The 61,729-nt window shown below is 38.7% G+C and overlaps 5 protein-coding genes across 22 annotated transcripts; 2 read left to right on the forward strand and 3 right to left on the reverse strand.

Moving 5' to 3' along the window:
• The first annotated feature begins 11,758 nt into the window (after nt 1-11,758).
• LOC121976224 (transcription factor WRKY19-like) lies at nt 11,759-13,240 on the forward strand. Its single transcript, XM_042528310.1, has 3 exons — nt 11,759-12,253; nt 12,337-12,471; nt 12,558-13,240. Exons 1-3 carry the CDS (start codon nt 11,976-11,978, stop codon nt 13,087-13,089), a joined length of 945 nt encoding a protein of 314 aa, XP_042384244.1. The 5' UTR covers nt 11,759-11,975; the 3' UTR covers nt 13,090-13,240.
• A 260-nt stretch (nt 13,241-13,500) lies between these two features.
• Nucleotides 13,501-16,260, reverse strand: LOC121976215 (protein trichome birefringence-like 26). Its single transcript, XM_042528299.1, has 3 exons — nt 16,027-16,260; nt 14,849-15,132; nt 13,501-14,477 (listed from the first exon to the last, which is right to left on the reverse strand). The coding sequence occupies exons 1-3, from the start codon at nt 16,190-16,192 to the stop codon at nt 13,719-13,721; spliced, it is 1,209 nt and encodes a 402-aa protein (XP_042384233.1). The 5' UTR covers nt 16,193-16,260; the 3' UTR covers nt 13,501-13,718.
• Nucleotides 16,261-16,613: 353 nt separating this feature from the next.
• Nucleotides 16,614-20,208, reverse strand: LOC121976233 (mitogen-activated protein kinase kinase kinase 21-like). 2 transcript variants are annotated; one of them, XM_042528322.1, is made up of 3 exons: nt 19,991-20,208; nt 17,832-19,749; nt 16,614-17,034 (listed from the first exon to the last, which is right to left on the reverse strand). In XM_042528322.1, exons 2-3 carry the CDS (start codon nt 19,729-19,731, stop codon nt 16,871-16,873), a joined length of 2,064 nt encoding a protein of 687 aa, XP_042384256.1. In that variant the 5' UTR covers nt 19,732-19,749; nt 19,991-20,208; the 3' UTR covers nt 16,614-16,870. The 2 variants fall into 2 exon arrangements, with proteins under 2 accessions (XP_042384256.1, XP_042384264.1); XM_042528330.1 differs by having other exon boundaries at nt 17,832-19,745; nt 19,991-20,207.
• A 564-nt stretch (nt 20,209-20,772) lies between these two features.
• Nucleotides 20,773-34,903, forward strand: LOC121976248. 16 transcript variants are annotated; one of them, XR_006110593.1, is made up of 9 exons: nt 20,773-21,080; nt 22,804-22,876; nt 22,991-23,049; nt 23,171-23,221; nt 23,303-31,056; nt 31,149-31,244; nt 31,335-31,530; nt 31,764-32,374; nt 32,923-33,085. XR_006110593.1 is itself a non-coding variant. In XM_042528386.1 (8 exons), exons 7-8 carry the CDS (start codon nt 32,340-32,342, stop codon nt 34,777-34,779), a joined length of 1,860 nt encoding a protein of 619 aa, XP_042384320.1. In that variant the 5' UTR covers nt 20,796-21,080; nt 22,804-22,876; nt 22,991-23,049; nt 23,171-23,221; nt 23,303-23,380; nt 31,335-31,530; nt 31,764-32,339; the 3' UTR covers nt 34,780-34,903. The 16 variants fall into 16 exon arrangements, 3 of the variants coding, with proteins under 3 accessions (XP_042384320.1, XP_042384325.1, XP_042384334.1); XR_006110595.1 differs by having other exon boundaries at nt 31,149-31,239; XR_006110586.1 differs by having other exon boundaries at nt 31,169-31,244.
• A 692-nt stretch (nt 34,904-35,595) lies between these two features.
• On the reverse strand, nt 35,596-55,827 carry LOC121976298 (U3 small nucleolar RNA-associated protein 20-like). Of its 2 annotated transcripts, XM_042528412.1 has the most exons (31): nt 55,578-55,827; nt 55,380-55,502; nt 55,124-55,281; nt 53,922-53,966; nt 53,627-53,705; nt 53,468-53,541; nt 52,476-52,582; nt 51,107-51,313; nt 50,104-50,298; nt 49,770-49,977; nt 49,601-49,675; nt 49,171-49,514; nt 48,895-49,087; nt 48,570-48,819; nt 48,194-48,500; nt 47,687-47,942; nt 47,457-47,597; nt 47,067-47,328; nt 46,594-46,986; nt 45,794-46,254; nt 44,386-44,522; nt 44,018-44,199; nt 43,493-43,921; nt 43,285-43,410; nt 43,145-43,210; nt 41,148-42,940; nt 40,786-41,065; nt 38,618-38,851; nt 37,080-37,616; nt 36,539-36,671; nt 35,596-36,133 (listed from the first exon to the last, which is right to left on the reverse strand). In XM_042528412.1, the coding sequence occupies exons 1-31, from the start codon at nt 55,641-55,643 to the stop codon at nt 35,877-35,879; spliced, it is 8,118 nt and encodes a 2,705-aa protein (XP_042384346.1). In that variant the 5' UTR covers nt 55,644-55,827; the 3' UTR covers nt 35,596-35,876. The 2 variants fall into 2 exon arrangements, with proteins under 2 accessions (XP_042384346.1, XP_042384354.1); XM_042528420.1 differs by lacking the exons at nt 53,468-53,541; nt 53,627-53,705; nt 53,922-53,966; ... (1 more) ...; nt 55,380-55,502; nt 55,578-55,827 and having other exon boundaries at nt 51,214-51,313.
• Between the last annotated feature and the right edge of the window lie 5,902 nt (nt 55,828-61,729).

Consider the following 61,729-nt stretch of genomic DNA (forward strand, 5'->3'; position numbering starts at 1 on the left):
ACCGGTGTATTCTTCCGCGGCACCTCATCCCTCGGACGCACCGAGTCCGTCGGCTCTCTCCCCGTGCCGTCCTTCTCGCTAGCCGCGTCTTCCGCTCGACTTCCTGTGCTCCTAAGCTCCTGCACACTTAGACACAAGGGTTAAACTAAACAGGACCTAACTTAACTTGTTTGATCACATCAAAACACCTTGGAGTTCCAACATCCACCACATCTCGCACATCCTCCCACATCCTCATAATATGCTTGTGTCATCCTTCTCACTCTCTTGCTCACCTATCTGAGACATACCTCTTACTCTCTTGCTCACTTGTACGGATACCTTTATATACCAACTTGGGAGAATAAGGAGCAATTCTTACTAGACACTTCTCACACGCCATCCCACATCCTTGTAACCTATTCCTATCATATCTCGTACATCCTCCTACATCCTCAAAATATGTCTGTGTCATTCTGTAACGACCCGCCTTCTGGGTACTAGGCTGTAAGGCGAATCGCTACAATACTGCTAAGCTATACTGTGCGGAAAGCTGGGCTAATTAAAATTTTACTCTACTATAATTAAGACAGCTGATAAGAAAGGTCTAAAGACCTCCTTTGCTGGTGTACATGTGCTAAAGAGGGGAAACTGAACATCCTAACTGAGCTAGGGACTCATAATTTACTTCCCAGCTAGCTGCTGATCGATCCACGGATCGATCAGACCTGCTATGATTCTGTCCCCAGCTGGATCGGTCGGCAGACCGATCCAGGTATGTCTGGATCGGTCGGCAGACCGATCCAGGAACCTGGAAATTCCCCGAAAGCTACTGTATTGCGCGGGATCGGTCGGCAGACCGATCCAGGAACCTGGGAATTCTCCGGAAGCTACTGTATTGCGCTGGATCGGTCGGCTGACCGATCCAGGAGGATACAGTAGCATACTGTATCCGTCTGGATCGGTCGGCAGACCGATCCAGTGGCACGATCAGGCTCTGATCGGTCTGTAGACCGATCAGAGTCTGATTTCGCCCGGAAAATCAGACTTCAGCACTTTGGCGTGCCAGAACCCCACATAACCTCTAACTAATGCATCAGGAACTATTCTAACAACATGCAATAACATTCTAACATGATTACTGACATTCTAAAACATTCTTCCATAGTTCAATGCATGTTCCAAAACTAAAGGTACATAAAGATGAAAGTATTAAACCATAAACTGTAAAATGCTAAGGTAAACATGCTAAAAAGTCTAATGTTCATCTATTAAACCATAAACTGTAAAGTGCTAAGGTAAACATGCTAAGAAGTCTAATGTTCATCCTGCTAAGTCCCCTAAGGACCTTTGATTCCAGTTCCTGCCACACACACCACCTTCGCATTGACCTCCAGCCTCCACTGCTAGTCCATTCTCCTTTTACCTGTATCTGCAGTATAAGGAAAATAGTATCTGTAAGCTAAGAGCTTAGTAAGAAATCATCTACCTCACTAAATCATGCATACGATGCAAATATGCTTTTAAATCATGCCTTTGAAAAAACATACTGAAGATGCAAGCATGGCAAGGCATGGTATCATACAAGCATGGCATATCTAATACTGAACATATAAACTGAACTTAAAGCTAACATAGAAACTGAAATGAAACAACATGCTGAGCTAAGCTATCTAAACTGAAGCTGCAATCAAACTCAACTAGCATAACTGTTTTTGAGTTTTGAAAACTAATACATAATAAGTGAAAATAATAAACATGCTGTTGGGCCCGGCAACTGTACTTGCTGTGCGCGCATCCCTACTAGACCCGGGTTTGCAAGTCCCGAATTTGGTAGGGATAACTAGGTTATCTAAACCTAGGGACCGACTGTGGGAGCCCAGCCCAATGGATATCTAATCCAGTACGGTGCCAACTGAAAGTAAAATACTGAAGTAGCTAATACTGTTTTGCTGAAACTAGGTTATCTGGACCTAGAGGCGACTATGGGAGCCCACCCATTGGATATCTAATCCATGTCAGCTATAATAACTGAGTATACTGAATAGATACTTCTAGTGTATCTAACTGAGCTGTTGAAGATGCCTAGGGTGCATTTTTACTAAACTAGCTATTTTATCAAACACCTAGCGTGCCCTAACTCTCCTCTCTATTAGGGTGACCACCTCTAGGCACCCGACAACGTCTAACCTCCTATCCGAGGAGGGAAGACATGCCCGCCCATCTAAAGGTGTTCAACTAAGACCCTAATCTGAAAAGAGAGTTAAATCCACCCTAGATATCGATAAAACAATCTGCATACATCCTACTAAAGCATAAAAACTCAAACGGAGCTATTATACTGCAGGTGAGGGGTTTCTTACCTCAATCGTAAGGTTTTCTTACGATTCTATCCGCTAGGTTTTCCGGAAACTGATCCTCTCGACGATCCGTTCACGTCTTCGCGTTCCTCTCGCGGAGATGACCCTTTTCGTGTTGGAGTCGTCGCCGGAAAGTGATCCGAGAGCCTTGGGGCTTGGGCGCCGAGAGAGGGAGAGGAGAAGGGTGTTCCGGTGAGGGTTTGGAGAGGGAAAAGTGGCGTGAGGTGAGGAGGTGCCGAACCAAAACTTAAAAATAAACCAAACCCCAACTTAAGTTTTCCATTTATACTTAGTGATAAGTTCCGCCCAAATCCCACTTAACTAGGATTGTTCCCCTTTCCTTTCAGCACAGCCCTGCTGGGTCCACTGGTTACTAGCCTTGTCCACTAAACCATAGGTCTCGGGTTCAATCCCCGCCTAGGCCGTTTTACGCTTATATTTATTTTTGCTACTTCCGCTACTCGGAAAATTCCGGAAAAATATCTAAAAATTCCAGAAAAATCGTAGAATAATTCTAATGCAGTTTGAGAATTTTCGGGCGTTACAATCCCCCATACCTTATAAAAAGTTCGTCCTCGAACTTAGAACAATTCTGGGTACTTCATGCTGACTTCTGTCTCCCAAGTCGCCTCTGCTGATTTTGCCGGTGACTTTGACTAATGGTACTTCCTTGTTCCGTAATTTCTTTCTTTCGGTCTATTATCCGAATAGGCCATTGTCATCATTGAGATAAATCACGGACTGTACCAGTGGGGCTCAATCACACAGTGGCGTGGAATATGCTTCTTGACATGGAGACATGGAATACGTTGTGGACGGTGACATCTCCTGAGGTAGCTCTAGCTCATATGCTACCTTGCCCACTCTCTTCGTGATGAGGTATGGTCCCACATATCCGGGAGCTAGCTTGCCCTTCTTCCCAAAGCATGACTCCTTCATGGGAGCTACTCGAGGAATAACTGAGAACTCTAGGGGTCTGCGGCGTGTATCGGCATAGCTCTTCTGCCGGCTCTGGTTGTCTCTATCCTCTGGCGAATCTGTATGGGCTGCGGTGGTAGCTACTAGATCTGTCAAGCTCTAGTTCATTCACCACTCTCGTACCAGTTGGTGATCCGCACCTCAGCCCATAGAGTGCCTCATAAGGTGCCATGCCGATAGTGGCACGATAACTGTTGATTCTGCTAAGCTCGGATATTTGCACCAACCTCCTTGAAATCTAGGGCCTGAAGCTCGGAGCATATCTTGATATCTCGATTTACTCGCTCCGTCGACCATCCATGTCGAGGATGGAATCTTGTCTTGAATTTTAACCTCGTGCCCAATGCTGATTGTACACACTCCCTGTGATGTGAATCTTGTCTCTGCGAAATGATGGTTCGTGGGACTCCATGTAGTCTAGCGATCTCGAGATACAACTGAGCTAGCTTCTCCATGGAATAGGATACCTTGATAGCTAAGAAGTGGGTGATTTAGTCAACCTGTCGACTATTACCCGGATGGCGTCAAAACCATTCGTGGTTCGGGTAGTCCCACTATGAAATCCATGGAGATATCCTCCACTTCCATTCGGAATCAGTATGAGAACTCCTCCTCGTGATGTTCGCCTTGACCCTCGACGGTGAGGCGGATGCTAACATATCTGGCGATGTCTCGCTTCATCCCGGCCACCAAAAACGTTTCCTCCGGTCTTGATACATTTTGGTGGAGCTCGGATGCATCGCATAAGGAGTCCTGTGAGCCTCATCTAAAATCTGCTCCGTAGCTCCTCCCGATCTGGAACACAGAGTCTGTCGCCAAATACAACACCCCGCTGTCGGACACTCAATTCTCCACTTTACGATTCTGCTAGCCCTTGCTTGATTTTCTGAATTTCAGGATCCCGAGCTGAGTGAATATCACCAAGCAAGGTAGACTCTAAGGTCATAGTAGAGGCGCCCCGATGAGCTCGAGACCGAAATCCCGATCTCCTTCAGGGCGGCGACATGGTCGTAAGAGACAATAAGGTAGCCTTGGATTTCTGCTAAGTGCATCGCTACCTTATTGGCTTTCCCTGGATGGTAGAGGATGTCTATATCGTAGTCCTTGACCAGCTCAAGCCATCTGTGTTGTCGCATATTCTGAGTGAAGAAGTACTTGAGACTCGATGATCTATACACTCTGCACCGAGCTCCATATAAGTAATGTCTCCAATTTTGAGAGAGAACCTGCTGTAAGCTCAAGGTCATGAGTAGGGTAATTCTTCTCATAATCCTTGAGTTGTGCGGAGGCATAGGCAATCACCTTGCCGTTTTGCATCGATCTTGCTCCTAGTCCCAACTTAGAGGCATCACTATAGATGTCAAAGTTCTTTGGTGTCGTCAGTAGAGCCAAAATATGAGCAGGTCTCCTTTTAGCTCATTCTCACGGTCCTCATCCCTTTGGAATTTCTGTTCTTTCGGTAAGAGTTGTCGGTGGGAGGCTACTGGAGAAATCCTCTACAAACTTCCTGTAATATCCTGCTAATCCCGGAAAGCTCCTGATGGCGTTCTTAGGTCTCTTCCAGTTACTTACTGCTTCTATCTTGCTGGGATCTACCATAATACCATCCTTTGAGATGATGTGACCCAGGAAGGACACCTGATCTAGCCAAAATTCACATTTCGTGAACTTGGCATATAGCTGGTTCTGCTGAAGGGTCTGCAATACTAGTTTCAGGTGCTCTGAGTGTTCTTCCTGAGTTTCTGAGTAGATAAGAATGTCATCGATAAACACAATAACAAACTTATCTAAATACTCCCTGAATACTCTGTTCATGAGATCCATGAATGTAGCTGGAGCATTGGTCACGCCAAAGGGCATGACTACGAACTCGTAGTGTCCGTATCTGGTTCTGAATGTTGTCTTGGGTATATCCCCTTCTTTAACCTTCACCTGATGATAACCTGATCTGAGATCTATCTTAGAGAACACTGCTGCTCCCTTCAGTTGGTCGAACAGGTCATCTATTCTGGGAAGGGGATACCTGTTCTTGATTGTGACTTGGTTCAGTGATCTGTAGTCTATGCACAGTCGCATGCTTCCATCCTTCTTCTTCACGAACAACACAGGCGCTCCCCATGGTGAGTGACTCGGGCGTATGAAACCCTTGTCAAGGAGCTCCTGTAATTGCTCCTGAAGTTCCTTTAGTTCTGCTGGAGCCATGCGGTATGGTGCCTTAGGAATTGGATTTGTGCCGGGAATAAGCTCTATCTCAAATTCAATCTCACGGTGTCCACGTTGTTGTTCTGCCTCTTTGTTGACTATAAATGCTAGGCTTCTATGTCTAGAGGTAGATCTTGAATGCGTGCTAAGAATCCCGTGCATCCTGAATCCAGTAACTTCTGTGCCTTCATAGCTGAGAGAAACCTTTTGGCCTTTCTCCTTGGTTCCCCGACGAATTCGAACAGTGCTTCCGCTTCAGGTTGGAACGTGACTTTCTGTTTACGGCACTCGATAGAGGCACCGTATTTGACCAAAAAGTCCATTCCGAAGATAACGTCATAGTCGGTCATTTCTAGCACTATCGGATCGCAAAAGAGCTCCCATGCGCTATAATGACCGCCTCTGAGCCGGTCGTGGACGTCATGATCTCTCTGAAGGTAGCGTCGTCAAAACTGACCACTTGAGGTACCTCTAATTTTCGGAGAACACCCGGCTACATATGAATGGGTTGCCCCATATCAAATAGAACGGTAGCACTATACTGAAAAATGCTAATCTGACCTGTGACAACCGTCGAGGCATTGGCTACGTCCTCTCCGGTGAGTGCGTAGATCCTCGCGTTCGCTAAAGCCGGAGGGGCTTCTAATCTGCCTGGCGATAAGTGGACCTTCTAGAGCGGCTGCATCTGATGTAATGGTGGCTGCATCTGAATCTGCTGGCCGAGGAAGACCGGTCTTGTTCGAGCACTGCTTGGCCATGTGCCCTTCCTGTCCACATTCAAAGCATCCTCGGGCGCCCTTGCGACAAACTCTGGGTGGAATTTCCACAAGTGGCACACTTTGGATAACCGGGTCGCTTGCTAGATGGTCCTCCTTTTGAGTCACTCCCGATTTGCGCTTTCTGTTGGAGTTCCCTTTCCAGTTGAGCTGTGGCCTTTCTGAGTGTGAGAGCTTCCTTGGCCTTTGGACTCTGAGGAGACTTGCTTCTGTTGCTTCATGCTGTTCTGGTAATGCTCTGTGGTCAAGGCACTGCTCACTAGCTCCTCCGTGGTCTGTGGCCTATGAATGCCACCAGCCACGTTCACTGCGATCTCGGGCCTCAGCATCTTGAGCATCAACCGGACTCGTTCCTTCTCTGTGCTGACTAACTCTGGACATAGACGAGCCAACCTGTTGAATTTCTTCACGGCTTCCTCCACTGAAAGGTTGCCCTGACGAAACTCCGTGAACTCATCGTAGTGGCGGTTGGTAACCCGCATGTGAAAGAACTCCTCAAAGAATTCCTTCTCGAAGTCCCCCCATGACATCTGATTCACTGGGCGCTTCGTTCTGATTCTTTCCCACCACATGCGTGCGTCTCCTGTCAGGCAGAAGGAGGCACACTTCACCTTCTCGTGTTCTGGCCAGTTCAGAAGCTCCATCGTGCTCTCCAGTGTTTTGAACCATGCTTGTGCATCCCATGGTTCACTAGTGCCTGAGAAGTTCTCTGGCTTGACTCGCTGCCACTGGATCAGATAGGCTTCCTTCCTTGGCTCAGCTGCTGGGACTGCTGGTGCTGGTACTGGTGTTGGTGCTGTAGGCTGAGCTGGTGGAACCTCTAAGACTACCGGAGTCGTCAGATTCGGTTCCGGGGTGACTGTGGGGGTATTCTGCTGGTTAGCCTTTAAGGTGGCTATCTCCTGTTGCTGTTCAGCTAGCTGCTGCTGTAACTGAGCCACTAATGCTGTAAGATCTGGAGGAGGCACTGAACTGTCTGCCTCTTGCTGGGGCTCAGTGGCTAGTGCCCTTTTAGCTGGGCGTCCTCGTGCCATTTCTAATGACATAGAGAACATATGTATAACTAATACTATCACAGTTATATAATTTCTGATATTATGTTTAAACTACCATGTACTAGCAAGCAACAAGCATATAACATGAACTGTAACTATAAACAAGAACAATAAAGAGAGTAGAGGTATTCTTACTTGGAAGCTGCAGGTACAATGCTGATGTGTGTGTAGGAAGTATGGAACACTGCTCTGATACCACTCTGTAACGACCCGCCTTCTGGGTACTAGGCTGTAAGGCGAATCGCTACAATACTGCTAAGCTATACTGTGCGGAAAGCTGGGCTAATTAAAATTTTACTCTACTATAACTAAGACAGCTGATAAGAAAGGTCTAAAGACCTCCTTTGCTGGTGTACATGTGCTAAAGAGGGGAAACTGAACATCCTAACTGAGCTAGGGACTCATAATTTACTTCCCAGCTAGCTGCTGATCGATCCACGGATCGATCAGACCTGCTATGATTCTGTCCCCAGCTGGATCGGTCGGCAGACCGATCCAGGAACCTGGAAATTCCCCGAAAGCTACTGTATTGCGCGGGATCGGTCGGCAGACCGATCCAGGAACCTGGGAATTCTCCGGAAGCTACTGTATTGCGCTGGATCGGTCGGCTGACCGATCCAGGAGGATACAGTAGCATACTGTATCCGTCTGGATCGGTCGGCAGACCGATCCAGTGGCACGATCAGGCTCTGATCGGTCTGTAGACCGATCAGAGTCTGATTTCGCCCGGAAAATCAGACTTCAGCACTTTGGCGTGCCAGAACCCCACATAACCTCTAACTAATGCATCAGGAACTATTCTAACAACATGCAATAACATTCTAACATGATTACTGACATTCTAAAACATTCTTCCATAGTTCAATGCATGTTCCAAAACTAAAGGTACATAAAGATGAAAGTATTAAACCATAAACTGTAAAATGCTAAGGTAAACATGCTAAAAAGTCTAATGTTCATCTATTAAACCATAAACTGTAAAGTGCTAAGGTAAACATGCTAAGAAGTCTAATGTTCATCCTGCTAAGTCCCCTAAGGACCTTTGATTCCAGTTCCTGCCACACACACCACCTTCGCATTGACCTCCAGCCTCCACTGCTAGTCCATTCTCCTTTTACCTGTATCTGCAGTATAAGGAAAATAGTATCTGTAAGCTAAGAGCTTAGTAAGAAATCATCTACCTCACTAAATCATGCATACGATGCAAATATGCTTTTAAATCATGCCTTTGAAAAAACATACTGAAGATGCAAGCATGGCAAGGCATGGTATCATACAAGCATGGCATATCTAATACTGAACATATAAACTGAACTTAAAGCTAACATAGAAACTGAAATGAAACAACATGCTGAGCTAAGCTATCTAAACTGAAGCTGCAATCAAACTCAACTAGCATAACTGTTTTTTTTTTAGTTTTGAAAACTAATACATAATAAGTGAAAATAATAAACATGCTGTTGGGCCCGGCAACTGTACTTGCTGTGCGCGCATCCCTACTAGACCCGGGTTTGCAAGTCCCGAATTTGGTAGGGATAACTAGGTTATCTAAACCTAGGGACCGACTGTGGGAGCCCAGCCCAATGGATATCTAATCCAGTACGGTGCCAACTGAAAGTAAAATACTGAAGTAGCTAATACTGTTTTGCTGAAACTAGGTTATCTGGACCTAGAGGCGACTATGGGAGCCCACCCATTGGATATCTAATCCATGTCAGCTATAATAACTGAGTATACTGAATAGATACTTCTAGTGTATCTAACTGAGCTGTTGAAGATGCCTAGGGTGCATTTTTACTAAACTAGCTATTTTATCAAACACCTAGCGTGCCCTAACTCTCCTCTCTATTAGGGTGACCACCTCTAGGCACCCGACAACGTCTAACCTCCTATCTGAGGAGGGAAGACATGCCCGGCCCATCTAAAGGTGTTCAACTAAGACCCTAATCTGAAAAGAGAGTTAAATCCACCCTAGATATCGATAAAACAATCTGCATACATCCTACTAAAGCATAAAAACTCAAACGGAGCTATTATACTGCAGGTGAGGGGTTTCTTACCTCAATCGTAAGGTTTTCTTACGATTCTATCCGCTAGGTTTTCCGGAAAACTGATCCTCTCGACGATCCGTTCAAGTCTTCGCGTTCCTCTCGCGGAGATGACCCTTTTTCGTGTTGGAGTCGTCGCCGGAAAGTGATCCGAGAGCCTTGGGGCTTGGGCGCCGAGAGAGGGAGAGGAGAAGGGGTGTTCGGCGGTGAGGGTTTGGAGAGGGAAAAGTGGCGTGAGGTGAGGAGGTGCCGAACCAAAACTTAAAAATAAACCAAACCCCAACTTAAGTTTTCCATTTATACTTAGTGATAAGTTCCGCCCAAATCCCACTTAACTAGGATTGTTCCCCTTTCCTTTTAGCACAGCCCTGCTGGGTCCACTGGTTACTAGCCTTGTCCACTAAACCATAGGTCTCGGGTTCAATCCCCGCCTAGGCCGTTTTACGCTTATATTTATTTTTGCTACTTCCGCTACTCGGAAAATTCCGGAAAAATATCTAAAAATTCCAGAAAAATCGTAGAATAATTCTAATGCAGTTTGAGAATTTTCGGGCGTTACACATTCCTCCCACCCTCTTGCTCACCTGTTCAAGTCTCCCATAGAACTTCAAGTCGGATTGTGATTGCACAACTCCACTTTTAGGATTGTTAGTAGGATTATTTTATATGCATATCTATGTGCACTTGTACGGATACCTTTGCATAGCAACTTGGGAGAATAAAGGGCAATTCGTACTAGGCACTTCTCGCACACCAGCCCACATTCTAGGAACCTGTTCTCGCCACATCTCGCGTATCCTTCACATCTTCAAAATATGTCTATGTCATTCCTCCCACTCTCTTGGCTTACTTGTCTGAGTCATTCCTCCCACTCTCTTGCTCACTTGTACAGATATCTTTTTATACCAACTTGGGAGGACGAGGGACAATTCTTATTAGACACTTCTCGCACAGTAGCCCACATCCTTGGAATCCGTTCCCACCACATCTCGCACATCCTCAGAGTATGCATGTGTGATTCCTCCGCTCTCTTGCTCACCTGTCTGAGTCTTCCATCAAACTTAATTCAAGTCAGATTGTGATTGTACGACTCCACTTTTTAGTCCATCGGTTGGCCCCGAGCTTAGTCTGAACTCGGGTTGATCTAGCTCTGCATTGAACGTGTTATGAGCCTTTCACATGGCTCCTGTTGACCAATTCATAGGTCCAAAATTTATATCTGAATTGAAAGATCTGAATAATTAACTCTACAATCAATTATATAATCATTAGATGTTTAAATTAATCATTTGAATAAACATAAATCATTCTTATTTGATTATCATGATACTTTCAAAAAGACTAAAATCTTGATTAATAAAGGAACCAGATTATCATTTTATTTTAAAATGATACTAAAGTAGGTGAAAGACACATTCCATACTATAAATCCTTTGATAACACAGATTTCAATTTATCAATGATATTCCAAGATAATCGGCTAAATACCTACCCGGGTTTAAAAAAATTAATGAATTTTTTTAAGAAAACCTGGACTGTTGATAATAGGATTTACATGTCGTTCCGCCACATAAGGTGAATTAAAAGCAAAATGGTGGCGTGGGATTATACTGAGTAGTTTTGGGATTTACATGTGATGCGAAATCTATTGTCCCATCAAGATCAGTTTGAGGCCATCTCAAAACTCGTGATAAGCACGAAATCGAAGTGTCGAGGAGGAAATTAACAACCGTTTAGAACTTTTAGGGGTACTCTGAAACAAAAAACAGAATGTGGAGTAAAATGTAAATTCGCGGCACGAGGGAAACGCTCCCCGCCCCGGCATGATCGAGAGGATTGAAAATTGATGTGAAGGACGACGCGTTTACGTGTCCTTTCATTTTCTATTATCTCTTTTTTTTTCTACTTTAATTTTTGTTCTACAATAAAACATTAAAACTGGCTAGAAGACTTGAATCTTTCGTTGGTCAAGTCTCCATTTAAAATCTAACTTATTATATTTTTAACATGAGTTAAGGAATTCTAATAAACAAATTATAACTAATTGTGCATTGCGAGTGGGAAAATGATGTTACAAGTAGTAGTTGGCTTTTGTCTTTCGTAAAGTCCTCTGGCACTGGCACTTGATGTGTTCCGTCCTTTTCATTTCTCATTCAATGGCGTGCTTAAAGGGAACGGTGCGGCCCTCTTTTCTCTGCGTCCACATCCAATAAATTACCGAGAAATTACAGAGAAACTAAGTCCGTTATAATTATAATTATAATTGATTACAGAATATTTCTATGTATAGTAGTAGTTTTTCATTAAAAAGTTATATTTTTCCACCCTCCAAGATTTACTTATCTGTCTAAAACGCCCTTCGTGAGTTTAAAAACTGACCGATTAATGGTTACAGTCTAAAATATAAATAGATAAAATTTTGCCGAACCAAACCGGGTTAATTTTCCAGTGACTCGATTATTCCGGTCGAGTCATGTTTCTGCTTTGAAACAGTCAATCTCTTCCCATGACGCGCTATTCCTTCTCCCTCCTTTTTATAAATTCCTTCCCCTTGACATCGATTCCTCCACGCCGGTGATGGGGAGCGGAGAAGGAGTTGAGCACGGGACCCCTCTAATGGCGGAGCTGGCTCGGGCTTTGCAGCTCGTCAGGGAGCTGGAGTCCCACTTGGCTCATTCTTCCCTGGCCGACTCCTGCAAATCTTTAGCCCCCGAGATTCTGTATTCCATTCAGAAGTCGATCCTGATGGTTCAGTCGAGCAGTCTCGACGGAGGAGGAACACCGCCGTCGACCACCGGCGACAGCCCCTGTCCGCTTTCAGAGGAACACGACTGCAAGCAGATGAAGAAGAATAGGTGGGAGAGCTTTAGTCCGAACCTGGCATTTCAGTATACGCCTCGTTAATTAAAGCTCACGTCTTTGGCTTCGATCTTTGCAGGAAGACACTCCATAAATGGACAACACAAGCGAGGCTCATCCCCGGCGGCGCCGGAGGAGTCGAAGGGCCCGTTGACGACGGCTACAGCTGGCGAAAGTACGGGCAGAAAGATATCCTCGGGGCCAAACACCCAAGGTCATCTAATTTCTGTACGAAAGCAATTTGATTTCCTGCAATATTCTCCATTGTTGACTCATTTGGATTTCGCCCGATCTCTGCAGAGCCTACTACAGATGCACGCATCGACATACACAGGCTTGTCCTGCGGTGAAGCAAGTGCAGCGATCGGATGAGGATCCCCTGCTGTTTAACATCACCTACAGGGGTATTCACTCATGCCTACGAAGACCACACACAGATTCAGCATCAGCATCTGAAGAGCAACAGAGCCAGCGCAAGAAAGTAAAAACTGAAAGATTGGACTCGGAGGAAGCTCAGGAGCAGGCTTTTCTATCCATGGCATCAATGGCTGAGTGGGGAGAAATGCCGCTGGAGATCTTTTCCCTGCTCTCCGCCAACGACGACGTCTTAATTGGCAATTCTACTCTTGTATCTCCGGTTTCCTTGGATTCCACTTACTTCTTGATGTCTCCATATCCAATTAATGAGGAGACTTCTGATTCTGACCTCGGAGAGAAAATATCAAGAGCAAATTCAGCAAGCAACTCATCTCTTGTGAACATGGATGTCATGCTTGATGAACTCAACTTGGATCAGAGCTTCCAGTTCGATGCCTCCAGCTTCTTCTCATGAGTGTGTGGAAGAATTTTGTGGCAGTAAATGTTTTTATCATAGGATTTAGCAGAACCACAGCAACTGGCTGATCTTTTGTCTCCAGCTAAAAACAATGTATAGAAGTATTGTAGTTTTTGTTAGATGAGATAAAGTAATTATATTTAACTTACATTGGGTTGGCGAGCATGGATTCTTGCTGACAATAAATGAGAAGTGCATTTGTGGAAGTTACTCTCTGTTGGCACATGATAAGACAATTATAAAGTTACAAATAGTGGTTAAAAAAGAAAAACAAAGGAAAGAGAAGTACCAAAGAAGAAAACATCATGATAGAGCAATCTCTATATTATCTCCTAAAATTTGGACAAAAGATAAAGTGTGTACACCCTGATCATGATGCTTTTGTTGCTCCATGTACACAAAGCAAAATGAGCAGTACAATGATCGTCTCATTTATTAAATAACAATCATCAACATATCAATTTCACAAACAAATACACCCGATCTGAGATCGTCTTTATTCCATTTTATTGTTTTCATTCTAAAGCACTGAGACACAAACATTAATTAGACCATGGGGTCTCCCCTAATCCAACAGATTATTCTACATGAATGTCTTGTGTTAAAGGCATGAACCCAATAGTTGATTAGAGAGAAGACCTTAGTTCTTCCTCTCCCATAAGAATTGCTATCAACAACTCATTCCAGGTATCAATTGGCCCAGGCAGGCACCAATGCAGACAGTCCTCCTGTGGTTTCTTAGATATATCAGGGTGGTATTTTCTGTAGGGCCCTGGATGCCCATCAGGCCTCAGAAGTGAAAGATGGTAAATATCAAGAAGACTCAGATTCAAGCCATTTACCAATCCTTCCTGAAACTCCTCCAATTCCACGTTTCTCATTACTGCATCCACAGGATCAGCATTGTACTCACCTTCATTGAATGGTTTTGTTCTGTTGCAAATCCCACCACTGTACCATTGCCCATACTCAAAGTGGCTAGGGGTCCAAGTCCTCAGAACTACAAGCGGCTTGTGATCGGCGGCACTTAAGAAGTGGAAAATCAATCGAAGGGCTCTGCGGTAAGAGTAGTCCATACCAAGTTCCTTTAATCCCTTGCCTGGGCAGTAGTGGCAGCCAACAATGGTATTATTCTCCCAGAATGTGGTTTCTTTAAGGAACCATTGCCCACCAGACAGCATTATGTAGTCGTAATTTTGGTATTGGCTGGTCCACACTGGGTCTAGAACATCAAGATAAATCTGTATATCTTTCTTGGACTTTGCTTCTGTGGAGTTCACCAAAAAAGGAGCCCAAATGAGTCCCAGTGTGATGTTGTGTGAGGGTAAGTACCATGTTTTGGATTGATATGTTTCATCGTGATAGACTAGTACTGCTTCTTCAACCTGATGATAAGACAGAGATTCAAGAAGACAAATAATGGACAGAAAGTAGCACGAGGATAAATCATGGACAGCAAGTAGGTTTCAAAAAAAAAGTTTAAGTAAAACATAGAAGACTGATGTTGGGGTAATTGTCCTCCAATCAAAAGCTATAATGTTCAACATAAGTTAAGGTTCCCAGCTAAATTGTTTCCCAAATGCCATTTCCATAACTCAAATTTGGCATTTGAAAAGTTGTTTTATGAAATGAAAGCTTGGTTAATTAATTTCTATTAGAATGATATGGAATGATGCTCAAGATCATATGAGAAAGAAGAGAAAATATAGACAACAAGGATAAAGTAGCACCGGGTTCGAGCATGTCCAGACAGCACCTTTGAGAGAATACAAAGCAATGATTCCATCTGGTTGCGGAGAATAGAATCGCCAATAAATGCTATGGATTTTCCTCTCATGCTGTTAGAGAACTTCCTTGTGTCTGTGGGAGGAATTTTGCAACCATATGGTTTCCATCTCCAGGAAAGGTAGTCAGTATTTAATCGGCCATTTGTCAAACAATCTTGAGGAGAAGATATAAACTTGCAACTTGAATTTGAATAAGCAGGGGAAGAATCTTTTTTCCATTCTCCGGAGAAAAGATCACATCTGTTTGCATCATCTGATGTTCAAGATTGGATGAATTTCAGGTGTGATAATCATAAAAAATGGATGCAGATAAAAATTTATCATGAAAAAAATTAAACAATCAAGCAATACACGAATCTCTGAGCTGCTGGTTTGCACTCACTCATAGATTCCTTTTAGTACGTCTAATACAAGCATTAGAACATAAATTGGCTGATAATTAATCATACATAAGTGCTAAGAGAGCAGTGACCTACCATGAAATACTCAGCTCCAAGCTTAAAACAATTGTCAGCTGTGAGCCTTCGACCTACCTTTTCTTGAGAATAATTAATAATCATGAAAACTTTTAGAAACTTGCTTTCATGACAGAAAAATAATCAAGTCCAGAAAAGTACAAATGCCATGTTTCTGAGGGAAAAAAATGTCCCATAATTCACACGAATTTTGAGAGAGAAAGTCTGCTTCAAGAAACAAGTTGGTGAAGTTTGGCAATCTGAATAATTTATATGACCAAAGCCAACAATATCCAAATACTTCGGCACAGTTTCAGTAAACAACTGGAGACACATAACAACCAGGTATTGTTTTATTTTCAATTGGAAGAGAAAAGGAAATAGCCAATCAGCAATAAGCCCATGGTTTGTTTTTTTTTTCCATTTTCATCATTAATGGGAAGAACCCTAACCCACTCCGACAGTCCTCACTTTCTGTCGCCAGAAGCTATTATACCAAACGAAAAATCGATTCTAAGATGATAAACAAGCACTACCCCCACCGTAGTTCAGAGCAAGTTCTCAAACCTCACCGTAAAAATTCCACCTTTCTTAATAACGCAAACAACCATGGCGGCAATCAAAATCTACGGATAAACAAGTAAAATTACCCTAATATCTCCCTACAATAACTTCAACTATCAAAATCTCACCTTCCGTAGGAGCGGGACGGGCGTCGGTCGCGCGAGGAAAGAGAAGCTGAAATGCGAGAGCCAAGAGGAAGGCGGAGCCCAAGATCCCGAGGAGGAAACCGTAGAAGCTCTTGCGGCGCGCCGTACCTTGATCTTCTCGGGGCATCTCTTGCTTGCCTTCCGCCATGGCGCTGTGAAGAAGGCACAAGATCCACCAGTTCTGCCTGATCTGGTCGGTGCTCTATCATTTTTAAGTCCGAATTTGAAAACGACTCTGTTCGAGTTCATTAAAAAAAATCTAATGAGCGTCTGAAATTAAATAAGACTATTTATATTCATTTTTTGAAAAAAAAAAATCCTTTTTAACACGAGCCATTCATTTTATTTTTTATTTCAAAAATATTTTTTTTAACAATTATCATGCGTATTTTTTTTTTTTTTGAAAAACTGCTACAATCTAACTAAATAAAGATATATATTATAACTAAGATCTAATACAGCTAAATGAAAGGATTTATTGCAATTAAATAAAAGCATTTGCATTCTAAATTAATTTCTTTTATCAAAATAAAAAACCAATTTCTACTGCTAAGGACCAGCTTTGCATCACAAACTGTCATCAAACTTTCAACTAAAATCATTTTCTATCACAATGCTGCTCGAAATGACACTGCCGTTGGCAAATAACATAAATCACAATCAGTTGCAACTTGATACCACCACCACAACTCTCACAATAAAGCATTTCGGTTCAGACAAGTTCAATCATAACCAAGAATGCAATTGTTGCTCACATACAAAATGATGGACGACAACAATTGAAGTGAATGTTCAGTGTGTTGTGTTTCATCATCAATGTGTTTTCTTATGTTAGCTCAGAATCTGAGACATGCCCCGACCTCCTCCTCGCCGGGATCATCATCGCCTGCTGAAACCTGTTTCCATTGTTCACACTGAAGCTGCGTCCAGATAACTGTGGTGGTTTGATCACTGTTGTTGTGTTCTTCTTCTGCCCTGGAGACACAAGTCCTGCCATAAAGGTACAAGTTAGTTTGCTTGAAGATTATGATTCAAGACTAATGTGTAGTATGATCAAAGAAAAATAAGATCATTAACAATTTATTCTCATTGGAACCTGATTATAGCAATACATTCGTAGATTCGAGTAGAATGATTTCAAGTATTATATATCTGAAACTCATTAAGAGGAACTTAGCATTTGGTTAGGTAACTGCATGTATCTAAATCTTCAAAAAGAATGAAAATTGCGAAACCACAATATTAGTTTCTTTTGTTTTGTTGTTTTCATTTCTTAAGCAGTAGAGATGTTCTTTCTTCTTAATAGAAAAGCTCTTATAAGTTCTGGTAACTAGAACAAAATATGGCAATGCAGCTGGAGAGTAATAGCTATTCAGAATAACAATAGTCTATTTTAGAAAAAGTGATTTCAAGTTTAAAATTTTGATTAAGTTTGCCGAGAAAGAAGTTATGATTTGCACATCTTGTCCACTTCTACATATAATTCAGAAGAGAATTCTGACTCAGCAATGATATTATTATAGAAGTCTCTTAGAAGAGGATTTCTTATAGCCCTTTGAATTTGTTCTTGCTGATCTGACTTCAGGAATGCATTAAACAGCTCTATAAAGCCATAAAAATATGTCTTAGTAACTGTTTCTTGAGACGGTCATAACTAAATTCCTATAAAAGCTTAGTCCCTGGTAATCTGTTCATAGCAGCTGAAGCAAAAATTATAAAGAAAAAAAAAGTAAACTAAATGCATACAGATGAGCATAGTAATTAACAGTAAGATGTGAAGAACATACTGAACAATTGCTGCTTCAACTTTCCATGAATTTTCTTTGCTGATGATTTCATGCTTGCATCCTGGTTAACTTGTGGCGACAATAACGGATCATCAGTTAGAATCCCAGTATTTTGTTTCTCCTCTCCCCAAACCGATGTTTCATCCCCTTCAATATCCCAGCTCGTGCCCTTCACATTGGCACTTGTCTTCTCCCTTTCCAAAACCCTGTAAGCAAACATTTGAAATGGAACTTCTGATGCCCCAAGCACATCTTTCTGTACGCAACTGGTGAAGCTCTTGCACATGCTACTCTCGAGCTCAAAGTAGTCCACTAGTGGCTGAATGTGCTCTGAATTCATAACCAAAAACCTCTTGATGTATCGAAGTAGTCTGCAAATGGTGGAGAAGCTGGGCCTTTGCATTGGGTCAGAGTGCCAACATTTTTTAGTCAAGTTTGTCAAGTATTTAGGAGATTGAGATGGAAACAATGGCCTCACACCCACCCTTATGTTCTTGCTTGTGTTGTCTTTTTGGCGATGTTCATCCTCAAAGGGCACTTTTCCTGTTAGAAGTTGGAAACAAATCATTCCAAAGCTATAGATATCTGCCTTCTCTGAGCATCTTAAGCGACCATTGATACAACTATTACTATTATTTGTACTCCCATCCTGTGCTTGTTCTTGCTCTTGTAGAACCTCAGGGGCATACCATATGCATGGATCCGTTTCACCCTCTACACTTGTTGAACTCTTCGAATTCCTAGTCGACCACTTAGCGAAGCCAGCAACTTTCACATGCAAATAGCCATCAGGTGAGCAACTCCTCGCCTTAACAAGGATGTTGGAAGGGTTCAAGTCTCCATGGAACAATTTCTTAGAGTGTAGATACTCCATTCCTCTGGCAATCTGAAGCATGGTGTCCACTGCCACAAGCAAAGGAAAGGAGGCTTTGTTCTTGGTGGAGCACAAATTCTTGGTGTAGCTTGAGAGATCCATTCTCATCCATTCCATCACCAAGAACCACTCTTTCTTCTCTTGGTCTGCAAGCACGTACATGTAATGTGACACATTTGGATGAACCATGGATGCGAGAGCAGAGATCTCATTGGCTATCGACGCCTCATCAATTGTTCTTCCAATGAGATGTTCGACGAGGAAGCTTTCACCCATCCACTGGACTTCCATGAAGTTGCTGCTGCTTTTACAAACTTGGTAACCTGGAGATTGAACAAGAACTGAGCTGGGAAAAAGTTGGGACTTGGGGCTAATAAGGAGCTCACGGAGGCTCTTCTCATGGTCTGTCAATGGATCCAAAGGTGAGATCTTTCTGTTATTTAAGATTTGTGAGAGAATCCAATGATCTTCCCTGGAAGCCGAGTCCAATCTGGCGCAGAAATCCTTCGAGGCCAAGTACAATTCCCCGAGCTTGTGCTGGAACAGCCTGGGTTCCATCCACTCCTTCTCGTACTTCTTGGAAACCAAAACCCTATTTTTGCGAGTGGCCTCGTCGTCGAAGCCGACGGCACCCTCGGCGATGGCCTCGATGGCCTCGAGCACGACGGGGAGGCACCAGAGCAGGTTGTGGAGGTGGAACTCGACGCAGTCGGCTTCGCGGCTGAGGGCGAGGACTTTGCCCCACCATATTGGCTTGGGCTCCAAGCACCTCCGCACGTAGTGCTCGCCCTCGAGGCAGATGAGGTGAAGCTCGGCGAGCGGGTGTTCGAGCGGTCGCCAGCGAAGGGTGTGCTTCGGGTCGAAGGTCAAGTGGGTGCGGAGGGCGTCGGCGACGGCGTGGAAGGCGAGGTCGAAGGCGTCGACGAGCAGGCGGCATTGCCGGGGATTGACGTCGATGGAGCCCTGCAATACCATCAGAGCACGCAGGCTGCCGAGAACTCCCCCAATCTGCCGGAATTGCTCCATCGCCGACGAGAAAACTATCTAAAAATACAATTTTTTTCCTTAAAAAAATCTTCCTTGGAGAAAATTGAATAATAAAAATTCGATCTTTAAAACCATTCAAACATTCAACAAAAAGAATCAAAAGAAAGAAAAAACAACAACAATATCGCGTTGCATGAAGCGCCGAACAAACTACGAAGAATGTCTAGGGGATTGACGTACAGATTCTTAATCAAATTTGACTGAATAGAATATACTAAGGAATTGGGGAAGTACGTACGTGGAATTGACTAAGCGTGCATGAGGATATTGCAGGGCAAGATGACCGACCGGCGAAGGATTGAAGCTCCGCGCGCGGTGGCGCCGGCGGGAGGAGAAGGCGGTGGTGATGAGGACTAAAGAGGAGAGGAGAAGAATTACGACAACTGGACCGGTTGTTGTCGCAGTTCCCCACCACCCGACCGCCGGTCTGTTAATTTGGGGACGAATGCGCTTACGGTGACCTCCTCTTTTTTCTTCTTTTATTTTCCTCCTTTTTTTCTTATATATATTTTTTACATATACTCTAATTAAATTATTGTCCGTTTGATTTATTTTTTAATTATATTTTCGAATTTGTTTCGGTTATTAATTCAATTTTTAACATCGAAATTAGTTGGCATTTTTTGTTACCTGCCCTGTGACTGCTTCGTACTCGTCTACCCCACGCAGCCACATTCGTATCAACTAATAGCCGAAAAGGTGAAACATCGCGTCGTTTCTAAACGAGTATGTCGAAGAAGAAGTAGGGGGCAGGTGGGTCCACGCCTGACGACCACCTCGTCACCAGCCACGACGGTACGGCCCACTACACGTGTACGGACCGCGTATTGCCGGACGAACTAATGCTTACGCGCTCTCTCATCTGGCCACTCATTCGCGTACCCTCGGGCCCTCGTATAGATATTCTCCAATCGTCTATCGGGTTAATTTGTTTGTGCCAAATTATCGTGAGTGTAGTATCTACAATATACATCGCATATATGATATATCTAAAGCTGATTCGGACACGTGTACGGTGATGTGGCGTCCTTTTCTCCCTTCTCTTTTCCTCTCTGGCTTGATTGGGGAAGAGTTCATCTCCTTGCCGTCGCGCGCCATGGATACATGGAGAAGAAGAGAGTAGCGTCGGAGTTTGGACTTCGTTTGCCTTCCTATCCACCGTTGCATCCTCCTCCTTTTGAAAACGTTTGATCTCAGAGTCGCTTCGAGGGAGTTCGTCCACTTTTTCCAATGGGCTTCCTCCTATCCACCGTTGCTTTTTGGAGGGATATTAGTCGCGAATTGGCGAATTAGATAATCGGACAAGAAATCTGTTCCAGATATTTCAGGTGAGCGACGAATTGTTGGCCTAATTCTGTGCGCCCGCCCTCGCTGCCTAGTGCTGTTGTTATTATTCGTTCGCTCCCTATATACGTTAGCAGTAAGTTGAGAGTTTGCTGCCTATCAATTATGTGGTTAGAATTAGGATTTTAGTTATTCTCTACAAGAAAAATTGAATTCTGGTGGCTTATTGTGGTGATCGGGTATCAATATATGGATGTTTAGGGTTATGTTCGAAATTTCTCAGTAAATATGATTTCTTGTGTGGTTCTACGAGGGAGATTAGAGATGTGCACGATGAATCAGTATAATTGGGACTTGAAATGGGATCATATAGGGGAAGGCCTGAAGAGATTCGTCGGATAGAAAACGGATGAAAAATTTAGACAGATGGTGAAGAATAAATGCCTTGTATATTTTGTCTTTTCTTGATGAGAAACAAATGAGTTAGACTATATATAATACATCCGCGAAGGTTATTATCCTGATTTTGGAGTGGTATTCTGATTTAGTTGTCAGTACAATGCTAATCAATGTAGGCGCTCTTCATTGTAGATTGCTATTACTGCATATGGATTATAAAACAGCTATCCTTGCTACAAGAGGGTTCTTAATTTTCTCGTCAATTGTATTAAATCTGATCACCATCATCAGTAAGTTGTGTTTGGACCTAACTATCTAGGATCAACAACACGAATCTTGTCCCTCCATTGAGCTTCACAAAAGGCTGAATTAAATCACTAATAAGATGGTAGAAAGCTAGTTCAAAGTTCGAATTATCAGAATGCATTCATGGAAATTTTCATTATGGTGATGGGAGTATTACTTGATATACAGAGTCTATTATTATACATGTGATGATAATTATGTTTTGTTTTAATCAATGAAGCCTTTTGACACCATAACAGAGTTAATAGTTATACTTTTTAGAATTTTATTATTATCAAGGCATATGGTTGAGGCTGTGGCAATAGCCCCATGCCGTCTATTGGCATATTTGCTTGTCAAGAGAGTGTAGCTTCTGTAAGATACTGAAAGGATAAAGAGCAGCCGCTGGAGTACTAAAACTTGGGTTTCCTATCTAGGCCTCGACCTGAAGTCATGCTTCTTTAGTTCCATCTTGGATAGTTCGAGGGTGCTGCTGTATATCTTCTCATCTTCATTATATATTAAGCTCTTGAATCGTTGTTGCTACTTGGGATTGACCTCTTCCAAAAGAAAATTTTTCTCTTTTCTAAAATTGGCACTGAGACTCACTGTAGTCCCTTGCTTTTGATGATATGGTTATGATGGATCCCATATAGCTAACAAAAATATTTTGGCTACTGTGATATCTAATGCCGTGATGTTCCTCCAGAAAATTGTGGTACTGATTGTAGGTTTTAATCATACTGCTTACCATCTCTGTCAAAAAGCATTTTCAACCTTGTGTCGTGGCTACTTGCAAGAGCATTTCTGGTCATGTGCTGTCTAAATTTTTGAGCTTATGTTGGACCTTCAGTCAGTATGTGTTTGATTTGTTAACCATACTGACTGGCATTACATACAGTGTTTATTGTCAGATACTATAGCGAAGAAATCATTTTGTAAGATGGTCTTCTATAAATCCAAAATAATTGATTAATATGTCATTTGTCAAAACTCCAGAATTTTCCTGGAAATAAATGTCTTGTCATTTATGTTCCCAAAAGGTTCTACATTTTGGGATTTTAAGCAATTATATACATGCAGATAGTGACTGAATGGGAAATAATGAAAAAAAATGACGTCTCCAAAAACCGAGAAAATGCCTTCACCTGTGCAGGTGGGTACATTTTATATGATGATTTTACATGAACGTTTTCTCTTTATTAAACAACTGATATTTATATATCTGGTTGCTTGTGCTGAACACTGGTGCAATCTTTACTAACTGTAGGTAATTCAGTAGCAGGGAGCTTAAAGAATAATCGGCTTTCGTGCTTTCAATATGTCACAGTTTGTTTACTTGCCGTCCTTTTCATACCTAAATACCTCAAAAATTGTTCTGTTTTCTTGTTTCAAGTAGTGAGAAATATTAGTTTCTGCAGTTAACTTAATCCATTATCATTTTCTCCAGTTGCAGCAGCAACCTGCATTTCATCCACATGCTGACTGGGCAGCTATGCAGGTTAGCCATTATTAGATTTGGTTTGAATCATTCTAAAGTAGAGCATCTAAGAATAGTACCAAAGAAACTGTTCTTTTTCAGGCATATTATGGCCCTGGTTATGCGCCTCATCCATACTTGTGATGCTTCCTCCTTATTTCAGCGCTTCAATTGTGCCTGGTTATGTGCCTCATCCATACATTTAAATTATTTGATAATGTTAACTATAGAGTCTTCAATTGCAACTTTATCTAAAAGGAGATTTATTATTTATAAAAGGTGAACCATGTCTTAGTTTATGTAAGTGGCATTATTCTTGCCTTCAAACTTTTATGTATAATTAATAAACAAAAGAGGAATTGGCACGTCATATGTATCAACAGTTACTCTCTTCAAACTGATCAAACTGTATACACAACTAGTGCTAAGTTGATATATTGACACCAAATTGGAGAATAGTCTAACATCTTTAACAGTTTACAAGCTAGTACTTGGAGGAAATTATGGTAATTATGGTGAGGTGCGGAAGGGAATACTCCAGTAGAAACACAGAAACTGAATGATTTGCAAGAATAGAGATGTGCACATGCATTAAGATTTCACAATGTAAATGAAGTGTCAACTGTTGGTCAATCAACTAAGAATCGAACTGCAAAAGAATGTTATTAGACACAGCATATGCACTGTATAAGATGAGTATTATCATGACTTTAATTCATCAGTCTTGATGTTGTTATTTTTCATGGACTCAGCCCTTTATCCCTCCTTTTGGGTCACCATATGCTGGAATGTATCCTAATGGAGCTTATCCTCACTCAATGATACCTCCCCTAAGTGGTTCTTTGCGACCTACCATCTTTTCTACATTGAACTTTGCTTGGGGTGTGGGATATATGGCAGCTAGTTTATGCACAGAATAAAATGTGCCTGATAATTTATTAGAATTTCTTTCATTGTGCACCATGTTTCTATTTGCAGGGTGCCCAATCCTGCAGCAACTGTAGCAGTAGCAGTGAGGAATATTTACTTGCAATTTATTTATTGATATTGGTTATAGTGTTTCATTAGAAGCATAAATTCTTTCCCTGGAGTTCAACTTTCTTCGCATATTTGGCCCTATTTTACAGATGGCAACTCCTTTGAGTGTAAAGGCTCCTAATACATCACTAGGGTGCAAGGACAAAGGGCTAACAACTAAGCTTTAGAAATACCAGATAAAAGGATCGTCTTTCGGAATTTGAAAAGAAATCTGGATTATGCCCGGATTTTATTTCCCTCGAAAACTTAGCACACAAGGAAAACTTAGCACTAAGAAGGAATGAGCTTCTTGGTTTTTCTCAAGGATGCTCAAACCCCTTACTCTCATAGCTTTTAAATAGGCGAGAGTAGGTTGTGAAATGATGAAGGCAGGTACTCTGTTTGGCCCCATCGTCCCTCCATTATTCACCCTATGTCTGCCATTAAAGCTTTACAGCACACTCTACACTCTTTACAGCACACCTTACACTCTTTACATCACATCACATCACTTTGGGAAAGGATGGCTCCCCGAGGCTCGATCCTTTCATAAAATAATACACTTATTAAAGTAGCATGTTTTGCCCACCACTGCTTCCATGTTATGGTGGGATTGCTTTTACTTCGTGCCCTATTTGTTGTACACGTTGCATCTCTATGAATAGGTCCTTTTGATGCTTCCTTATCTTTTCAAGATTTTTGTGATAATAGCTATCCCATCCCCCTTCTGCATGTCGTCTTCTGTTAAAGTCAAATTCCTTCATATGTAGGATAAGCTCCAGTTCACGAAGGCATTCCAGCACGTTGCCAATTGCCTCATCTTCAATCTTAGCCATTCGATTTCTTTTCTCATGCTCTTTCTTTAGAAAATTTTTTGAGAACGTATCACTAATTAAATCTTCATATTCAGTTAATAAAGGGAATCGATGAACAGGCTGCTTCTTCCTCAGCATCAGTACGAGTTGGTGGTCCAAATGCCACTTCTCCTTCTTTGGTTATGACCGCCAATGTTTCTGGTTCTTCTACTAGTCTTGAGAGCGTATCTGCAAGAATATTTAATTTACCATCTATGTGTTCAAAGTTTACCTTTACTCCCGTGCCTGTAATGTAATCAGTGAATGCAAGCCAGCGAACCCTTGATGGTTTATTTCTTGAGGTTTTATTATAGAAACTGATAATAGCCTGACAATCCGTCCGCAAAGTGATTTCTAACTTGTCCATGCAGTGGATTTTTAGTGCAGTCATAGTTTCCATTGCAGCATATATTTCCGCGTCAATAACTGATTTTACTACCGGAAATTTCTCATGAGCATAAGCACATACTTTCTCCATATTTCTGGATCATACTTGTTGGGCTTCCATTTACAAACTCCACCCCAGCCTGTCATGGATCCATCAGTTTCTAGAACAATATAAGCATTTTCTGGTGGGATTTCTAAATTTGGTAAGTTATTAACTTGGGCTTTGATTTCTTTGACTAAAGCCCAATCCGAGCTTTTCATCCGTTTATCTCCATGAGGTGATGTTTTTTCATACAGAGGTCCCAGCTTTGAACTTAAATTAGGAGTATAGGTTCGTGCATAGTTGAGGATTCCATCATAGCTTTGAACGATGGGATTTGGATCCACAACTCAAAAGGAATTCATGATTCCAAGTGAATCAGAACAGCAGCATATGAACAAAGGCAAGCAGGTACAGGAAACATATATTTTTGATGTCTTATTGCCACGCGAACTTGAGGACTATTGGCCATTAACACTACACAAAGATCATCCACATACATCTTGCACAAGGCAATATTTTGATTCCTCATTCAGAAACTTAATTGAAGGGGTATCTTCTATTGAAGAATATTATGAGGAGCAGCAATACAATTTACATCTACCAGCCACTCCTGCACCTACTCCTATTATTATTGAAGATGATCAGGACGATTTATATGTTCTCTATGATACTGATGAATGGATTAATCCATTCGCGGAAGGTGGTGGAAGCTCATCTACCTCATCTACAACAACAGTAGACTTTTATTCGGCTGAAGATCCTGACTTTTATTCGACTGAAGATCCTGAGGATTGTTATTTTACCAGCGAATACATGACTACATTACAAACTGAGCTAGACTATCCATTACAAAGATCCAGTAATGAAAGCTTGCTAGCCTCTTCATCAGCAGTTTCAACATACAATCCACCAACAGATGCTATTATGGGACCTCCACAATTTGCCCCTGCTACAATAAAAATAGAACCACCAAATGTCTATAATGATCCTGATTATTACAAGGCAAAGGTGGGAAGACAGCGAAAGGCAAATAACAATGAAAATTGGACATTGCCATCGGTGCAACGGCAAACAGGTGCAATGTTAATTCTTCCAGATAATATTGGGTTATATCATGATAAAATTTCCAGATGGGAATCAATAACCACTAATGTGGTGGATTCGAAAATATGGGCTGACAACAGAACCAAGGTCCAGTATATTGAAAATTTGCTTGGAGAAATAGAAAAGAAGACTTTTATTCAATGGAGAATGATGTTCCCAGATCAGTATGATAAGCTAATAGAAGCAGCTGATGAAACATAAAATGTTCTAACCCAGATTAGAAGGATTATAACTCTTGAAGACCCAGTTTCAGGATCAATTGCGGAACAAAACCAAGCTTATTTGGATCTTGAGAGACTGGTATGCCTTGATACTAAAAATTTAGTTTCTTATATGAATGAGTATAAAACATTGGCAGCAAAAACAGGCGCATGTTCATCAATGAGGAACTCTCTAGTAATTTCTATAGAAAAATGCCGCCATTAATTGGAAGCTATCTGGAGAAGAAGTTCCAAGAAAAGCACCCAGGAAACACTATAGGAGTACTCCCGCGAATACATCATGCATACCAAGAATTAACAGAGATGTGTAAACAGGCCTCTTTACAACGAAGCCTAAAAGATTTGCAGTTCTGCTCACAAATACTAATACGTTCATACTATCATCAGTCATCCCGACGTTATGGCCTAAGAAAAGGAAGGACATACAAAGGGAAACCTCATAAGTCTCATGTGCGGATTATCAAGAAGAAATATCAGAATGACCGAGCAAAGGTACGAAAATGCAAATGTTTTAGTTGTGGAGAAGGTCACTTTGCACGAGACTGCAAAAATAGATCCGGAAATAAAGAAAGAATAGCTATCCTCAACAAATTAGATCTTCCAGATGATTATGATGTGGTGTCAGTAGATCTTGAGGAAACAGACAGTGACGCAATTTGCAGTTTTTCTGAAGGAGAAATTAACACAGAACAATATTGCAGCATGGTAACTAGTTCTCTACCTGAAACATTATTTATGCTAATAGGGGAAACCCATGGATTGCAGGTTCAGGTAGACATACTAGAGGAACAATACTACTGCGAACATGAATGGCAACTAAATCAGGAAATTGGCTCCCAATTCCTCAAATGTATATTCTGCAAGATGAATACCACGCAAAGAGCAAGAGGTCACTGTATGAATTGTAAGTTAACAACATGTACTCTATGGGCAGGATATTATTTAAAAACATCCTTAAGGCCATCACCACCACCAACGGTACAGTATGATGATAGAAATCTAATTTCTGAACTTGTCAATTATACCCAGTATTTGTTAGCAGAAAACAGGAGGTTACAGGATGAACTAACTAGAGTATTGAGAAGGAATCAAGACTCAAAAAATCAATTGACAAAAGAATTATTGGAAGATCTGCAACAATTATCAATCGAAGATCTTCATATGGGAAAAGAGCAAATATCCTATTTGGAAGAACAAATTATATCCAAAATAACTGATGGACAGAAATCACAAAGAGGTATGATAAATCGCCTGTATAATATTAAGGTTGGCTTTGAGATACAAGGGATACCCCCATTTAGCGTGAATGCTATATTGGATACGGGAGCAACATCTTGCTGCGTTGACATCAAATCAGTCCCAGGTCAGGCTATTGAACAAAACTCATATTCTATTACAATTAATGGTGTAAATTCGCATCAGGAGGCAAATATAAAGATGAAGAATGGGCAAATGACTATAGGGGAAAACAAATTCAGAATTCCCTTTACCTATTCCTTTAATATGACTTTGGGAAGAGGTATTCAAATGGTATTGGGTTGTAATTTTATACGAAGTATGCAAGGAGGAGTCCGGATTGAAGGCAATACAATCGCATTCTACAAAAATGTGACAACCATCAATACAAACCAGAGTGCTGGGGCCGCCATTGAAAAACTTAGTCTTGAAGAGCTGGAGTATATTCAAATTCAAGAAGAAGTATATTTTACAAGTATAATTTCCAAGCAAAATATTCTTGCTAAGCATGGAGCATTAATTAACAGGTTAAGAGAGCAAGGATATATAGGGGAGAATCCTTTACAACACTGGTCGAAAAATGGCATTCTATGTAAGATTGATATTATCAATCCAGATATCACAATACAAGATAAGCCGTTATCCAGTATCACACCTGCAATGAAGAAAACCTTTGAAAAGCATATAGAGGTACTTTTGAAATTAAAGGTTATTCAACCAAGTAAAAGCAGACACAGAACTATGACAATGATAGTCCAGTCAAGAACATCAGTTGATCCAGTCACAAGAAAGGAAACAAAAGGAAAGGAGTGTATGGTCTTTAATTACAAGGCACTTAATGATAATACATACAAAGATCAGTACAGTCTTCCCGGGATCAACACGATACTTAAAAAGGTTGATAATTCAAAAGTATATTCTAAATTTGACTTAAAGTCTGGTTTTCATCAAATTGCTATGGATCCTTTCTCTATTGAATTGACGGCTTTTATATGCCCATCTGGATTATTTGAGTGGCTGGTGATGCATTTTGGCCTAAAGAATGCACCTGTTGTATTTCAATGAAAAATGGATCAGTGTTTCCAAGGTACGGAAGACTTTATCTCTATATATATTGATGACATCTTAGTATTTTCCAACACAGAAAAGGAGCATATTAAACATCTGGCATTATGCTAAGCATTTGTGAAGAACATAGGTTAGTCTTATCTCCTTCAAAATGCAAAATTGGAGTTCCGAAAATAGAATTTCTTGAAGCAGAAATTGGGGAGGGAAAGTTAAAGCTACAACCCCATATCATAAAATAAAAAAAAATTGAATTCAAGGATATGCAGCTAAAGGTAAAGAAAGGGTTACGGTCATGGTTGGGAATCCTCAACTATGCACGAACCTATATTCCTAATTTAAGTTCAAAGCTGGGACCTCTGTATGAAAAAACATCACCTCATGGAGATAAACGGATGAAAAGCTCGGATTGGGCTTTAGTCAAAGAAATCAAAGCCCAAGTTAATAACTTTCCAGATTTAGAAATCCCACCAGAAAATGCTTATATTGTTCTGGAAACTGATGGATCCATGACAGGCTGGGGTGGAGTTTGTAAATGGAAGCCCAACAAGTATGATCCCAGAAATATGGAGAAAGTATGTGCTTATGCTCATGGAAAATTTCCGGTAGTAAAATCAGTTATTGACGCGGAAATATATGCTGCAATGGAAATTATGACTGCACTAAAAATCCACTACATGGACAAGTTAGAAATCACTTTACGGACGGATTGTCAGGCTATTATCAGTTTCCATAATAAAACCTCAAGAAATAAACCATCAAGGGTTCGCTGGCTTGCATTCACTGATTACATTACAGGCACGAGAGTAAAGGTAAACTTTGAGCACATAGATGGTAAATTAAATATTCTTGCAGATACGCTCTCAAGACTAGTAGAAGAACCAGAAACATTGGCGGTCATAACCGAAGAAGGGGAAGTGACATTTGGACCACCAACTCGTACTGATGCTGAGGAGGAAGCAGCCTGTTCATCACGATTCCCTTTATTAACTGAATATGAAGATTTAATTAGTGATATGTTCTCAAAAAAATTTCTAAAGGAAGAGCATGAGAAAAGAAATCGAATGGCTAAGATTGAAGACGAGGCAATTGACAACGTGCTGGAATGCCTTCGTGAGCTGGAGTTTATCTTACAAATGAAGGAATTTGACTTTAACAGAAGACGACATGCAGAAGGGGGATGGGATAGCTATTATCACAAAAATCTTGAAAAGATAAGGAAGCATCAAAAGGACCTATTCATAGAGATGCAATGTGTACAGCAGATAAGGCACGAAGTAAAAGCAATCCCACCATAACATGGAAGCAGTGGTGGGCAAAACATGCTACTTTAATAAGTGCATTACTTTATGAAAGAATTGAGCCTCGGGGAACCATCCTTTCCCAAAGTGATGTGATGTAAAGAGTGTAGAGTGTGCTGTAAAGCTTTAATGGCAGACATAGGGTGAATAATGGAGGGACGATGGGGCCAAACAGAGTAACCGCCTTCATCATTTCACAACCTACTCTCGCCTATTTAAAAGCTATGAGTGTAAGGGGTTTGAGCATCCTTGAGAAAAACCAAGAAACTCATTCCTTCTGAGTGTAAGTTTTCCTTCTGAGTGCTAAGTTTTAATGCTGCTGTGGGCAATATAACTTCAAATACTGCTGCAAGTGCTCGACGACATGGGCTGCAAGGACAAAGGGCTAACAGCTAAGCTTAATGCTGCTGTGGGCAATATAACTTCAGATACTGCTGCAAGTGCTCGACAACATGAGCTGTCACATAGGTTTTTCTGAGTGCATATTTGTGGATTAGCATTGCTGAAATTCAGTGAGCAAAAGTTTGCTTTCAGTGGAGATCCAAGTATGTCTTTATTACACATGTACAGTGATTATAATAGTGCAGATTGGTCTAGCAATGGAAGTGATGGGAGTAATTCAGCCAGAGTAATGCCCCGTTTTCCTTTTTTCAATTCCTTTGTTGCTTTCAATAATGTCTAGTACTTTTATGGGATCGCACGAATATCACATCTATTCAGAATACCCTCTCTTGTAATAGGGATCTAGCAACCAAAGAAATGTTGGTTCTGAAGATAGACCATCATCAGCTATCATTGTCCAAGCTAGCTTGTACTGTAATTCCTTGAATTGCGTTCTTCCAGTTTGCCTAAATCAAACAAATAATACCTCCTTTTAAAGTCATTAGATATGCTTTTTAACTGCAGATGATAGAAAAAGTGACATGGATTCTAATCCTGTCAATGATGGAGAAAGAAGTACATCCTTGAAAGTTTCTTCAGGAGTTTCTGGGACAGCTGGTCTAACTCAAGCATTTTCAGTGAAAAAAAATGGCACACCTGTGCCCCAAACAACTATGATACCTGGTTGTGACGCTGTACCTTCTGAACCATATAGATGCAGGTGCGTGGAATCTCCACTCCAGACTCGGATCCATTGAGAATAGAGAACTCAACTTTATTGGTATTCTTATTTCCTGCATTCATTTACTTTTAGCAGGTCAGAAATGTATGATTTGATCCAGTGTCAGTCAATGCCTGTCTTTTTGATGCAATACGACTTTGTTATGCGATAACCATTTCGGTTAATCCAACAAAATACATCGAAAACTAATAATCCTTTTATTGCATGGACAGGATAGACTGAAAAACTCGCAATTGATCTAAGCAGAACTATTGTCTCTTCCGGAAGAGGAGATTGGAACTGCACCATCAATTTGCTGCTGCAAACTTCTTGTCAATGATCGATAAACCAAGCTCGATTAGTCCACTGAAAAGCTAGAAGATGACAGCTGTGGCAGGCCCAGAGATGGGTATATTCCTGGGAATTACGCACGTGGCTATGTCCTGAGTCAATCCTCGTTGCCACTGTAGACGAAACCAAATTCACAAATTAGCTTCCTGAATTGCATGCCCTATTTGCCGCTCTTTGGTTCATCGAATGTGGACGCCATTTCGATCAGGATGTCCACATTCATTGAACCTCGGTAGGAGCTGAGCATCCATCTCATTAAGCAGACCCAACAAATCAAACCTTTGGCGACTCGTCGGGTTCTTTCTCCTCCTCCTCCTCCTCCTCACTTTGTGCTTCCGCTCTCCGTCTTCTCTCCGAGTTCCGAGAGAATCAGCCAATCACAAGAAGCCTAAACCCTGACTCACTTATCTTTGATGATCTAGGAACGGCCGTTGCGGGTCTTCGCTTTCTCTGCTTTCATGGAGGAGTTGACGAAATCTTCCCGTGCTCATAGGTATCTTGCTCATCTTTATGCATTTCGGAGTTTAGGTGTCACTGGAGATTGTACTTTCTTTCCCTGCGTTTGCGGAGTAAGTTTCGATTTCGACTTCGCCGGTTTATATTCGGTTGTGCTTGCTTCCGAACAATGGATTTATCAATAGTATATTTTTGTTGGTCTGGTTGATCTTTATGTTGCCTAATTTTTTCTGTGACTAGGCTTAGAAGTCCTAAAATCTAGTTTACTGTTTACAGTTCTGGTATGTCAGATCTTAGCATATTATTATGGTCGTCCTCAGATAGTAATGCTTAGTAAAATCTACTTCTTTATTTTGTTAGACATTGGTCCTGGTAGTTCATTGAGAATTATCTATTCCATCATCAGCTTTTGGTAGAATGCTACTTGTTTGGATTTTTTTTTAAAGTTTTATACAATGGACCGCTGTGATACATCTGGTTTTGACAGTGGAGGTTCCGAATCTTTATTCTGGTATTTCTAACTCAGAATTCTTGTGCTAAATCTATTTCCTGGGAGATTGGCTAACTAGTTCTTGTTTAATCAAGTTTGATTGGCCAAAGGGTCCTCTCATGACAAGGTTCGTGGAAAAGAACATGCTGTCCATGGATTTTGCTTCCTGCAGCTCCATGCAATCAGGAGGTCAATTCAGTACTCAAGTGAAGATACCAGTTGATTTGCTTCCAAATGTGTACGATTACACTCCCATCATGGAAGGGTCAAAAAGTGAATCAAATGATTTTATCAGATTTGTGAGTCCAAGAAATCTGTTGCTTGCCATGAGTTTGGGTCAGTCAAGCACAACAGGCAGCATTTCAAGAATTTCGTCAGCCAAGGAAACTGATGAAGAATCCTCTGCAATCCTAGAACTTAATTATCAGCTTCATCTTGGCAGCAGCAATATCTCAAGTAATAGCAAGTCATCAGTTACTAGTCCAAAAGTTTCTCATACTGGAAAACTGTTTGGCTTAGAAGTAAGTCCATCAACTGGATCTTCTGAATCTGCTCTATCTAATGCCAACCATTTAACTACAGGACAACAATTGAAAAGCTTGAATTCTTCCGTAGTAGCAAACCCTGTGCTGATCAGCAATGAAGAGAGATCAACAGGGACTTGCTGGATATTTGGGGCATGCCTTGGACCTGGCCAATCCAACTTAGAAACAGCTAGTAGCAGCTTTGCTATGCAGATGAAAATGTGTGCTGAAGCTGATTCTACTTCAGCGGTTCTAGATTTCCCATCGACCAATATGCAATCATTGAAAAACCCAGTTTTCGTCCCTTCCGGGGTTTCTAATTCTCAAAAACACAGCAAGAGCATTAAGCACTGCCAGTTCCAGGGATGTACGAAGGGCGCAAGAGGCGCTTCTGGCCTATGTATAGCTCATGGCGGGGGACGGAGGTGCCAGCGACTCGGCTGCCAAAAGGGAGCAGAGGGAAGGACAATATATTGCAAAGCTCATGGAGGTGGTCTTCGGTGCCAATTTCTTGGCTGCACAAAGGGTGCTGATGGTCGTACCGATTACTGCATTGCGCACGGCGGTGGTCGGCGCTGCAGCCATCCAACTTGCATTCGTGCCGCGAGGGGAAAATCCGGATTGTGCATCCGGCATGGCGGTGGCAAAAGGTGTCAGAGGGAGGACTGCACAAGGAGCGCAGAAGGTTCTTCGGGCCTCTGCATTTCCCATGGAGGTGGGAGGCGCTGCCACTTTAAGGATTGTACAAAAGGTGCTCAAGGCAGCACGCTGTTTTGTAAGGCTCATGGCGGCGGCAAGAGGTGCACATTTCCGGAATGCACAAAAGGGGCCGAGGGGAGCACTCTCCTCTGCAAGGGACACGGCGGAGGGAAGCGTTGCTCGTATCAGGAGGGTGGAGATGTTTGCCCAAAGAGCGTGCATGGAGGAACTCCATTCTGTGTAGCCCACGGTGGCGGGAAGCGGTGTTCGGTCGCCGGGTGCATTAGAAGTGCCAGAGGCCGGACTAGTTTCTGTGTCCGGCACGGCGGCGGAAAACGCTGCAAGTTCGATGGATGCGATAAGAGCGCACAGGGAAGAACCGATTTTTGTAAAGCGCATGGCGGAGGTAGGCGATGTTCGTGGGGGCAAGTCGGGTCGCTCTGTGAAAAGTCCGCGAGGGGGAAAACAAGTCTGTGTGCTGTTCACGATGCTCTTGTGCGGGACCATCGTGTTCATGGCGGTGGCATGGTTCGGCCAAAGCCCGATCCAACACCCACTGAGCTTGACGAGATGAAAGCAATTGTCACTGAACTAGGCCCTTCTGTGAAGCTGGAGAGCAAGGAAGCAGTGCATGGTCTACTTTCTCAGTCTGAGTATTATGCTTTCGAAGGTAGGGTTCGTGGAGCCAGTTTAATTTCAACCATCACTGCGAATGCAACCTACCTTTAGATGCCACGTATATGCTAATAAGCTATTACTTGGGTTCCATATATATATTTATCCTCCTGTTTTGATTTTTAGTTGTGCGATAAGGTTGATAGTGTTTGTTAGAAATTCCAAGTTTGGGTTTGAATCAGCTCCTAGAGGACAATACCAAACTTGACACAAACAGCTCCTGCACTCAGAGCAACAGTACCTCGAATCAGCCGCACTCTGTCTAGCCCGATCTGCTCACTTGTAATGACTAGCCAAACTTAATTTTGAAATAAAAATTTATCAACAAAGATAATATTTAATCAAGATGGAATAGAATTTTCCTTCTTAAATAATGGAATGGATGGATTAAACTAAGTTCATTGGAAGGAATCATTGCAAGTTAAATTGTCTATCAAACATTAAATAGAAACTGAACCGGTCCGATTTTATTTGTCCGATCACAACATCTAAGGTCGGAGATAATAACGAAATTTGTCTGAACATAATATCAAAGGTGAAAGATAAACAGCTCACTAGCATTTAAATTTATGAATCAAGTAATAAAAACTACCCCTAAAAAAATGAAGAGAGGTTAAAAGCTGCTTAATTGCAAGGAGATGAAAATCGAAGTAAACAAAATGACAAATAGTGCACCGCCAGATCGAATTAGATTAGTGCTGCACTTCCAGGTGGAATAGACTGACTTCAAAAACAAGACAGTTGCAATGACTTCAACACGAGCCAGATAGATGCATCAATTTTAAAGTGAGCACCGTTCAATCTTTAAACTGAGCTGGTCGCATTGATAAAATCAAAATTTTCCAAAATGATGAACAATAACTGCTGCTCTGATTTTCAATATTTCTGATTAAATTAGGAGAAATTGGGCCCAGGTTTGTTGATCAAAATTAGGCTGAGCCTGCTTTACAACAAGTGTCTGAACAAGAAACCTAAACACACTCCTAATTTGTGAAAAAAATAACTAACATAACTTGGATGCTATCAGAACTAACATAATTTGTGACAAAAATAAAATTACAGATCAAGTAAAAACTACAAAAAGGGAAAAAAAAAATTATGCCATGTAGCACTGCGCTAGTGAGATTTGAATCAAATAATACAAAAAACAACTAACTTCTTCCTTGTTGCATCCTCATTGACATTATCCTTCTCCTCTTGTGGACTGTATGTTTGGCAGCCAGTTGCAATTTTCTCTTGGCAAAACGCATTGGATTGATAACAGCAAGCTGCTTTTGCATGTTTCTCTTCTTCTCCCTCTTCTCCTTGAACTTCTGCCTTAATACATTGTAGATATGCACAAAGTTTTCGACACCAATTTTATCCCTTAAGGCATCACATACTACTCCTGCTAATTGTTTGGTTTTATCTGTGACAATAAATTACGAGAAACAATTCAAAATGCATTGTAGAAGACAATCAATAAATGTTTCCTATCAATGCTGAAGACGTGGAATATTACGAGTTTAAAGACAATATTAAGCAAAAAAACAAGATTAAGAAATATATAGCAAGCTATACTTTATAATTTTATCGTTCTCTAAATGTTACAAGTATTATCAATGACAAGATCCAAACACATGGTATGAGTTCAGTCACCTGTTCAATGTTTTTTGGTTGGCAATTGAAACCAACTAATTAAAGCAGTTAGCAAACAGCCAATTTGTACTTAAATAGTTTAGACAGGAACCTATAGACCCATACTGGTGTTTCATGTTTTCAATTTTGCAGTATTCAGACATAATGACAATCAATTAAAACAATATAGACTCACCACTGATGACCTTCCCAGAGAATCCTTCGCAAACTTTATATAGTGGAATCAGAATGTAGGTAGCATATGCCTGCAAACCTTCTGAATCGATCTGTTTAAACATCATCGTGAAGGAATCAAAAATAACCTGCATCTGCATAGACAATATTACAAACATGTAAAGATAAAAGATAATTTCCTTTCTTTAAGCTTCAATCTGAGAACCCGACTAGGTTTGTTAAAAATAAATAAATAAATAAAGATTTTATCAGATTTGGAGAGGGGGGAGAGAGTGCCAAACAAAAAGCAGAAGATTCTGTCAGGGTTGGAGACGGAGAGAGGGAGAGGAGATAAACAAAAGAGGTTTGTGCCACACGATTAAAATGTACAAATCAGGATGAGAGTATATGGAAATTTATAAAACATGGTTAGTGCATGGTCTGGGAGAAGGAAAGACAGAGAGATAGCGAAAAGCAGAACCAAGATCTAAATTTCAAAGAGCCATATGGATCGCTAGAACTAAGAGAACTCGTTCAGCATATAGTTGCCTTTCAGCATTTACCTGTGTGTCCCTCATCTGCATCGAAATTTTGCCCATGCTCTTCAACAGAGGTATAACAAGCAATGACCTGAGATCTTGCTTGTCTTCATAAATATGATTAATCTTCTCCAATGAATCACTTCGAGCAGTAGTAGATAACAAGAAAGCATCCTTTGTGCCTCTTGAACCAAGAATTTCAAAAGCCTCGAGAAAGATGCTCTGCTCATGGGAATCAAGGGTAGACCAATATTTGTGAGGTACTGGTGTATTTGCAAGCCTGGAATGCAGAGCACATGTTGAAAATACAAGATTCTCCCTTATGAGATTGCTTGTTTTTTCATCGATCAGGTGGGTCTTCAGCTGATTCAAACATAATGCAGCAATAGCAAAAAGTCTACTTGGGCATAAGAGAAAATAGGATCTAGATTTCAGCTTCTGGTCATCACGTTTACTGGTTTCTTTGACTGTAGTGAAATAAGAGTGCACAAGGCTGCTGGAAATACATCGTACCCAAGTGTGTGGATGGAGCATTAATTTGCATATTATCATCCATATCTCCTGCAAACCAAAGAAAATGGTATTAATGTAGAAACCATAGATTAAACTGAAATTTTAAGATGATTTGAGGCTGTTAAATAGTCTCTTTTTAAATTTTCCATGCAGAACCTCTAGTATTCTTGTGAAAAGCACTTTAGCTTTTACTTGGAGGGAAGAATTCAAAATGGAGGGGAAAGAGGGGGAGAAGATGCTTTCTCAGGAAGATTGATGGAGAGAAAAAAAACCAAGGGATTCCTTGACCTCTTCTTTCCACCAAGATTGACCTGCCCCAATTGGATGAATTGGAGGGAAAGAAAAAGGATAGTTATAAGGGACCGTTATACTTTTTCTTCAGATTTGGAAACCAACCTGCCAACCGCTGAACCCAACATCTCTTTAAAAAGGTGCCGGGTGTACTCATTGCTCCTTCCCTCTCAATCTACCACCACTGACCTACTAAAACACCCTTGTTCAGTTAAATTTCATATTATTAAACATTTGGTTCCTCTGTGTACTCATTGCTCCTTCCCTCTCAATCTGCCACCACTGACCTACTAAAACACCCTTGTTCAGTTAAATTTCATATTATTAAACATTTGGTTCCTCTGCAATTCGTACTTTTATCTCCCCATCCAGCTTCATAAGTCCTATACCTTTATTCGTCAATTATTTGACTTGGAACCAAATAAATTTCACAAACAAGACCAATCCAACCATTATCTATATCAAATGCTCTGATGCCCCCGGGGCAAGGTTGAGTTGGCTAGTGCGGAGCAGAGTTGCTACCATAGGGCAAGGGTTCGAATCTCGGCGAAGTTGGGGAAAAAAAGCTCTCCTCCACACTGGCCAACTACAACTTACCGATTTACCTCCTCACAGACGAACGTGGGGCCGACCGTGTGAGGCCACTAGGGTGGCGGATTCCACCTTTTGCTACCATATATCAAATGCTCTGACAAACAAAAACCTGTAAACCAAGCAGAACGTTTACATTTATTTTTTCAAAATAGAAACAACCATACCTGAACATTCTCTTCAAAATATAAATCTGGGAAGTGTTGTAGCATGTTGTCCAGTAAAATAAGTGAATAATACGCTTCCTTCCATAAAGGAACTGCAGCATCTTTCAAAATGTCATCTTTACTGCTACCAGCAGCATGAGCAGAAGATTTGAGTCTATCTCTCATAACTTGCAATATATTACCAATCTTAAACCAGAAATCCTTTTTCATAACTTGAACCAACAAGCTAAGAACCTGATAATCATATATCCAACTATTAGCAACAGGACGATGAAAATTGAAAAATAAAAATAAAAATAAATAATAACAAAATGCAGAGCATAAATTTCACATATTTAAAAGAGTTCAACAAGAAGAATAACTATAACATAAGTATGCCTTCATGCATACCTAAATCCCAGCCAACTAAACCATCAGCTGGCATTACATAAGCTGATTAGATCTCATCAAATGCTTAATGCCATTTAGATTCACGACAATGTGTCAACCTGTCGGGTCCTTAGATTTTTTGAATTACAGGTATCCAGTGATTGAGATCTCGTGTCGAGCCCGTCGAAATGGACGAAACATTTTGTTCCACCCGCCGACCGGTACCGGTACCGGCACTAGTCCTGAGGCAGCCATGGGACTGCCATGACGCCCGCGCTAGAGAGGCATCGCAACGCCCGCAGCCACCCCTGAGGGCCGTCGCGATGCCATCGACGTGCCGGAGAGGCCGCGGTCGCGGCCGCGCCAGAAAAGGCTGCGCGACCCCACGGTCGTGCTTGGGATTGCAGTCGGTTTTTTAAATTAAATCTTTTTTAAAAATTAAAACAATTCCCAAGATAGATGGAGATAATTCAAATAAGCTTAATTAAATCCTAATAAAATTATCTAATTAATTAAATATTTTATTTATTTTAATTTTAAAAATATATAATAAAAATTTTATTTATTTTTTAGTTATGTTATTATTATTTTTTAAAAATTTAATTATCTCTAATTTAAATAACTAATCAAATATATTTTTAAAATCCTAATTAAATTGTCCCATTAAAATATATAAAAATTAATTTAAAATTCTAAAACTTTCTAATAAAATATTATATATTCCTAAAACCCTCGCTGTAATCGTTGATGTAGCGATGATCTCTGCGGGTCACCGCAACCGCGATTTTTTTAGTATTTTTTATTTAGTTAATTTTTAATTTTTTAAATATCTATTTTTTTATAAATAAACTATTATTGATAATAACTACAAAATATTAAAAATTATTTCAAAATTTTTAAATAATTTTAAATTTTAATAAATATTTTATAAAATAATTTACAATTTCTTAAATAATTTTAAAATTAAACATAGATTTTAAATAATCTAAAAAATTTTAAATATATATAATTCTTAAACATTTCATATAAATTTTTTAATATTAAAAACTTATAGATACATTAAAAAATAATTTAAAATTTTCAAATAATTTTATAATTATTTATAATTTTAAATTTAATTTTGAATTTTAAGATTTATTTAATATAAACATCTTTAATAATCAAATATTAATATACATTTATATTTATATTTAAAAAATACTGAAACTACATCGGCACGGTACAATACAATACTAAAACCATATCATTCCAGTCCAGAACTAAAACCTCGACATGGGTAGAGATTTTAAACCTTGCAGTCTGTGGCAGCTTTTGGAGTATAAATTCCTTTATTCTAAAGCTAACATTAGGAGCATTTTCATTCCCAAGTGGGCCGCAATTTGTACAGAATTTACTTAGGATCTGATTCAAACTGGTATGCTTTATTCTTATTTAATTCGGGGTCATTAATTGAATTTTTTAATTAATATTGAATAAAGAATTAATTTAAGCCAGCTGCTAGATTGGACTTTTATACAGACCTACTGTGTGTGTGTTTTTCAGATTCTAGAACACTTTGCAATTAGCACTGGATTTTTCAGATTCTAGTTTTTTCACATCTGTATTGCTTTAACCTGTGCTTCCCTGACCACTGCACTGATAAGCGTTTGGATCTAGTGAAATAGATGGTTTAATTGCCACTTGGGGTTGGATTTTACTTTTTAGTGTGAACCAAATCGAATTAGTATAATTATGAAGGCTGGTTTGATATGATTATTGATTCCTTTATTAATGTATAAGAAGGTTATCAAGATGCATACCTCAGCTGAAGCACTCCACAAATGTGACTTTTCACCTGTGTACCATGATATTGTGTAGCTCACAATGGAATGCATCACATGTTGGCTTATGCGATCCAACAGAACTTTCATGGCTCCACAAATCATGCCTCGCAGTTTGATATCTTGTTCATTTGCTAGGGCCACCACCAAGTGCAGAAAAAATGACTGTGCCTGACTGTCCACAACACTTGCAGGAAACTTTTTCAATATATCATACAGAGTCTGTAGCACAACTTCTCTTCCAGACAAATGTTCATAGCTGCAAAGCAGTAAAGAATGAGAAAAGAAATACAGAATGTTTGCAACGGAAAGTCAACAGAAAGTGAAGCCTAAATCCTTGCCTTAGATTTGCTAACAAGAAATCCATATGTTGTTGCAAACGCTTATCAGACAGAGGGTAATTAAGAAGAAATTGCAACAGAACTTCATTACTCTTCTTGCGAATTGGTTCTGAATGACTTGCCACCATCAACTCAGCAACTTGCACAACAATGTCATATATTTCATGGACAACAAGCTTTTGGTGAATTATTGACTTCAAAAGAGAAAGAGCAATAGGAGATGGTTTTGTTTGGATATCCATAAAAACTGGAAAGTGAATTAATAATTGCAGCTGACGATTTGTAAGAGAAATACTAGTGCGTCTCAATAATACTGTGAGGACTTTCAGACAGGACTGCACCAGTGAACTTCCAACATTTCCAGATTTTTGGACAATTTCTAGGAGCAAACTTGTAATATTGTCAGCATGGGTTTCAATAGATGGTAATGGTTTCGTCACCAACAGAGCAAGACACCTGAAAGCAGCAGCCAGAACATCTTCATATTTGGAACATAAGCAATTGCTCAATAGGCTTACAAAGGGGTCTAACATTGATAATAGCTGCTCATCATTCTTGAGCAATTCCATCTTCATCAATTTCTTCACATGATTAAGAAGTAACCCAAGCGCAAATACAACAATCAGATGAGTGTTATGTGAATCATGTTTGGAAGAATTTGAAATTCTCATTTTCTGTGACATTTTGCCAACAGATGTCTTTTGTATCCCTTCGTTGGATATCCAATAGCCTTGAGAACCTTCTGGACTGAAACTACCTTTAATAAGCTCATAGACAAAATGAAAAAGTTCTGAAGTTTCGACTGAAGAGTTGCGTTCGATGCCAAGAGCAATATGTTGTAGCATTGTCTGAAGCCTCACCTTCACCCTAGGTGTAACGTGTTTTTGAAGGTGTGCACTGATAGGTGAAAGCAACTTAATAGCATGAGTCCTGAAGGTAATTCTCTGAGCAATTAGTTCAAGAGTCTCATACGACTTTTTCTTCTTTGTTTCTTTCATTTTAGAGGCGATCTTCTCAACCTCCTTTTCCTCGGCAACGTCTCCAAGAATGTCAGCCTCAGCTACAGTGAGCAAGTCTTCCAGACAGTAATCAAGTTCACCGGCGTCTATATTAACCAGAGTCTTTGATAATATGAAGTTGACCGTGTAACCCAACACATGCAACTCATATCCTCTTTTCAATATTGCTTGCAAAACTTTGACTACATACTGCAGGTATTTCAGTCCAAGCTCCTTCAAGCATGCTACCAGAGCTGACCTTGCTTCATCACGTATGCTTTCCAAGCGATTCTTTAAAAAACAGCATACGCGGTGTATTATGGTTGAAAGATGTGAGTCCTTGATTTCCACCGGGAGCAACTTTAGTACTTTGATAGCGGCAAGATTGAAATTCACATTGACGTTTAGTGTATCAGAAGTAAGTAGTTTTTGAATCTGTGGAAAGAATACATTTTGCAAATACTTCAGTGCCTCAACATTTGATAAATTGGCTTTGGCTTCAGGAGCAGAAATTTCACTTTGATCATTTAAAGCTTTGGGAATTTCCTTGTTTGAAAATGGGAAATTATCAAGGATGGCGCATATCAAACGCAACAACACTTTTTGTTTATCTGGTTTTTGAGCTATCTCTTTAAAACTTTTCATTAATAGGGACCGATAGGAATCCCAGCTCTGCATATGACCTGCAATAGAGGCAATTGTATCTAAACAAACATTTGCTAAATCCAATCCTTTCCCATCTTGATCGAGCAACATCTTGAAAAATAGTGGAAGGAAGATTTTGGCGATAAGGTCCTGTGATATGAAAAGAAGTCAATAAATCTATTATACAAATTATAAACTATTTTCTCATTCAGTAATAATTTGTTTTTTCATTCCATAATAACTTCTTCAAACTTATATCAGTGGTGCAGAGAAAGCAAAAAATAATATATTTAAACTCTACCTTCCATTTTAAAATGAAACAGAATTCTCATCGAAACTAATTCTAGTTATTACCTCTGTTAAGTTCCCTGAACCCAGGATATTTCTAAAACGTAATACTGCCCTTTTCCTTCGATGTATCTGCAGCAAAAGACAACATGCAAATCAAAACCTGATAAGATATCAGACACACAGTTAAGCATCAAAAAGGTTACCTGTAAGTGGACAATATTGTTAAAAAAGTCTACTTCATCATCCTCACTGTAGAGAGATTTGAGTGGATTTAAAGATGGTAATCCATTTAAATAATATACCATACCCCGTAGGACAGCAAACCATTCCTGTAAATACATTTAAAAGTGGTAAGACACCAAAGCTCACAGAAATCAGACAAATAAAAACTTTGGACTGAACATAACATACTCTTAACACTGAAATATCTTTGTTTAAGGCACCACCAACATTGGAGAGAAAAGTTGTATTAACTATCTGCTTAATACTCTTTTTTGTCCATTTACTTTGACTATCTTCCTTCTTCAGAATGTGATCTTCTGGGACTTCCTGTGTTTCATTGTTCAACAGCATCTTTGAGGAATTATCCTCACTGTTTTCCAACACTGATGCAGCAAAATGAATAAAGGATAACAGTGCATTAGATGCACTCTGTCGAAAAATTAATTCGACATGTGACATATCATATACACAGTGTGAAAGTATCAGCATAACATGCTCTACTTTTAGCTCAGAAAACAATCCTGGCTTAATTTTTTCATAAGCACTGATTCTTCTGTCATAATCAAGCTCTCCAAGTAACGAGGAAGAAACAGCATTTAAGTCGCACAAAAGCTTGGCCTGAAATTAAGACCAGGAAAACAAGCGATCAAAAAAGCCATATGTTATTTTGTAGAGAAAGAAATTAAAACTCTATTAAAGAATCAATATTATTACCACACTGGCTATTGAAGAATCAATATCCTTAAGCCCATGAAGAATATCACAAATGCACAATCGAACATCCAATCCAGAAGAAACTAGCAAAGGCAGAATTGCCTTGAGAATTTTCTCATATGATTCAGATCCTACAACGGACAGGGTACCTTTAAGAACCAGTAAACCTGACAAAGCATCATCTGCAGCCAAGACAAAACCCAACTTCTGTTAAGGTTCTATTGGAAACTAACATAAGTATAATCCTTCACCGACTCAAATGAACATCATATTATACAAGAGCAACTATTTCAAGTAAAACTTTGAATCATGCGTTTTGATTTACAACAAGACAAACATGAAACCAAAAAAAAGCATATAAAACCCACCAATATTTAAGTTTTTCTTCTTGAAACATGGCAGCAGTATGTCCACAAATTGTCCGGCTACAACAGGATCAACAATATATCTAGCCAACAATTTTAATACTCTTGACTCTGCATTACCAGGCCAATTGATCGATTTCCTAATATTGATGCCAACAAAGCACACAAGTCAGAAACAAATCAAAAATACACTAACCAACAACATCAATAACAAAATTCACACTAAAAGTGGCATGTTTTAGAAAACAAAGATTGGAAATTATAAAGAGAATGTCATCAATTAAATCTCTTCCACAGATTTAGCCTTCTCGAAGCAAGTTATCACTACTAGGTAATGCAAATGAAACAGCAATCACTTCCTTGTATCATCAAAAGTGTTCTCTTTTAATGATTTCCAGCTAAACCCAAACTTCTCAGGAAGGGAAGGAAGTATTCATAATAGGATGAATTGCACTCCATATCAAAATCACTGCTGCTCCTACTCTAAGAAACAAGTGTTTGGATAGGCACAACACCATATCTAACTGGCTCACTGTTCAAGACCATTAATATTACTTGTCAAGATACTCATTGGCCAAGTCAGCATCTAACACCTAACAAAGAGGAGACCCACATCACAAGACAGTTCATCTTGACATGATTCCACCTCTCAATGAACCATTGGAACATAAAATTTCTTCAAAAAGCACCTCTTCTTTACAATCAAAATTACCTTCAATAATGTGTCGGACCTTCCATTCAGTATAGACATCGTCTAGCATGACATCAAGATCATGACAAAGTACTAAGAAATTTCAATCAATGATTTTAATCTAGGTCTGCACTTACATATGTAACCGAGTATCAGTAGTTCAGTACCATACTTGTAGTGGCATTTTAGGATTTTAAATTTATTCTTTTGGTCGATACCAAGTGGTAGAACTCATTAAATTCACATATCTAAGTCAAGTACAAATCTGGCAATATTTCATAGCACAACTAAAACTTGTTCACTGGTCCCTATATAGCCCACATAAACCAAATAATATAATTCCACCTCTCATTAATGAGTAGCATTCCCACACTCTTTTTTGGATTAAAGGCATTGTTCTTTGCAGATGATCCTCGAATGACACTAGTTCTACTAGACCCATTTACAATTTGAAATAGCAGGAATTATATTGCATGTGTAAACCATCAATAAAACATACAAATGAGAATGTCAATCAGTAGGTAGAACTAACTGAATAAAAACATATAAACAAAGGAAGTTTGATAGTACAACTGAATACAACAAATAGATTGAAATAAATAAATGTGGTCAAGAAAAAGAGAACAAAGGAAATATAGTTATTTTGTCAAATATAAGGTCCCCAAATTATATTAATGTACCAATCAATACTAAAAACATAAATGAATTTTAGAAATTTACCTGTAAGCTTCATTGCGAGACAGCAAGTGCCCATGAAGACTTTGGATAAGTACATCTATATGAGGCACCAAAAGATTTTTTACAGACTTATTTTCTAGATGATCCTCGCTGTTATCGAGATTCAACAAATTTTCAATAAATTCGAGAACAGGATATATGATTGCATCGGACGCAGTGCTTAGAGATAGCGCTGAAAAAATTGTAGGGACAAGATTTGCCTCCCTCTCCAATAATGAAAGTAGTTTGGTGCTTTTGCTCATTGAAATAAAGCAAGAAAGAAGTAGGTTTAGTCTTTCACCACTTGAACCCTCATGTTTGAAGCTGTCTAGCAGAGGCTTCGTGGAACGGAAAAAGATGTCCCAGAAATCTGACTCAAAGTCATGATTCACATACTTATTAAGCACAAAAGAAATAATTTTTAGGCATAAGGATCTCAAGTCCTTTAATTGCTTTGAAGTCATCTGCATCAAACCACTAATATTCATCAGGCTTCATTCTCAGTATGTTTGTGAAAAGTACTACTTTAGCATATAGCCACAAGCAAGAGAAATAGATACACGCATGATGAATAAATTTAAAGTGCATAAAAAAAGCTTGTTAGCTTGAATTATGGAACAGATAAACGAACAGACAGATACTTGAGAGTTTTTCAGAAGTTGCAAATACAACAAAGATAAAGAAGAGTTGAATACAAAACATATCAGATATTTTCACAAAACGAATATAAAAGGAACAGATATTTTCTCACTTCATTAAAAGACAGTGAATGCCAAAAGAGTATCAAGCATAGAAGAGGCTACCTTTGAGTTACTCAAACTATCTCCACTTGAAAGATTTGGCATGCAGCTCTCTAATATCCAGCCAACAATCTTGAGCAATGCATTGAGATATGGCTTGATGTGTGCTTCATCAAAAATCCTTAGAATTTCATCTATGACATGTAGAAAACCATATTTCTGTTTCCATGACAGGTCAGCCACGAGAATTGATGTTGAATATTTATTAAGGATGGAGGAGCTAGATCCATGTGTGATGTTTGTAGATGCTTCAGCAGTCTGAACATCAAGCACTTCATTTGCTCTTGGCCTGGGCAATAATGGCTTTAAAAGTAACATGAAAAAAAGCAGAAGCTCATCAACTTCAAGCTGGGCCAAGAAACATAGAATTGCTTTTCTAAGAGCTAAACCTGTATGCTGCAGAGAGGAGCTAAAGGGTCAGTCAAGTATAACTATCTTATGTGTTTCAACAGTATTATCATGCGATGATTATCAACCTTTCTTGAACCAAGAGTCTTTAGTGTCCAAACTTTTGGTGTTAACAATCTGATGAGTATAGGAATAAGATGACACCTATGTTCTTCCTGAATGCATTGTGACTCTTTCGAAACAGACCACGTAGCAAGTCCCTCACGCAAGTTTTTTGATATGATCAAATTCTTGAGATGCTTCTCATATGAGATCAGAAAGTCATCCTTCCAATTCAGTAAGCAATCAAGAACTTTTAATTGTATGTCTGCATCAACATCATCTAGAAGCCTAAACAACAGCATTAAGAAATGTGAACACAGATATTTTTCAACCTTGGTGAGTCTACAAACCAATTATGCTGCAATAGTACTAATTTTACGTGTTGGTCATAAAATGAGTTATGCCTTTGAACTAACCTTTTCATCAGAACTTCCTTGAGTACTGCACTTTGATACAAAGATTTAGCATTACACATTCGTACCAGTAAGTTCAACCACTCTTTTAGAATCACCTTCCAGTCCTTTCTCTGACAAGCATGACCAGCATATGACTCAAAACTATAAAAGACATATAAGACAAATTGCACTTAAGTATTACCCATCCATAAATAACAAACTGTAGCACACATTTGTCAATAAAATGATACCTGAAATTATCATTTGCACCATAACCCAAAAATTTCAAGAACAAAGGTATAAGTTGTCGCGACCTAGATTCAGCAATGTCTGAAATCTTTTGAAGCGAATGAAGTAATAGAGTTATTATGGTCACACTAGGCGTACAATCAAAAGCAGGAGCCAGATATAACTTAAAGCGTTTAACCAAAGAAAAATCAGCAGAAGCAGGAGCAATGACAACAATGTCATCGTCAGAGTTATCATCATTGAGTTCCTGAGTCACAGCTGCAAATGAATAACAATAGAAAAAGATGTCAAGGTCCTACGATTAAATCAATAGTTACAATTAGATTTTCGAAAATATTTTTCTGGCAACTATAGAGTTTAGAATAATATATCACATATTAGGAGAAGATGTGTTAAATTAAGGGACTTCCAGATTCACTGTGTGAATAAGAATGATACTAGCCAAACATCAGCACAAATATTAGAACACTCATATATTCAATAATATTTCTGGAGTTAAAAGGTCAAACCTTCCAGCTGAGGATTTTCAGAAATAATCTTGGATTGAGATAGGTCAAGATAATGCACAAAATAAATCCATACAAGTTCCTTGTATTGGCTTATCAAAGTAGCGAGGCACTCTAGTGCAGCTTCCCATATTTGGCTAAAGCGATTATGTAGAATTCCAATAATCCCATTGAATAAAAGGGGAATATAAGAATCTCCAATCCGTCCAGAAGAAAGACTAATTTGCAAGTTTTGCAGAAGTACAATAGCATTACGGCTTGTAAAAATTGATAACGGAGTCGCCTCAACTGAAAGGAGAAGTTTGATAACCTGTTTTTGAATCAAAATGTTATAAAACATAAGAAGTACTGAAATTTTTAAACAAAAAATAGAGCATACATCAGTGTGTTGAGAAATTTCATTGTTAGCTCCAGATTGATCCGTTTTTAACTTCTTACAAGGACGTATGTCATTTGAAGGAAGAGCATCAACACGTGGTCTATAGTGAAACAATATTCTCAAAGTGGACAAGCAAATGGCCTTATTTGGATGACTCAAATTGACTGCTAATGAGATAACTGCGTCCACAGCATCTTGCTCATCAACTTTTTGAAATGCTTTCAGACTGGAATCCTCCTCAAATTCAGTCCTACAATTCGACATTGTTAAGTTTTGAAAAATAGCCTGTGATAATCAGAAATTTATAGACCCAAAACAAGCATACCCAGAAATAGAATCCAAATATTCAGCTACAGATGACAATACTTGAAGAGATGATTTGTGTTTCTTTGCAAGATTCAAAAATGTCTTTACTTCTGAAGTGGCAAGTTTATTGACCAACAGCAGTTTATGATACGAACTCAACACACCACCAAGAATGCCCTGCCAAGTAGATTTCAGCATATTTTCTATTTTATCTGCAATAACAGAATTAGGATATATAACTATAAACACACTTAAACATACGATGAAACATTACATGGAGATAAATGATACCTACCAGTCTCAGCTTCCAGAAACTGATCAATAGAATTGATCAGTTCTTTAAAAAGTCCAAATTTCTCATGCAAAATTGGAAAATAAGGGAAACAACAGATTACTCCCCATAAGATGGCCACTTCAGATTCAGGTATTTGCTTGTATAATTGGTTATTGCTCTCTGCAGTACCAAATAATTTGATCCAGTACACAATCTTCTCTCTTAAGAAATTGCATAACATATGAACTTTGTCTTCAGAAACTTCAACAATATAACAGTTCTCATATTTGCTCTGTTTTGCAAAGAATGTTAACATTAAGGATAAGGTTTCTTCAGGAGAATCTTCAATTAAATCATCCATGGCACTGAAAGCAGAGGAATAAAACAACATTTTCATATGCTTCTCTGTATAATGGAGATTGACAATTTTAAGAAAATATAAAGTGACTACCTTAATATATGGCTTCTGAATACCTGTACAATTTGAGGTTCCTTCAGGATGAGTTCATCTAAAAAAGGGCAGAGGCTGAAAAAATAAACAAAAGAGATAAATACACATACGATATTCAACACTTCATTGTCCCAAACAGCAATGACATCCTGTGGAAAATGGCCATTACCTAGAGCTGTTCAACTTAAATGCAGGAACATATAGTGGCAAGATGCTGGATATATCAACAGAAATGGATGGAATATCAAGAAGGTGCAGCATCAATTTCAGGACTTTCTTAAGAACCTTATGTGTCACGGATTCCACCTTCACACCAATAGAAGGTACAACAAACGATTGTACAAATGAATCTACAAGATTAAGCAACTTTGGTCCATCTGAAAAAGAAAAGAATTACATTATTTACATGTCAATACGCAAAAGAAACAATCAGAGAAAAACAATAAGCCAATGAAGATAGTGATTAACGAAAAAAGCAACTAGTATAAGCCAGCATCTCTCACCAATAATTTTGTTCCCATCAATAAGAAAAACAAGAAGAGACAACAGGTGATTTAGCTGATCCAAGTAACGATTGGTGATGCACTTAGATGTCTCTTCAAACAAACAGTTGTATATTACTTCCAACTCTTTAGGGTCAATTGCAGTGCATAAATGGCGAAGAATGCCTGATGTAACTTCTAAAAGAGCCTTAGAACCTGCAAGAAAGAGTAACTTTTTATCTATGTAATGTACAATCCATGCAACAAACATGTTATTACAATGATAAAGACAACCGCAGTAAATTTATATGACTTCATTTTATAGCTTCCATTAAACTAAACAAACTGTCCGAATAGCTGCAATATATAGAGAATAATTGTATATACTAACTAGAAGTTGTGCTTTATATTGTGAGAAAATGTAGGGTGTGAACTCCATAAACCCTTCAGTTATTAAGAATTCAAGAAGAAGAGGTATTTTAGCACGGACAATCACTAACAAACCATAAACTTAAACAGGCATACATCATCATCCTCACTGCTTCTTGCTCCTCGTCTGCTTCTCACTCCTCTTTCTGCATCCACCAAAGGAGCAGATTGGCATGATCAACCTGTGTCGAACTATATTGTCACGACACAGGTTCGCAACAATGTCATTCCAACCAAGGTTGTCAATATCATGATTCTACAAAGAAATGAGCAGTTCATAGGTTGTTGGTGGTTGTTACGACACAGGTTAATGATTGTGGGTAGAAAATATATTGTCACAAAACAGATTTAAGATTGTTGGCGGCTTATGATTATACATAGAACTATATTATGTCAGAATGCAGGTTTACGATTGTGGATAGAAAATATAATCATGGAAGTTGGTGGTCATTATAATATTTAGTTAGCCGTAATCAGCTCCTCATTACAAAATAAAAAGGATAAGAGGAATTGGATAAAAAAAGAGAAAATAAGTGCAGAAATATATGAGCACAAGAAATAAAAACTATAATTAGATATATCAAAAAAAACATGCCTTTGGTATATTTTTCAACCATAGTAAAAGTTGATGTGTCAATCAAAATCTGCCAGACAGTTTCAGCTCTTGAATGAAGTAGTAGCGAAACCCCTCTCATTGCATACCATAGCAAAGCAGAAACTCCATTTATGGACGATGAGCTTTTACTTTCAGCATCCTCTGAGCTTTTGGTTTTAGCAGCCTCTCTAATAGCCTTCCTAACACCTGTATTGCATCAGGAATCAATATGAGTGGTTTCCCTTTGGCAAAGATGATGGTAAAATCAAAGCACTACATGTCCTCAATTAGGAGCCCATAATTTAAAGTTAAATACAAACACGGAAAAAGCTGCAATTTGACATATAATATTTCCAGAATGACAAAATAACCGAGGCACCAAAAAAATCTAGAAAGTTCAAGAAAGTGAAGAAAATGAGGGTCCATTACATATTTAATAATGAGAATTACATTAAAAGACAAACATATTCTATTCTAAATCCAAATAACAATTTGACATCAAGAGAGATGACTAGTGATTATCCGAGTAAATCTCACAACAGCTTCAGGAAAGACATGGTTTAAATCCTATATTTGATAACTACCATGAACCAAAAGAGTAGTGTAAAAGAATCATTTATCCCAGAACATTTAATGACCCAAAAAATACCATACTAGATATTGATGCCATTTTTGTTCTAGAAATGCAGAAAAAAAGATAATGCTGAATCTCCCGCTGTTAAACTATACAACAATAAGGCATGGTATTACGAATTACTTGGGCCAGCCAAATGTAGCTTTGTCATTTATGCAGACCACAATGAATCAGAAGAAAAAATGTGAATATCCCAAGAATGGGTGAACCAGGGTGGGAGACAAGTACTTCACTAGCTAAATTAAAGGCTAGAACTAGTGACAACTTATTGCAGCTTAGTCAAGCATTCTAGCATCCTTGTTTTATTACTCATACCATGTAGCATGAAGTTTTGCTATTGTTTCAACTTCCAACTAGTCTGAGATATTCTTGCTAACAGAGACATCATAGAATAAGGCCCAACCTCCCTTGTTGTCCCCCCTAGGGTAGATGGGAAGAGAGGAATGAAAACTTACGATTCTAAGAGTCCAGAGAGAGGAAGGAAAAATTAGGATTCCAGAAGTTTGTAAGCATGGGGAAAAAATGAATAGAAAGTGGTGTGAAATTGGAGCATTTTGAGGATAGTTGCCTAATAAGTGACAGGAACAGACACTTCAGGTGTACCACATATAGTGCTCCCGTCCAAATATTAGGTAGCCAATAAATACAAGTCTTCATGAAAACATCCAACAGCTAGGTCAAAAATAATCATTCATCATCCTAACAAATAGAGTATAAATAAATAAAAAATCATACCTTTTTGAAGCTGCCCTTTGCATGAATTCCTCAACAAGAATGAAACTGACTCAGCCATGAATTCTTGGACATAGTGCTTTGGGAAATATCTTAGGTCCGCTGTAATTCTTCATAAATACACCAATAAAGTCATTTATACAGATAGGGAATATAATAGAGAGAGGAGAACTTAATGTGTGTGTATACAAGCAAGGACAGATTTTGTCGATAAACAACAACAACACACATGAGAAATAACAGAGAAATCAATGGTGACTTGGAAGTCATGTCATATCATAAATATATTCCATTGGACAACAATGTTAATGTTAAAAGCATTTGATTGAGTTTCTTATTACTGATTTCATTTCAAATCTTAATCGAATATAATAAACAATAATTCGTACATCCTCACCAATATGTGAGATATGAACCTATGTACTTCTCTTATGAATCAGAATCAACATATTTGAATACTGTTATCATGCTATCAATGAGGTCATTATATTATCTTATATCTTTTGGACACTAGAGATATTTATAAGTTCAAGTTGAATTATTTTTATATATTTTATATTTTTTGATATATCAAGATTCAAGATTCAAAAAACCCATCAAAATGATTCAAAATATAACCCACGATACAACAACCTAGGGTCAAAATATAATGGAATGCAGCAAATAGCAAAAACCACAGACAAATGGAACATCAAGACACATGCAAGTACCAAACAAAAGTAATATTAATCATGTTCCTATTAGACTAGAAGAGGTACATTAATCACAAAAAAAAATAGTGGTATCTTCCAATCACTTAAATTGTAAAGTTGTCAATGTTGGTTCCGTGCCCAGATGAAAAAGGTCAAGAGTTGTGTTAGAGTTGACAGTCAACTTGAAACATGTCTAAATCCTTGTATTGGATCTTATCAAAACACAAAAGTTGGGACAAATGTGGCTTGATGATGATCACTTTCCAATTGCCTATAACCCAATAACAACGCATAAATACTTACTTGAGGACATAAACAAGATCCCTTACAAGATACTTCTGCAAATACATCATGATATATGACCAAGAAGTGAATATCTGAAAGCAGAACACATTCAAGCTCAGATATGGACTCTAGCAGGTATTAACAAAAACAAGCCAAAAATGCATAAACGATATTAACCTGTTCTATGACCTCTGGATCACGGTCGCCACCATTTTTTAGTAGAATCACCAATGAATCTACAAGCCTTGGAAGAAAACTGTAAAATGTAGATTTGTATAAGTGACCGGTAACATGAATAAGAACAAACAGAAGTAAACTGGCAGAACAAAAACAAAAAGGATTCCACTTATTCAAAAAGCACCTATTTAAGTTTTTTTACATCTACTGCTGCTAAATATGTGACAGTTGCAGGAGCAGTGCAGCTTTCTAGATAAAGTCAAACTGCAAGATGAAAAATTATATGGAGACTTACAATAGAAATTCATCCAGCAAATCTCTGGATAGAGCTGCTATTAACCTGCATGACCAAAGAATTATGAGAGAAAAAACGTCCAACTAAAAGAATATACAACAAATTTTTTAAAAAAAAAATAATCTCTAATAACAACTGAGAGCACTAAAAATTATAAGGCACCAACAAATACATATCCAAGCACCAAGCAAGAGTTTGAAGCCACTATTTAATAAAACCTAACATAAAACCGCAAACATAGGAAACAACACACAATTTACTAGAGAATAAAGGCATTGGTTCACATTCTCCAAGAAATAAGGTGTGTTCCAAATCATGATACTGCTCGTTCCAAACCATTGAAGGAAAGATCTTTCTTAACTGTCGAATGTTTCACAATCTAGCATAATGTGTGAGTACTTTCTGAGACTGCTCATTGGGCATAGAAACAAATATTGTTCAGCCCACAATCAATATAATTAGCTCTGCAGGTTCTTTCCTTGGCGAACTCATGTCCTTGATGATGATATGAAAGTGACTGTTAAATAATCAATGGTTGGCAAAAAGAAAAAAGTACACAACAACAACCAAACCTTTTCCCACTAGGTGGGGTCGGCTGTATGAATCTTTTTACGCCATTGAGCTCTATCTCCTATTATATCATCATCTATATTTAAATAAATTTTATCTTGTTTTATTGTTGCTAACCAAGTCTTTTTTGGTCTTCCTCTTCCTCGTTTTATATGCATGTTTATCATAGTTTCACATCGCCTAACTGGAGCATTTATTGGTCGTCTAAGCACATGTCCGTACCATCTTAAACATGTCTCTCTGAGTTTTTTCTCAATAGATGCAAAAAGAAAAAAGTGCATTTTAAAAAATCATTCCATCCCAGTTGCCAGGGATTTACCCAACAGCAAACAAATTACATTATAAGTCCTATGCACGCCAAACTTGCAGGTAATCACTGATGTCGAAAGAAAAATTTTTACAAAATATACTATGGAACCTAGATCCATCACTACAAATAGAAGTACGCTAACATATCAAAACCAAACACAAATGTCTGCATAAAAATCAATTGGCATATGTCAAGCAAAAAATTGTTGTTCAAATTTATCTATGTGTTAAAGCAAAGTAGCATTGAATGTTCCATATCTAAAATCTCATATATATCTTTAAGTGATTCCAGAAAATGAAAAGGTGCTCCGAAGTTCACATGCCTTAGAATTGGCTCAAGAGACAATATAGCTTCAATCTTCACTTTATCAAGGAGCTCCGTCATAATAGTTTCCTTGTGCAGTATAACTTGCGATAGCGTCTGAACAAATGGCATCATGTTTTCATAAAAGGAGATAAAGTCTTCTGCCGTATTCAATTCCTGTATATTGTAACACATGAAAATAAACAAAAAATGCAACTTTAACATTAAGGCATCATTTTATAACTATTCCTGTAAAATTGACAAACGCATCATACCTTCCAGTAAATAAGGCTCTCTCGCAAGAATGATGAGCCGTCAGATGGTTGAGCTTTAACGGAGTCCAGACTATGAAAAACATTGATCTGTATCTCTTCCACCCGCTGGGAGAAACTCTTGAACTGCAATAAATATGAGATCTCGAATTACAAAACGTACTCGGTAATTGATAATATAAATTACTTTGAGAAGCTTGCCGTAAAGCGCCTCCGGCCGGCGGACGTATTGAGAGACTTGACGGCCTGTGACTGAGAGGTCGTCATCAGAGACGAAATCTAAGCTTACGTGTGGAGAAGGAGATGAGGAGTAAAGACGAAGGAAAAACGCGGAAAAAAAGCCTCGTGACGGAGGAGTCGGATAAGGGACGGAGAAGGAGGTCGAGGACCCGGGTTAGGTAGGGGGAGAGCAGCGGCCGATGAGGAGGCGGCGGAAAAGGAACGCGGGGTTTAGGGTAGAGGGAGGAGAACCGGGTTTTTCCTAAATAAATTAATTAAAATTTAAAAATCTTAAAATTTGAAATATTAATCGACAAAATATTATTATAAAAAATAATATATTGATTTTTCTGCTTTTGTAAATTTATAATTCAAATTCAACAAATAATTTTAAACCACATTAATACTAATTCAAGTAAATTAAAATTTAAAAATAACTACAAATTTATTATGTTGATATACTAAATCGTTAAGTCAATTTTTCTTAATATCCAGATTGCATAATCAAATTTCATATTTATTAAAATATATCTAATTTATATTATACTCCTCTTTTATTCCATGTGTGCGGTGTCGGCCCTAGATTTTGAAGGCCGGTAAAAAAAACCTGTTGTATTAATATAAAAAATAATAAAATTCATGTTATATAAATAATTCCATTAACAAAATAGATTTATAATAATGACAATATTATAATCCATATCACTAATAATCAATATCATTACATCATAGAAAATGAAAAAATAATTATTATAATTATCTATAAAAAATTGATCTTATCGTATTTTGTAAAGTCATCAGTCAATTTTTTATAATTAAATTTTTCTAAAAACTCATTCTCAATTGAAATCATAGCTAATGCATTCAGAGTCATGATTGATCTCAAACAAGATTTTAACTGCTTCAATTTAGAAAAATTTCTTTCTACATATGCAACAATCATCAGAATAGTCAATAATATTTTGTATGCAATGAATGAATTCGGGAAACAATTCATGTTTAAAAAAAAAATAGTATTTCGCTTATTGTTTTTGTTTCCTTTAGTAGGATATGTTGTATAATTTTCAATTCTTGATATAAGTCATCTCCATCCAAATCTAAAACATCTTGTTATGTACTCTCTTTTCTTTGTAGTTTTTCTTTCAAGATTTTTGCAACTAGCTTTTAAGTCCTCATCAATCAATGAACTCAACTGTGAAAAGAAATCCAAAAAGTGTTAGCAATTCGATCCGTAAAAATTGCTTTTTGCGTTGCGGAAATCCCGAAGCTAGCCACGAATCCGTGCGAAGATAAATAATAAAAATTCATGTACATGTTTGTCTACACTAGATCTACCTTAGATCTACATGAAAAAGAAGTTTACCCTTGTAGCGATGCCCTTCGCTTATCCCGCTCGTCTAAATGGTTGTCGGATCTCATAGAGTGTCAAGTGTACACTCCTCTACATGTATCCACACGGACAAAAGATGGAGAGAACCACTTAGAGTGTGCTAACACTCTTGAGAGGTCTCGACAATGGAGGAGAGGGAGAATAGAGGAAGAAGAAGAAGGGAGAATCAATGAGCACACAATTGTTTCACACACCACCTAATGTGGTCGGCCACTTATTAAAGGTTTTAAACCTCCATGTAATACCAAGAGTCATGGCTCTTGGTCTTCCTCATGAGGTGGCACACAATGATGTAGCCTTGATGATGTGGAACACCATCATTGGCCGGCCCATGCCAAGCCACCATGGCGTGGCATTTGGTCAAGCCAAACTTGACTCTTCATCTTCCCTCTCAAGTCAAGTCAAACTTGACCTCTTATCTCCCATGGTTGATCAAATCTAACATTTGATTCAAATCAATTTAATTTAATGAATCTCTATTCATTGGTTTAAATTGACTCAATGAATCATAGTCTAAACTAGACTCATTCGACACATGAATCAAATTAAGTCCAATTTAATTAGTCTAATTTGGATTACTCTTAATCCAACTTGGTTCATCACATGAACCTAATCCTCTTGGTCCATCATATGAACCTAATCTCCATCTAATTGCCCTTTGTGTGTGACCCTATAGGTTCTTATAACGTTGGCAATGCTCCTAAACCATTTAGAAACATAAGCAATGAGCGGTATCTAGCAACACATCATTACTACCCAAGTTACAAGAATGTTGAGATCCAACATAACCATTGTGAAAACTAATTGTGACTCTCACAATATGTGACAATGTCCTTCTATCTTTGACATCTAGATTGATCAATTGAGGCATAGACCGTGTCATCCTCTAATCAATCTATGTCTTGAACTCCAAGTAGACTCACTATAATCAAATGAACTTAATATCTCATATTGACTCATTTGGGCATGACTATGCACTTAGTGGTCTCACTCTATCAAGAATCATGATATCACTCCCGTCATATAGGAGGGATAGATCTCATCTACATCACTCACATCCCTCCGCATAATTTGTTACATACCAGTAGTCGCCTTTATAGTCCACCCATTTACGGGTGACGTTTGACGAAGCTAAAGTATGCAACTCCTTATGTAGGAAATCATAGTGACTTCAGGTCCAAGGACTGATAGTCATACTAATAATCACATGAGAAAGTATATGATACTCATATAACGATCCATGTTATTTTCTCATGGCGGGTCATTCAGTATACATTCTCCAATACATACCCATGTGTCAACTTGATATCTAATATCCATGACTTGTGAGATCAAGTCATCAAGTTGACCTACATGCTAGTCTCATCGCATTAACATTGTCCATGAATGTTAATACTTGACTAGAAATGATTAAGAGTAGTGTTCTCTATATCATCTCACTATCAATTCAACCAATCGATTGATATAGATAAGAACCTTCTACTCAATAACGCTATTATACTTAGTTATTTGGCACCAATACAAGTAAGTATAATAACCATAAGAAATGTCTTTATAAATATAGGAATATGATACATCGAGTCCATACAACAACCATCACATGATCGACTGTAGGGCTCTCACTAACAAAAAGATCTTCATATTCCTCATATTGTTCAAACCTTGTCTTCAATGGTCCAATTGTTTGATCTACTATATATAAGAAATAATGAACTCTCAAAGCTTCCTCGATAGAACTTGAGGTATTTTGGAAGACGCACATGTAACCTCATCAAAATATCTTTTTCTATATATTTGTCTCTTTTTAGGAAAACATGATCAATCTCTATTGTTAAAGCAAGTTCATTTGTTGTATTGATAGCTTGTCAAAATCCAGATTCTCTAAGCTCTTCAAAAGAAACAATTAGCCCCTTAATCTTGGTCACAACAAAGTCAATAAACATGTTTTCAGATTGTAAACTTTTGCTAATAATGTTAACTTTACCCAATACGTTACACCAAATAATCATACCCACTAAAATATCAAAATTTCCAAGTTCAAATGTTGCTAAAGACTTAGCTTCACTTCTTATTTTAGAGTCAGCGTTTTTTCCTTCTACAATTTGAAGTAAAATTTCTCTGATTTGTTTAGCTTGAAATACTACTACTTTCACACTTTCAATATGGCTTTCCTATCGAGTGATTGACAATGGTTTGAGAGTTAAACCTTTTATCGTCACATGATCCATCAAAATCTTCCACCTCTTTGTAGAATGAGAAAATATTGTATAAATTTGTTATATTACTCCAAAAAAAAATTTCGCTTAACTACGAGAATTTGCAATGTCACGAAGTATTAAATTCAAACAATGACAACCACATAGAGTGTATAATGCTCTAGGATTTATATCTAATAGTTTTTTTTTTGCCTTGGTGTCTTTCTTTCATATTTGCTCCATTATCATATATTTGCCCCCTCACATTATCAATATCAAGATTAAAACTTTTCAATACATTTTGTAATTTTTCAAACAACCCTTGTCCTGTTATACCATCCACTTTAAAAAAATTCAAAAAGTATTCTTCTATCTCCATTGAGCTGATAAAAACATTAACACATCTTATAACCAAAGTCATTTGCTCTTGGTTACTAACATCAGGAGTGCAATCAAGAATTACAGAAAAGAACTTAGCTTCTTTGATGTTTTGAAGAATAGAACTCTTTATTTAAGAAGCTAACAAACATATCAATTCATTCTGAATTTTGTGGCTAAGATAGTGATGATGTGTATTTCTTTCAAGATGCTCCTTCATCATTGAGTCACACTCGGCAATCATCTCAATAGTATCCATAAAATTTCCATTGTTATCATCATAAAGCTTCTCATTACTACCACGAAATGCTATGTTTCGTTTTGTCAAAAATCTCACAAGTGAAATTAATCTGTATAATACCTTCCTCCAATGCTCTTTTGCTTTCTTGGTTTGATCTTGATAGCATGATCAATTGTTGTACCATTCACTAACCTGATACACAACTTAGACTAGCTACCATAATAATTGACATGTTCAATACTCGTCTCATATTCTTTAAGTTTGCTACTGAGATTCCCCTATATCCCTCATTTGCTAGTTGACTTGGTCGAGACCCCCTTTTAAACAATTTGCAACAAAAACAAAATGTTTTATCAAGTGCTTTCAAATAGACCAACCAATATCTATGGTGTTTTTGATCATTTGGCAAAATCCAAGTGTAGGAATCTAAATAGAATCGTCTATTTGATTTATCTTTGGGACCCTTCCTTGTTAATACATCTCTTATAGGACTCTTTTCCACTAATTGATCCTTCCGCTTAGGATCTAAATTCTCCCAATTTCTAGGATAAAAAATATCAAGTAGAATCGATAAACTTGGCTCTTCATTCACTACATTAATAACATCATCATTATTTTTAGAATAATTATTTTTAAAGTCTAAGTCATCACCACTTTTATTTCTTTCGATCTCATTCACATCTTCATATACATCATTTTCAATCGCTAAGTCTTCGTGTAATTCATTATGATTGTTTTATTTTTTCTCTTTATTATCAAAATATTCAAGTGATGAATTTCTCGATTCTTTGACAACAAACCTGTCAATTGCCCCTCTTTGATACTTAACAAATCCTTCATTTTTTTTTTCTTTTTTTCCGTTTATCATATCCTGATAGATATTTCTTAGTAGGAAACATTCCAATTTTCTACAAAAAAAAAAAACAAATCAAACAACTATTTATTATAGATATTAGATAAACACTTATTATAAAATGCTCATTTTAGCTTTAACGACACTAAACTAATTTTTTTTTAAAAAATAATTGAATCAAAGGGGATGATACTAGTTGTCTCATATCAAAGGGTATGATACTAGTTGTCTCTTGTTAGCAAGGGAGAAGTATGGATAGAGAAAGCTCTTTGTCACAATTTCTAATTGTCCAATCTGAATTTGATCCTCTTAAGTATCTCCACAACGACTATCTAATATAATATCACAATGTAATTCTAAATTCTCTATATCTTTATGATCAAGTTTTTCATGCATGATCATTGGATGAACATCATTGGCTGATTTAGGAATCAGGACACTACCTAAGTGGTCAAAGACCCAAATTAAAACAATAGGAGTCAATTGCCAGATGAAAAAAACAAACTCCTCTCAGTCTTTCAGATCATAATGAAGAAAAACCAAAATGGGAGGATGACAAGTGAGATCCCTAATTCGAATGGTCAAAATAACAAAGACACACAGCAAACAATTAAGAAACAAAAGCGGAGAATCATAGGAGGTTTTCTTTCGGCATTATCTAAGATCAAAGCGGCCCCGACGATGGGAAGCGAGAAGAGCCTGGAGATCTTATCGAAGATTAGCATTGTGCTCTTGGTTTACGGCTTCTTCAGAGGTTCTGTCTCTAGCAAAAGGTTATTATGCTCATCTTAAGCGCCGCTCACAACTCGTCCCTAGGTTATGTAAAGGGAGGTAAATCATGGGGGGTTAACTTATAGTTGATCGTCAAATGATTAGAGGACGGGAGGAGTTTTTCCCTAAGCATGCCCCTGATGAGAATTAATCTCTATCCTATTATAACAAATATATCATCTTATAATCAATTGGGCACCCCATGGAAACTGAGTATGATAGACCTAGGCTTTTAATAAGCTTGTGTCAAATTATCTATGATTGTGAATATTTCAAAAACTCATAGCTCTCAAGATTATTGAATCA

Source organism: Zingiber officinale, chromosome 1B (assembly GCF_018446385.1).
Source record: "Zingiber officinale cultivar Zhangliang chromosome 1B, Zo_v1.1, whole genome shotgun sequence".
In the NCBI taxonomy this organism is placed as follows: Eukaryota; Viridiplantae; Streptophyta; class Magnoliopsida; order Zingiberales; family Zingiberaceae; genus Zingiber; species Zingiber officinale.

Excerpts from the sequence above, each read along its gene's own strand:
- LOC121976233 (XM_042528322.1), bottom strand. The coding sequence starts at position 19,731 with ATGGAGCAATTCCGGCAGATTGGGGGAGTTCTCGGCAGCCTGCGTGCT. Across the intron at positions 17,035-17,831 it reads GTTGAAGCAGCAATTGTTCA|GACTTGTGTCTCCAGGGCAG; the intron begins GTATGTTCTTCA and ends CCTTTATGGCAG.
- LOC121976248 (XM_042528386.1), top strand. The coding sequence starts at position 32,340 with ATGGAGGAGTTGACGAAATCTTCCCGTGCTCATAG. Across the intron at positions 32,375-32,954 it reads AAATCTTCCCGTGCTCATAG|GTTCGTGGAAAAGAACATGC; the intron begins GTATCTTGCTCA and ends TCTCATGACAAG.
- LOC121976224 (XM_042528310.1), top strand. The coding sequence starts at position 11,976 with ATGGGGAGCGGAGAAGGAGTTGAGCACGGGACCCCTCTAATGGCGGAG. Across the intron at positions 12,254-12,336 it reads AAGCAGATGAAGAAGAATAG|GAAGACACTCCATAAATGGA; the intron begins GTGGGAGAGCTT and ends CGATCTTTGCAG. Across the intron at positions 12,472-12,557 it reads CTCGGGGCCAAACACCCAAG|AGCCTACTACAGATGCACGC; the intron begins GTCATCTAATTT and ends CGATCTCTGCAG.
- LOC121976215 (XM_042528299.1), bottom strand. The coding sequence starts at position 16,192 with ATGGCGGAAGGCAAGCAAGAGATGCCCCGAGAAGATCAAGGTACGGCG. Across the intron at positions 15,133-16,026 it reads CCGTCCCGCTCCTACGGAAG|ATGATGCAAACAGATGTGAT; the intron begins GTGAGATTTTGA and ends CTTGAACATCAG. Across the intron at positions 14,478-14,848 it reads TGCTTTGTATTCTCTCAAAG|GTTGAAGAAGCAGTACTAGT; the intron begins GTGCTGTCTGGA and ends TCTTATCATCAG.
- LOC121976298 (XM_042528412.1), bottom strand. The coding sequence starts at position 55,643 with ATGACGACCTCTCAGTCACAGGCCGTCAAGTCTCTCAATACGTCCGCC. Across the intron at positions 48,820-48,894 it reads TATTTGGATTCTATTTCTGG|GACTGAATTTGAGGAGGATT; the intron begins GTATGCTTGTTT and ends GTCGAATTGTAG. Across the intron at positions 37,617-38,617 it reads ATTTTGAAGAGAATGTTCAG|GAGATATGGATGATAATATG; the intron begins GTATGGTTGTTT and ends TTTGGTTTGCAG.